The following is a 72,089-nucleotide window of genomic DNA, read 5'->3' on the forward strand; positions in this document are numbered from 1 at the left end:
CAACCAAGGATGAGATCCCAATAATTCTAAGAAGACCATTTCTGGCTATTAGTAATGCATTAATCAATTACCAAAATGGTTTCCTAAGCTTATCTTTTGAAAACCAAGCTGTTGAGTTTAACATGTTTAGGATAGGCAAGCAACCACATATGGAAGAAGAAATATGCTTGAGGATTTTCTGGAGTTTTTTGATGATTTAATTACCAACTTTGATATTGATTTTGATTCAAAATTCAAACAGTGTATGGATGAGTTGGATGATGATAATGAAACTTTCTTTTCTAAAGTCTTGAATCTTCACACACCTGTGGAGCCCTTAGGACCCCTTTCCAATTCCATTCCCAAACCTTCCATAGTTGAGCCCCCTAAGCTAGATCTTAAGGAGTTGCCATCTAATTTGAGGTATGCTTTCCTAGGGCCTGACCAGACTCTCTCTTTAATAATTTCTTTAAATTTGACTTCTAGCTAGGAAGTGGAGTTACTTAAAGTGTTAAAAGAAAATAAGAATGCCCTAGGTTGGACCATGGCTGGTATCCAGAGTATAAGCCCTTCTATTATACAACATTATATACATCTTATGGAGGATTCCAAACCATCCACGGAACCTCAAAGAAGAGCTAACTCAGTGATGATGGAATCCATTAGGAAAGAGATTCTAAAGTGCTTGGATCATAGAATAATTTATCCTATTTCTGACAGCCAATGGTTAAGCCCAGTTCACATAGTGCCTAAGAAGTCTGGTGTGACAATAGTTCCCAATGCCAATAATGAACTAATTCCAATCCATGTCCAATCAGGGTGGAGAGTGTGCATAGACTACAGGAAACTTAATACGGCAACCTGGAAGGACCACTTTCCATTATCATTCATTGACCAGATGTTAGAGAGGTTAGCTGAACATTCCAGCTATAACCAAATTCCAAATGCTTTAGAGGACCAACATAAGACCACTTTTGCATACCCATATGGAACATTTGCTTACAAGCGTATGCCCTTTGGGCTTTGCAATGCCCCTGTGATGTTCCAATAATGCATGATGAGCATCTTTTCTAACATGGTCGAAAAATTCTTAGAAGTATTTATGGATGACTTTTCAATTCATGAGAATTCCTATTCTGAGTGTCTTCACCATCTTTCCCTAGTTTTGAAAAGGTGCATATCTAAGAATTTGATTTTGAATTGGGAAAAATGTCTTTTATGGTTAAATCTGGTATTGTTTTAGGCCATGTAGTATCCAAGGAGGGAATTAAAGTAGATAGAGCCAAAGTGGATTTAATTGATAATTTACCACCTCCCCAATCTATTAAGGACGACTAGTCTTTTCTAGGCCATGCTGGCTTCTATAGAAGGTTCATCAAGGACTTTAGTCAATTAGCCCATGCTCTCACTGCACTACTTGCCAAAGATTAAACTTTTGAATTTTCTAAAGAGTGTCTAGAATCCTTCAAGAAACTTAAGAAGGAGTTAACGAATGCACCCATGTTCAACCACCTGTTTGGACTGAACCTTTTGAACTGATATGTGATGCTTTAGATTTTGCCATAGGAGAGGTTTTGGGTCAAAGGATTAATAAGATGCCCATTATCATTTACTATGTTAATAGGACCCTAAATGATGCAAAACACAACTATACAACCATTGAAAAAAAAATTTTACCTATTGTGTTTGCGTTAGAAAAGTTTTGATCTTACTTAGTTGGTTCACATGTGGTGGTGTATACTGATCATTCTACTCTTAGATACCTAGTTCAGAAGAAGGATGCCAAAGCCTGTCTCATTAGGTGGGTTTTGCTTTTACAAGAGTTTGATTTGGAAATTAGGGATAGGAAAGGAGTTGAAAACCTAGTTGCAGACCAATTATCGTGGCTTCCCAATTCCTTGACTATCGATTCTCCAGTTAAAGATAATTTTTCAAATAAACAGTTGCTTACAGTGACCAGTGAACCATGGTTTGCTGACATTGTCAACTTCTTAGTTTCAAGTGTGACTCTGGATCATTGGACCACTGGGAGAGATGATTCCACATGTTCGTGCATCTTGTGCCAGTCTAACTGGAGGGGATTCGTATCTTCCGATCCCAGATGGTAAGTGACCCAACACCTCACATATGAATCCCAACATGTATCGAAATTGCCAAAAGGCCTTAAGCATGGCCAAGGGCAACTACCCATGCAAGATCAGCTATTGGACAGTAAGCAGTCAAGACAGCAAGCTACCTTGAACACCAAAAATAAGCCACCAGATCCACTGGACCTGAATCTGGTCGGCTATTTCCAGTGAGCCTAACAGGCTGTTGTCATGGTTTCGATGCCCGTGGGTCTCACCACTCGCATTGTAAACGTTCTCGGATGATCCCAAATCATCCCCCACATTTTTCTCTTGATATGAACGATTTTCAGACCTAAGTGGTCAAGTTCTCAAGCTCCAAAAGTCATAATAACCCGATCGATCTGATTAGGGTCCAGCCAAACAGACCCTAAGGTCCAAAATTAACACTTAAGTATGAAATGAGGAATTCATTCCTCATTTCTCTTGTGTCCAATGTAAGAGAGGAGAGGAAGGAAGAAAAGAGGAAGAAGAATAAGAATAACAAAGGGGGGAAAGGGTTTACTTTGGTGCTGGATGCCGCCTAGTTGCTAGAATCGTTGCCAGAGATAAGTATAACCTCCCATACCACTCTCTCTCTTCATTTTGACCTAGATTAAGCTAGTTTTGGATGGAATTTTAGTGTACAAACCATGTTGGGGTTGGGGAATGCGTATTCTACCCTCACGGTGTTGTTACCGAGCTCAAACCAAGCCCGGTGAGCTCCGTTAACAAGTAGTTCCAAATGACTAACTAGGGCTTCGATCATTCGATCACGTATCTCAAAAATGGCTAGGTGGAATTAGGATTTTATTAGCTTAGAAGGATGCTAGGAACATCCCCTACAAACTCCACGGAACAAATCTCGATGATCGGGCTTGAGCCGGAAGCCCCAAAATGAGTGGACTGTTCTGAACCACCACCAGAAATAGCCCACCGGATCCACTGGGCCTGCTTCCAGTGGCATATTTTTGGTGGACCTCAAAGGTTATGACCTCTCTCTCTCCACCACCGGAAACAAGACTGATATTTTTATGGGAAAAGACCCTGTTTCTAGTGGTTGTTTTCGGTGACATTACTATTATTGGGAAACTTTGACTGTATCTTTTGGGGGTGACCCAAGTGGGCATCTTCCGATCTTTTTGACACGTACTAATGTACGATTACCCATGTGTCTAGTGACCTACACGAGCCCCGAGACCAAAACTGAGTGGATAGACCGATGGCCATACTTGAACCCTAGCAAACTCAAACAAGAACCAGGTGAGGGATGGACTGTGTTTATTTTGGAGTGTTTATTATTATTAAATTGCTCACATGCTTAGAATTACATTTTTAATTGTAATTTTTCAAATACGATGATGATATGTTACATTTTTCATTTTACGATTATGATATAAATTGTATGGAGATGTATAACGGGATCCGGTGTGGCCGAGGAGGTACCGATACCGTTATCGTTGTGTGTGTGTATGTGTGTGTGAGATGAAATCAGACTTGGCCGAGGTAGTACTGATGTCATGATTTTCGTATGAATGTTGCATTCATACATTGATTATGTGCATTAGAGTTAGTTGTAGTCATAGGTTACACTTTGTGGCCAAGGTCTTGTTGGTATCGTGTACCCCGGGACTGCATTTGGAAATGGATACACTTTGTAGCTGATGATTGGTACCGGTGTTGTGTAGTCCATACTAAACTGTTATATGCATGCTAGATTAGGGAAATGGTCTAGGGTTATACTTTGTGGCCAAGGTCTCACTGGTATCGTGTATCCAGGACTGTATTTGGGGATGGATTACACTTTGTGGCCGAGGTCTTACAGGTATTGTATAATCCATACTAACTGTATCATTATGAAGGCATGTAGCATATATGTGGTTAGGTATCACTTCCTATGCTATGAATCCTTACCAATAGGGGTTGAAGTGTTTGATAACCCATTGTGGTATGTTCGATGTACCTTTTCAGAATGTCACACTAGTGGTACGATGTGATTGTTGCCGGAGGTGAGAACCTATCCGGTATGGCCGATAATGTACTGGTATCGTGACTGCCAGGAGGGGGTTATCAGGGGTTTCTTAGGTGACCTATGGATTATTCCAAAATGTAAGCATTGATTGAATGCCACAATATTTATATATTCACAATCAAATGCATTTTTTATGACATGTTACATTGATGCACCACACCTCATGACCAAACATGCACACATTAATTATCAATGCATAGTTGGGTTTGCCAACACGACTAACTGCGTGGTGAAACACCCCTATTGGCACCTAATTATGGCCCACTAGGCATGGAACACAAAAAATTCCAGACTAAGGCCATTTTGGGCCTTGATACCTAGACCGGCGGGCAAGGTCAGGCTGGGGCCTGCCGGTCTTGTCTGAGTGACTTAAAAAGGGGTTTTTAAAACCCTTTTTCCCACTTTCTTCTTTCTTTCTTTCTAATTCCTAGGTTAGGGTGATTTGAGGGTCCATTCCAATGCTTCAACTCGCGATCTCACTCACAAATCAGCGTTCATCTCTTCTTCATCATCTCAAGTACTCAAGTAAGTTCCCTTTTCTCAATTTTCTCCTTGAGAATGATGCTTTTCAGTATTCTTTCGTTATAGAAACTCATAATCTCATCTTATATTTCATTTCCTCCATGGAATATTTTTTTTCTTGACAATGTGATGATTCATTTTTGCTTCCATGATGTGTTGGCCTTGATTGTCTGATTTATAGATAGAAATCTCAAATTCTTTGCCCTAATTTCTCTGTTTTAGGGTTTTCTTCTCATTTCACTTCTTTCTTTCAAATTGATGGTTCATACAATGTTCTTCACTCTCAATGCATACACATATTAGTAGAGAAGTCATATCCATTCGTGTGTGCATGTGTTTTTCTTCCTTTTGATACACATTCACCCCCTTTAAGTTAAAATCTTTGGAATTTGGGGGGTTTTTCTTCATTTCTTCATTTCTTCATTTTTTTTTTCTTATGAATGGCAATGCCACTATGTCCATCCTCTATCAATTACCTGTAAAATAGTTTGATTAATTCTCTTGTAGGCATATGATTGGCTCATATCCGCCCAATGTATAACTTCCATTTTCTTCAAGTTACTATATTGGGGTTTCCATCCTCATTTTCCAATTTGTTTTGAACTCTAGCCATGATTTTGCTTATTGTTTCCCATTCAACTACATTTGGCCTTAAATAGGTTCTCACACCCATACACTTCCTCATCACATATTCTTTTATTTATTTCCAAGTTCATCTTTTAATTTCATTGCATTTTGGTATTTGTATATGCACTTTGGGGTTCTTACATTCATGTCACTTCTCATAGGGTTCATTTCACCCCCCTTTTTATACTTTTTCTTATCACATCCTTTTCATATTCTCTGTTAATTACACTTATACACATCCTTGGTGCTTTCAGGATGTTGTCAAGGAAGGGTAAAGAGGTTGCTTCTTCTTCCAAAAGGAGGAAGACCACCACATCCCGAGGGAGGAATTCAACCCCTGGTTCCTCTTCTGTATGGGCCTAAACCTTGAGGGAGGCCTTTGTTGACCCATCAAACTTTGATGAGAGCTTGTTCCACAGCCTTGAGGTGGCTATTGCATGGTCAATCTTCTCCAAAAAATCCATTATGATGGAGAAGACGGTGGTAATCGATGACTTTAGTGCTTATCAGATGTTGGATAAGTTCACCGCTCTAGGTTGGGACCCCATGCTTTATCCTGATAGCCCATGCTATAAAGACCTCATCCGATATTTTTATTGCAACTTGGAGGCATCTTATGAGAATGGGGAGTACTTTCTTACCATCTTGGTGAAGGGAGTAAACATCGTATTGACCGTGGACTTGTTGGTAGCCATTCTGGTTATCTCAGCTGAGGGTGCTCATTTCTATAATCCCCAAGGGTAAAGGTTGTGGGCCTAGACTTGAGCCCAGAAATGTAGGAGAGTATATATATGACTACCAGTGGCAGGAAGGAGCGTCCGTTGTTCGAGACAGCTTACACTGCGGATGCTCGAGTGTTTGCACGTCGGGCCCAGTTTAACCTGCTCCCAGAGCATGTCACAGGAACTAAGTGAGTTGCATGACTGCCTACATTGCTAACTGCATCTTCTTGGCCTTGGAAGAGGGTGCTCCTGGACTTTGCCTCCCCTATGTCATGATGAAAACCATAGAGTATCACACCGCTCCTCCTATGGAAGATCACTCACCAAGGTCTTCGAGTACTTCCAAGTGGACATGTTGAGTGAGGAGGGGAAATATCTAGGAGATAAGTGTAGGTATCATAGACCTCCGTCGGGATCGCGATATGGTGCGTAACGCATGTACACACGCTAGGGGTCGACCCTAATGAAATGAGATAGTATCCCCTGGTCATCAACTGCCAAGGGGGGGATACACATTATAGGTAAAAGGGAGTCTCCACCTAGAAAGGGTCTAGGACCCATAAATGTCTCCCCCAATCAAGGAAGAGAGACTAATGACTCTGATGGATAAGGTTGGTTTGCACCAAGATTCTGGACAAGTGTCAAGTGACAGACTGGGAAGGTGTTAGGCACCCAGTCTGCCCGGCTCTAAGGCCGGTCTCTTTTTATTTGACCAAAATTTATTTGTACCCTACTAACTAGTCCTAAATCTAGGTCACTGAAAACCCTAAACTAGGTATCTAAGTATGACATGTAAAAACCCTAGGCCAAGTGTCTAAATTATGCTAGCTAGGTTATGATGTAAATAATGAAATGATTATGCTAATTAAAAATTAAAAACCCTAAATGATTTAATTGATGTATTATGAGTCTTAGATTAAGCTAATGAAATAAGCCTAAACCTAGGATTAGTTTAGCAACTTATGAAACCCTAAATTAAACTAATTCGATTAATTGAGCCTGACCTAGATGGATGATCAATGAATTTGTGAGATCCTAAATTGAATTAATTAAAATGATTAATCCTAATCCCTAATAATTTGTGAAATGAATTATTGCAAATCTATTAATCTAATAGGTAAAAATATTTTTAAAGAAAGACACAAACTTGAATTGAATGGTGAAAACTACCCAAATCTAACTATTTCAGATGGAAGTTTTGAAAACCTAATCAATCTAATAATTTAAACAATTAAAACCGAATTTTAAGAGTCAATTAAATGCATTATGAACCCTAATTAGTCTAATGAGTTAAGACTTTATTTAATTAAATAGTAAAATAATTATTTAATTAACTACCACAATTTAAGGAAATGGAATCTATCTATTATGTTAAATATACAATGGTTGTAAATGTCCCATGTGGTGATGTAAGTGAGAAGTGGATAAAATATGAGTACTAACTGACCTACATGCATAAGAAAAACGAATTGATTTAAACAAGAAAAAAAAAGAAAGAATCATCAAGTATCAAAAACATGTTAATAACCATGAAGCATGGCAAACATGACATTGACTAACCTATCTAAATCTAATGATTATCAATATGGTAAGATATCTGAATCTAAATTAAATACACAATTAATTCTAAAGGGACCCACTATTTGAGATAAAAAGAAACGGACCGAAATGGGTTCATTTTATCAACCCAAGAAACACACCTAATGCTACGAGGCAGTTTGAGGGGAGGCCAGCCACGCCCTTGCTAACATACGCCCTAGACTACGTCCCATACATTATTTAGAGGGAAATATAATGAAATCATTTGATTTTATTTTTTACAATTAGGGGAATCCCAACCCTAAGTTCTATGATTGGATACATTACAGACCTGAAAATCAAACCAAAATGGACAAAATAAAAATAAAAAAAAAAACAAAAGGAGGGGAAATCAAGACAAAATGGATAAAAGAAAAATAAAGAACAAAAGGAGGGGAAGATTCCACATAGAAAACAAAAATGAAATAATAGGTTGTGGGTATTATAAATATGGACTATCTAATCAGCAAATTAAAGAAATAACAAAAAACAAGAAAATAAAATAGGAAGAAGAAGAGAAGACGATGGGCTGGAGGTGGATTTTAGCAAAGGGAAGAAGATGGGAGCTGTAGTGGTTCAGATTTCGGTTATCGAGAAAGGTAAGTGGGAAGAAGTAAGAGATGATTTCAGTTATGGAAAAGAGGGGGACGATGAGTTCGGACTAGGAGAAAATGAAGGTGAGAATAGTTTTTTTTTTTTGCTGGTTTATATCACCAATGGCTGCTGCAGATTTTGGTGGAAGGAAAGAGAAAGGAGGTTTGGTGGCTGCTGGTTAGTGGTTGCAGCAGCAGGGAATGAGAAAGGAGGTTTAATGGCTGTTGGTTAGTAGTTGCAGCAGCAGGGAAGAAGAAGAGAAAAAGAAGAAGAAGAGTTAGTAGTTGCAGCAGCAGGGAAGAAGAAGAGAAAAAGAAGAAGAAGAAAAAGAAGAAGATGATGAAGAAGAAGAAGAAGAAGAAGAAGAAGAAGAAGAATGAGAAAGGAAGTTCAATGGCTGCTGGTTAGTAGTTGCAGCAGCAGGGAAGAAGAAGAAGAAGGTTCGGTGGGACTAGTTAGCAGTTACAGTAGCAGGGAAAAAGAAGAGAAGAAGAAGAAAAAGAAAAAAAAAGGAAATGGTTGTAGGTTTGGAAGAAGAAATGGGAGGTGGCAGCCATGGAGAAGGGAAGGAGAAGAAGAGGAGGGAGGCGGCTGATTTTCTGCTACAGGGAAAAGAAGAAAGAAAGGAAGAAGAGATGGGAGAAGAGATAAAGAAAAGGGAGAAAGGATTAGGGTTCTTGGATCCTAATCCAAGGGCCTAGATCTAAAGGATAAAACAATTAACAATTAAGTAGAATCATAAAGCCAAATGTAAATTCAAAATCAATTTAAATTAAAACAAACCAAAAAAAGAAATAATTTAAGTATAAATGAACCTAATTACATCTAATTGAACCGGATAAAACTAAAATGAATATAATTAAGCCATTTAGACAAAAATCATATTTAATTGAACCAAAAGACCTAAATAAACCATATTAAATTAAGATGAATCTAATAAACCATATTAAACCAAATTGAAACTAATCAAATCTAATTAATCTAAATGAACCAATTAAACCTAAATACACCTAATTGAATCGGGTTACATCTAATAAACCATATTAAACCAAAATGAAACTAATTAAACCTAATTAATCTAAATGAACTAATTATTAATAAATTAGAACCTAATCTATTAAATTAGATAAATTAGTTCTAAATTGCAATTAGGAGAAGAAAAATACCTTAAACCCGGCTTTAATCAAGAAACAAGGGGAGATAACCCTTGTGTTTCAAGCCCCAAATCGAACTGAACCGGCCTAGATCTCCCGGTTCAAGGAAGGATTAATGCGTTAAAATTTTAGACTTGGAGAATATTTGATTTTAGAGGGAAGAAGTTAGCCAAAACCTTAATGGGGCCATCCTCTCTCCCAAATTCTCAATTTTTTCTCCTCCCTTTTGGAAGAGAGGAAGGGCTATACTTATAGCCTTGGGACTTGAGACAGTTCTCTCTTATTTTCGATGTGGGACTAAAAAACTAGAGAGAATTGTCCAAAAAGGCTTACTTTTGGACAAAGGGGTTTGGGCGCCATGTGGCACTCTTTGGTTGCTCGGAATGGAATCTGATACCGAACTTTGGAGTCAACTTTCGGGGTCATATCTTTCAAACCGTTAGTCAGAATTCGACATGTAATATGTCATTAGAAAGCTCAATCTAAGCACTATCCAATGATGTGAGACATGATTGTGGTCTTGACTAAGAACCTTTACAAAAATATGCATAAAGTAGGGGCTCAGATCATATAATGAAAGAGAGAATCGGGCGTCGATTCGCATAGTTCTCGCATCAAAGTGTAATGTCCGACTTGAGGGGACAAAAAACAATAATCTACAACATCAAATTATAATTTTTGAAAAAATTTTCTCTTAAAATTTTATAGGAAAAAAATGGTCATTTTCTACTCTTAGCTAAAAAATTCTCCAAGCTAAAATGTCCAACATGTAATTCTTCTTGTGTCATCATCGTCGGGGGGTGACAAAATTAGGTGTCTACAGATTGCCCCTCTTTGACTGAGACCTGTGTAACGGTCGAAAGGCAAAGAAAAGAACACACCATTTTGTCACCAGAAGCAATGTACTGCCGACATCTAGCTCAAGGATGGCGGAGGTGCAAATGCAAATGCAAAACGAGCGATAAGACCAAAGGTAGGAAATGTCGATCGATAACACATACGAAATCAGGTAGCGTGTGGGTGCTACTATGATTGAAAACCTGTCGTGGTTGGTCAACACAGAGGTAATGCCCAAACTATGTGATGCCAAATATTTGAGTTTCTAGCTGCGTGGCTATGAACTTGAGAATTACGGCAACAAGGTAATGATTATCCATCTTGGCACTCGTGTATGACTATGAACCTTAGGATTCTCTATGGTTTGGTGCCGATAGTCCGTATTGGTAGTCGTGTAAGACTATGGACCTTGGAATTCTCTGCAGGGGTGATTGTCCTCGCACAATGGTGCTCAGCTGGGATCAACAACGGTGCTCGATTGTGATCCTAAGGACTCTCAGAAAGTTGGTGCGGATAGTCCATATTGGCAGTCGTGCACGACTATGAACCTTGGGATTCTCTGCAGGGGATGATCATCCTCGCATAGTAGTGCTCATCTAGGATCAACAACGGTGCTCGGTTGTGATCCTAAGGATTCTCAAAAAGTTGGTGTAAATAGTCCTCGAGCAGCGGTGCTCAGCTGGGATCGATAGCGGTGCTCAACTATGATCCTAAGGATTCTCGACAAATTGGTGCGAATAGTCCACCTTGGCAGTCGTGCACAACTATGAACCTTGGGATTCTCTGCAAGGGATGATCATCTTCGCACAACGGTGCTCAGCTGGGATCAACAACGATGCTCGGTTGTGATCCTGAGGATTCTCACGAAATTGGTGCCAACGATGTGTTTTGTTGTGCACCTGCATTTGAATTAGCAAAGGAAAACTTGGGAGATTCTAGATCTCAAATACCTGAATAAGGACATGAAGCTTAGTAAAGTTAGCAACAAACAACTGCATTGAATTTAAGAGATCGCAATTGTGTTCGAGATGCCATCACATGCCGAATCCAAGAGAGGTCTAGATCCGAAAGCTAAGGGGCTTGGAAAGAGCACCATCATATGAAGGTTAGTGGTTAGTAAAAACACACAAAGCCCATATGTTCATGAAGGAGAATGTTGCTAGGAGATTGATCATCATAAAGGACAAAGTCTTTTCATTGAAAGGAAAAAAAAATGGCGCCACGGCCGCTACAAGTTTTGAAAAGCAGAAAGGTGGGGAACGACTCCTCAGTAAATGCTGCCCAGACCAAAAGATCTTCAATTTAACAACCTTAACCTAGGCAAGCCAAATGGTTCCATGAGGCTACATTGGAGTTTACCAGACCTTCTGTTAAAGCCTCTGTGATAGGCGCGGTACCCACATCCCCTAAAGCACCCAGAGGTAAACCGAATTGACGCATGAAGTGAGCCAGTATGTAGAAGGAGGTATGGGATATGCCTAAACCTGACATAGTCATAGCCAGAAGTGTGTGAAACAGGGTTCCGAACTGACCACCAATGGACTTCCCACCTGATGCTCTGCTCCGTGAGGGCTACTAGTTGCTCAGGCCAATTTGTTACAAGATGGTAGTTAAAGGTCTGAATTCGCTTGAAATACTGAAATGGTTCCAAATGAGCTGTAACCAAAGGTTGGACCAATTGAAGGCGCTTGACTAACCATACCTGGAGGAGGGCGAAGCACCCATTAAAGTCACTGGTGCAAAAATATCGACGACCTATCATAATATCAAGTCCTCTTAAAGTCTCTGCCAAAACAGTAGGGATAATGTCACAACCTTGTCTCAACTGCCGGATGACATTGATGATAATGGGTAAGCCTCCACACTTGGGGGAATGCAACAGATAACAAGCGATCATGCAGAAAAGGAAGGAATTCCTTCGATGCGCCCTAAAGCTTTCAGTATTTGATCGAAGTGGGGCAAACTCCTATATAATAGCATAAAGATTGATTTGATCACTTGCCATGAATCGCCTCGCCTCTTTAGCACTCCAACCAAAAAATTCTCGAATTTCTATCGAGCTAATGGGTTGCAGTGTTGGGTGAAAAACATCTCCTGATGATTTCAAACAAGACAAGCTCAAAATTCTTCCAGAGTAGGGCAAATTTCCACAGTTCTGAATCAAAAAACATGAAGTTCTCGGATCCAGAAACGAGATGCCTCATGTATCAAAGCACGACATGGACTGATGCGCTGGAGCTGAAAGAGTGTATAAAGGTGCACTTCTTCAAGGACTTCAAGGTCGTCATCCCTCATTGCTACCATCCATCGGCGGAAAGCAACATCGATGATAATAATGGGAGCAACAAAACACAACTTGGATTTCCTGGGTACATCATAAAATGTAAGTTAAGGAAAGGACCAACTTACAGGAAAATATCATATGACACATCCACCAAAAGTATACTGATTTTTTTTTCTTTTTTCACTTGTCATTTGCAAAAGCTAAGAACCCTTTGAGCCAATTTAGAAAACGTAATTTTTGTTCTCTCAGATGACCACGACCATGTCTAGGCCCAAACCTTAAACTAAAACAGATGTTAAGACACACATACCGAAGGAAACTAACCCGATGGTTCTGCCATGGGTAGAGTAAGGATATTACTTTGGATAGCAACCTCACGAGAGGGATCACGCTGACTAAAGAAAAAGTTAAGCTAAAACAAGGGCTATTGAAAACTCTTGGGAACCGTCGAATAGGAGAACGGTAGATGGAGTCTTTGAGCCAGATCAAGACAATTATTTGCAAGGATGACGAGTTCACGGGAGAAATCACGTCAATCAAAATAGTCATTTTGAAAAAAGGACTAAAGATGAAAACTCTTTGGAATTCATCAAATTTGAGAGACGGTGGAAAGAGTTCTTAGTCGGACTCGATCACCTCCTGATGATAAGAGTAGAGAGAAGCCATTTGTTTGAAATGGGAAAGGGATAGCTAAAAATGGAAAATTAGGTCCAACCCGCTATGAGGCGTGGCAGAAATTGACTGAGCTCAATTTTGACTTTCAAGCTGCCTACATATCCTAAAAATTTAGGAATCAGGTCGAGCGTAGTTCATGCCCCAAAGGCAGTTTTTCTTCATTGCATTCCTTTTTTTTTTTTTTGGAATATGGAGGCTAAACATAATACTTTTTCAGCTGATCTAAGTTGGTCAGGTACTACAGTTCTTGACCATCAAGATCTACAAGGCGTATTGCCTTCCCCGGAAGGATTTCCTTCACCGCAAAAGGGCCACTCCAGTTTGGCCTAAACTTGCCCCTTGGGTCATGAATGGGTGCTCTCTGCTCCTTTAAAACCAAATCTCCAACTTCCAAGGAACGTGGGTGGACTTTTCTGTTGAAAGCCCTTGCAACTCGCAGTTGATACTTCTTCATGTTGTCCATTTCCTTCATCCTTTTTTCATCAATGAGGTTCAACTCCTCGTACCTCGACTTGAGCCAGTCCGCTTCTGGAATCTGACTCTCCATGAGGATTCTAAGAGAGGGGACCTCTAGCTCAACCGGGAGGACTGCTTCCATCCCATATACTAAAGAGTACGGAGTTGCCCCAGTTGGAGTTCTAATAGAAGTCCGATAAGCCCATAAGGCATAAGATAATTTGTCAGCCCAATCATTGTTCCTATCAGCCATCTTCTAGAGTATGACCTTCATGTTTTTGTTTGCCATTTCAACTGCTCCATTGATTTGAGGGCGATAAGGAGAAGATCTGTGCCTTGTAATCCTAAATTGGTCACACGACTCCTGTGTCTTGCCCCTAAAATGTTGACCTTGGTCAGAAATCACCTCATGGGGCATCCCATGCCGGTAAATGATATGTTCTTGCAAAAATTTGGCTACCTTTGTCGTTGTGAGTTTTGTGTATGACTGAGCCTCTACCCATTTGGTGAAGTAATCCATAGCTACCAACACAAACTCGTGCCCGTTTGAAGCTTTGGGGTTAAAGTTTCCGATCACATCGATACCCTAAGTGGAAAAAGGTCATGGAGAACTCAGTGTGTGCAATTCTGTTGGGGGCACATGGATGAGGTTGGCAAAAATCTGACATTTATGGCACTTCTTCACAAATTCTGTGTAATCGGCTTCTAGTGTATTCCAAAAATACCCTAAGTAGAGAATTTTCTTAGCCAACATACGAGCATTCATGTGAGGGCCATAGATTCCCTAATGTACTTGCTTCAAGATTGTCTGTGCTTGATCTTCATCCACGTACACCAGTTGTATACCATCAAAAGATCGCTTGTATAAAATTTCTTCGTGTAATATGAACTGGGTGGAATAATGCCTCAAGAACCTTCTATCTCCTTGGGTAGCATCTGCAGGGTACTTCCCCTCTCTGATAAAATCCGCAATATGGGCAAACCAAGGCCTACCATCTACTGTCAGGGCATTGACGAAGCCTTGATGTGAAGGATGATCTCTCCGATCTATAATGAATGGTTGTATTTGCTCACTTGAACCAAAATCAACCATCGATGGAGAGTAGCCAAAGCATCGGCAAACCTGTTATTGTCCCTCTGGAAATAGTCAAAACTAATTTTTGTGAACTGCTTCATTAGAGACTCTACACACCCTTGGTATGGTTTTAACTTTTCCTTCTTTGTTTTCCACTTACCTTGGCTTGGCATATGACAATCGACGATTCTCCGTATACTTCCAATGACCCCAATAGAGATGGCTGCTTTCAATCCCATGAGGCAAGCTTCATACTCGGCCATGTTGTTGGTGCACTCAAAGTCCAACCTATGTGCCATGGGCATGTTCAACCCTTCAGGAGTTATAAGTAGAACTCCGGCTCCGCAACCTTTGTGATTGGCGACTCCATCAAAGAACATTTGCCAAATGCCAACCTCATTTTCAACCCCAATAGAAACTACATCTTCATCTGGAAATATGTCATTCCAAGGCCTCGTATCAACAACTGGATGTGCGGATAGATGTTCAGCGATAACACTACCCTTGATGGACTTCTAGGTGACATACACATTGTCGAACTCCGCTAAGAGCAATAACCAACGTGCTAATCTCCCCGTCAATGCGGGTTTCTCAGAAAGATACTTGATGGGATCCATTTTGGATACCAAAAAGACTGAATAGGTCAACATGTAATGTCTCAATCTCCTTGTTGCCCAAACCAAAGCTGCACAAGTCTTCTCTAGGGTTGTGTACCTTGTCTCATAGTCTGTGAACTTCTTACTAAGGTAATAAATTGCTTGCTCTGTATGACCATCTAGACCATGCTGAGCCACCATCGATCCCATGGAGGTTTCTAATACAGAGAGATACAACAACAATGGTCTTCCTAGAGTAGGGGGAATGAGGATTGGTGGGTTTACCAGGTAGCTCTTTATGTGATCAAAAGCCAATTGGAATTGAGGATTCCACCTCTTAGGTTGATCCTTTTTCAGTAATTTGAAGGTCGGTTCACATATGGTTGTCAGTTGAGAAATGCACCAACTAATGTATTGGATCCTTCCTAAAAACCCTCGAATTTCCTTCTCCATTTGAGGAGGTGACATTTCTATTATCGCTTTGATTTTGGATGGGTCAATCTCAATGCCTCTCTCACTTACCATGAACCCCAAAAGCATACCACCTGTCACCCCAAATACATATTTTTGTGGGTTCAGTCTCAGTTTGAACTCCTTAATCCTCTCAAAGAAAACCCCCAAAGCCTTAAAGTGCCCTTCTCGATTAATCGACTTGATAATCATGTCATCTACATACACCTCCACTTCTTTGTGTATCAAATTATGCAAGATAGTGGTGGCGGCCCTTTGGTAGGTAGCACCGGCATTCTTCAAACCAAAAGGCATCACCCTGTATCTATAAGTGCCCCAATCCGTAGTGAAAGAAGTCTTGTCTTTATCTTTGGGATTCATTTGGATCTGATTGTAACCAGAAAACCCATCCATGAATGATAAAAGCACATGCCCCTCAGTATTATCCACTAAAAGATCGATGTGGAGTAAGGGAAAATTATCTTTGGGGCTCGCCCTATTAATGTCTCTATAATCCACACATACCCTGATCCGACCATCCTTCTTTGGTACGACTACGACATTTTCCAACCATTCAGTATACCTCGTCACCTCAATGTACCCTACACTGAGTTGCTTAGCAATCTCCTCTTTTACCATCAAAGCCCAATCCGGACGCATGCGCCGAATCTTTTGTTGGAACGGCTTTGCATCAGAGAAAAGAGGGAGATCATGTTGAACTATGCTGGCATCAATACCAAGCATATCAGCGTATGACCAAGCAAACATCTCCTCAAATTCTTTTAAGAGTTAATTGGGTTGTCTCTTGCTCATCAAGGGACATGCCAAGTCTAACCTCCCGGGGATCATGTTCTAACCCCAAATTTATTAGCCTGAAATCCTCACTGACAGGTTTGGCCTTCTTTTCCTTTAAAGCTTTTAATGATTTGAGAAATTCAGGTGATGGGTCATCGCAACATTCATCATCAGGAGATGGAGGGGATAGGGAAGAGGAAGAAGCAATATACTCGGAAGAATTCATTTCATTAATAACTGGGAAAATTACATCAGACTTAGCTCCAACCGGATCCGACACTGTATAAGTGGAAATACATTCTCCGACATGGAGAGAAATAGAAGGAGAAACAACTAGTGGACTGCCTACAAACTTGAAGGACTTAGGCCCAGACATGGCAGACTCTTCAGGTACAAATTTCAGCTCCTCAGGGTAAACAAACTCATCCAAACAACTCCAGTTAGGAATGACACCCTCAGCACGGTGAATCAACAAGTGGGGTGAAGGCATCTCAGATTCATTGGTCCCACCAATCATCATAATCTCCTCATCGAAGAGACCGCTAACATCTAGGTCTTCCTCTGTGTGTCCCTGTTGGACCTATTCAAACTGCTTTGGTGAATAATGTTCTAACTCTGCCCAATCAATCGCGCAATTAAAGAAGATCTCAAAGCCTGGTAGCCTTTCCCCTGAAAACACATCTAACCATGGTTCTAGGAATCCACAATAGAAGAAATCCTACCCTTCTTTGATGAAATAACCATTCAGAGTTTTGAAATAGGGAGTCACATTGACGGTCTTAGATCCATCTTCTATGTTGTTCCACTTTGAAACGTTGACTAGCCCAGCCTTGACGGTCTTGTTCTACTGATAACCTGCCTCTGTTGCCTTTCCTTCGGAACTTTCCCTGTTGCTAAGCATATTGATCAAATTCTTCCCCTCATCCTTGTATTTCAACCCTTCATATCTCTCGAAATTTCTGTCACATTTTTGCTTGTAAGCTGCTATCTTTTGTTGTTCCTCCTCTGTCATAACATAACCAAGGCCAAAGCGTTATGTGATCACATTCAGTGATAAAATATCTGGGTCACCCTACTGTCGCACCCCTAGGCCCATGCCTGGAAAATACTTCATTTTAAGAAGCATGTTGGTTACTTCGGGATTGGTGATGTTAAACTCTGTTAAAGCAAATCTCTCTTCCGGTGAACTAGGCCCCAAAGTTGCATTGATACTGCCCAACTTAAAACCTCCCAAATGAACTTCAGATTATTTTCCCCCACATCAACGGATGCCATCATGCTAACCAAGTTAGGATCTGCCAAGATAGTGATCACCTGCCCTTTGAACACAAATTTTATCTTTTGGTGAAGGGAAGAGGAAACTGCTCCAGCCTTGTGCAACCATGGACGGCCTAAAATCATATTGAAAGACGTAGGAATATCGATGACATGGAAGTCTACCTCAAATTCTTCCGGTCCAACTACTATCACCATAGTGAAAATTCCCAACACGCTCCTCCTGGTGTTGTCATAAGCTCGAACACATTGACTAGATGGCTTCATCTCAGCTTCATCAAATCCCAAATGTTTAAAGGTCCTGAGAGGGAAAACATTCAACGCCGACCCATTATCTACCAATACTTAGGGAATTCGACATCCTCTACAATCAATGGTTATGTGTAAAGCCCTTGTGTGGTTCAAACCTTCAAGAGGGAGATCGGCATCTGCAAACATCAATGAGTTCACTGCGTATGCGGCTCCTACTAAGCTCTCTAGTTGTGCCAAATTGGTCCCAATTGGACTTGGATGCTTGCCAGAGATTTCAACATTGCTTCCTTGTGGGTAGGAGAGGCCATGAGCAAGCCCCAAATAGATATATTTGCTTGGGTCTTCTGCAACTGTCTCAATACTTGATTCTTCGGTTCAATCAACTTATTGTTCAGTCCCTGATCTTTTGGCCTTGTTGGTGGTTCTGTGAGTCCTGCCGCTTTGTAGTTCTTCCCACTTCGAGTTTCTGCTATTATCTCACCCGGAATGTAGAGCTCTACCTCATCGTCAGACTCTGAAAGCCTTTGCTTTGCCTGCAACCCTACCCCAGGGATAATGATATCATAATCCTCATTGGCTTCAAGTTTGACTGCATTTAGCTCCAAACCAAGATTTGGTGTGTAGGTCTCAAAATCAGATTCATCATACAGGCCATTGATCTCATCTTCCTTCAACTCTGACTCTATAGGCTCTTTTAAACTAGAAGAGACAACATCATCTAGAAGGGGGAAAGTAAATCCGCTAAGATCTCCAACGTTGGTCGCCTCTGCTTGGCTACTCTTCACTGATAGAAAAATGATTAGGGAATTCGGGTCAAAACTTCCTAAATCTTCCTGCAAGGCATTAACTGCTCGATGCTGAGGAAGGGGATTTGTGGCAACATTGGGTCGTTTGACCTGGATTTCAAACTTCTTTGCATCAAGCAGATCTTGGATTGCCTCCTGTATCTTGTAACATCTATCTATTGCGTGACCTTACTGAGAATGGTAGTCACAAAAAAGGTTTGGATTGAACCAATTAGGTTTCCGCTCAGGTAAGGGTCTAGGCTTTGGCTTGACTATAAGACCGGTCTGAAGCAAACGATTCAAAACTGAACTCAAAGAAGTCCCCAAGTCAGTGAACTGCCTTTGACGATGACGGGGAGCAGGGGTTGCATCTTGCTTAATCACAAATGGTGTTGCTAGAGTAGGCGAGGCCAGCGCTGTGGGAAGGATCGCCATCGTGGCATTAGACCCCGAATTCCTCTGTTGGGTAGGAGGTTTTCTGTTGCTACTAGCCTCCTTAGCAAGTTTGTTGTACTTGGGGAGCTCTTCTTGGGCGAGGGCATCTTCGACCTGTTGGGCTGCCATTCTGAGTCCATCAAATGTCAAGATTGCCTAGCCAAACAACACATCCTTATAGGGACCACACACCAACCTCATGATCATGGCAATCTGATCTCGCTCACTTGGTCAATCCCTCATCATGGATGCTTTGTCATGGAAGCGCCTCAAATACTCGGTGAACCCTTCATTCGGCATTTGCCTTGTCATTTCCAATTATCTTCTTGTTAATTCCACTTCAGTATTGTAGCCATACTATTTGGTGAAAGCTCTCATAATATCCTCCCAAGTGCTACAGGATGCCTTGTCTAAAGACATAAGCCAATGGTGAGCCTCACCGGTTAGAGAGAACTGAAAAGCTTGCCCCAACATTTCATCTATGAACCTCTTTATCCTCAACTGTCCAATAAAAGACTTCAAGTGGGTATGGGGATCCCCGGTTCCATCGAACTTGTCACATGTCCACTTGAACCTTTCTGGCAAGATTGCTTAGGGAAAAAATCATAGCCCCTCAGTATCAAAAATTTGGTCTTCTACCCCCTTTCATATTCCTTATAATGTGCTCCAAACAGTTGACCTGATCCTTCAATTCCTTTTTCTCTTGATCCTCAACTGCCCTGGCGGTAGGAGAATTGAAATAGAAGTCATACTCATCCTCGGCCGGGTAGGGAGGTCGGGGAACAAACCTAGGAGTTTGAGGGTGACTCCATTGATCCGGAACCTCTTCCCTTGGTGCGGCCATATGTGTGTGCACCACCTCCGTGAGGTTGGCCATCATTTCCTCAAGCCTGGCCATTCGAGCATCCATGTTATCCAAAGGTGGTTGTGGAGGAATGCCTGCCATCAAGAACCACTGAATGATGGTCCCGAGAGGTTGCTAGGACAATCCCAAAAAAGTGGGATGAACGAGAAAGGTTGATTGGGGTAAGATGTTGGCGGCACTGACTGATACCGAAAAAGGAAAAATATAGATGGTGAGATGGCAATACACAACACTCTCGTACTTGAACATAAGACTAGCCAAACATACACAAACAAGGACGACCAGACCAAACAAGAGTTTGCTCAAATGAGAGTGGCATCAACTTAGCGGCATACTTAAAGAAGTGTGCCTAAGTTGAAGAGACTCTCAAGTGATGGATCAAGCAAAGGTGGTTCCTGTAAGAACACTTATGTAGGCAACTCTACACTGAATCAATCACCAAAAACTATGTGGTGGAGACATTTGAACCTACCCATTGACATCAAGATAGCTTGTGTGAAACCCTTACCAGGTTGAGACGTATATCACATCGGACTGACGGTGTTGGCATATAGCCACGATGCCAATCATGCGGTGCGATCGTACGAACCAACAACTAGTGTAGTGAAAAACACTAGCATCCTTAATACCAATGGTAAATCTAATTCTTTCGTTGGTGAAGGGTAGATTGAGACGGGTAAAAATTACTACAAAAATTTCTAATGTGAACCGCAATCAATGTACATTAGTTGTGTTGATCCTAGTCATTGGTTCTATGTCCAAGTATATAATGCATGTTGGCTAGGTTTAGGACCGAAAAGGCTACCCTTGATAAAACTGATATACCTATCACCTGTATACACGAAATGAATCAGAGGCACGTGGTCGCTTTGATATACCAATAGGGGAATAACTCGAGCAAATCGATCTCAGAGTGTTGATCAATAGCATCTCTTTGGGCACACCTAAATGTGTGTGATCTCCCTTAAGCACGTAAGGTAACATACTCGCCGATAAGTTCTGTATTCTAGGCCCAAATGGCATGGTATCAAGGGGTGTGATGTAACTGGGGGCAGCCCAAACATATGTGAGGGACCCTGGCAGCTACACCATAGGGGTTGAATAAGGGTAAGGCATGCTATGCTCAATGCAAGAACTGTATGCAAGTGATGAAAAGTGAAAAATAACATGTCAATATACAAACAAAGCTATACAAACAATGGTCAATCAAGAGTCTGACATCCCCAGTGGAGTCACCACTGTAGGTATCATGGACCTCCGTCGGGATCGTGTGTACACACGCTAGGGGTCGACCCTAATGAAATGAGATAGTATCCCCTGGTCATCAACTGCCAACGGGGGGATACATATTATAGGTAAAAAGGAGTCACCACCTAGAAAGGGTCTAGGACCCATAAATGTCTCACCCAATCAAGGGAGAGAGACTAATGACTCTGATCGATAAGGCTGGTTTGCACCAAGATTCTGGACAAGTGTCAAGTGACAGACTAGGAAGGTGTTAGGCACCCAGTTTGCCCAGCCCTAAGGCCGGTCTCTTTTTGTTTGACCAAAATTTGTTTGTACCCTACTAACTAGTCCTAAATCTAGGTCACTGAAAACCCTAAACTAGGTATCAAAGTATGACATGTGAAAACCCTAAGCCAAGTGTCTAAATTATGCTAGCTAGGTTATGATGTAAATGATGAAATGGTTACACTTATTAAAAATTAAAAACCCTAAATGATTTAATTGATGTATTATGAGTCTTAGATTAAGCTAATGAAATAAGCCTAAACCTAGGATTAGTTTAGCAACTTATGAAACCCTAAATTAAACTAATTCGATTAATTGAGCCTAACCTAGGTGGATCAATGAATTTGTGAGCTCCTAAATTGAATTAATTAAAATGATTAATCCTAATCCCTAATAATTTATGAAATGAATTACTGCAATCCTAATTAATCTATTAATCTAATAGGTAAAAAGATTTTTAAAGAAAGACAAAAACTTGAATTGAATGGTGAAAACTACCCAAATCTAACTATTTCAGATGGAAGTTTTGGAAAACCTAATCAATCTAATAATTTAAACAATTAAAACCGAATTTTAAGAGTCAATTAAATGCATTATGAACCCTAATTAGTCTAATGAGTTAAGACTTTATTTAATTAAATATTAAAAAAAAATTTTAATTAACTACCTAAATTTAAGGAAATGGAATCTATTAAATATACAATGGCTGTAAATGTCCCATGTAGTGATGTAAGTGAGAAGTGGATAAAATATGAGTAGTAACTGACCTACATGCATAAGAAAAATGAATTGATTTAAACAATAAAAAAAAAAAAAAAAGAATCGTCATGTATCAAAAACATGTTAATAAACACCAAGCATGGCAAACATGGCATTGACTAACCTATCTAAATCTAATGATTATCAATATGGCAAGATATCTGAATCTAAATTAAATACACAATTAATTCTAAAGGGACCCACTATTTGAGACAAAAGGAAATGGACCGAAACGGGTTCATTTTATCAACCCAAAAACCCAAGAAACGCACCTAATGCTACGATCCGGTTTGAGGGGGGGCAGCCACGTCCCATACATTATTTAGAGGGAAATAAAATGAAATCATTTGATTTTAAATTTTACAATTAGGGGAATCCTAACCCTAAGTTCTACGACTGGATACATTACAGACCTAAAAATCAAACCAAAATGGATAAAAAGAAAAATAAAGAACAAATGGAGGGGAAGATTCCACACAGAAAACAAAAATGAAATAACAGGTTGTGGGTATTACAAAGATGGACTATCTAATCAGCAAATTAAAGAAATAACAAAAAACAAGAAAATAAAATAGGAAGAATAAGAGAAGACGATGGGCTGGAGGTAGATTTTGGCAAAGGGAAGAAGATGGGAGCTGTAGTGGTTTAGATTTCGATTATGGAGAAAGGTAAGTGGGAAGAAGTAAGAGATGATTTCAGTTATGGAGAAAAGAGGGGGAGGATGAGTTTGGACTAGGAGAAAATGAAGGTGAGAATAATTTTTTTTTTTTTTTTTGCTGGTTTTTATCACCAATGGTAGCTACAGATTTTGGAGGATGGAAATAAGAAGAAGAAGAAGAAGAATGAGAAAGGAGGTTCGGTGGCTGCTAGTTAGTAGTTGTAGCAGCAGGGAAGAAGAAGAGAAGAAGAAGAAGAACGAGAAAGGAGGTTCAATGGTTGCTGGTTAGTAGTTGCAGTAGTAGGGAAGAAGAAGAGAAAAAGAAGAAGAAGAAGAAGAAGAAGAAAGGAAGTTTAATGGCTGCTGGTTAGTAGTTGCACCAGCAAGGAAATAGAAGAGAAAAAGAAGAAGAAGAAGAAGAGACTGGTTAGTAGTTACAGCAGTAAGGAAAAATAAGAGAAGAAGAAGAAAAAGAAAAAGAAGGAAAGGGTTGCAGGTTAGGAAGAAGAAATGGGAGGTGGCAGCCATGGAGAAGGGAAGGAGAAGAAGGGGAGGGAGGCGGCTGATTTTCTACTACAAGAAAAAGAAGAAAGAAAGGAAGAAGAGATCGGAGAAGAGATAAAGAAAAGGGAGAAATGATTAGGGTTCTTGGATCCTAATCCAAGGGCCTAGATCTAAACGATAAAACAATTAACAATTAAGTAGAATCATAAAGCCAAATGTAAATTCAAAATCAATTTAAATTAAAACAAACCAAAAAAAGAAATAATTAAGTCTGAATGAACCTAATTACATCTAATTGAACCAAATAAAACTAAAATGAATATAATTATACCATTTAGACAAAAATCATATTTAATTGAACCAAAAGAACTAAATAAACCAGATTAAATTAAGATGAATCTAATAAACCATATTAAACCAAATTGAAACTAATCAAATCTAATTAATCTAAATGAACCAATTAAACCTAAATACACCTAATTGAATCAGGTTACATCTAATAAACCATATTAAACCAAAATGAAACTAATTAAACCTAATTAATCTAAATGAACCAATTATTAATAAATTAGAACCTAATCTATTAAATTAGATAAACTAGTTCTAAATTACAATTAGGAGAAGAAAAATACCTTAGACTCAGCTTTAATCAAGAAACAATGGGAGATAACCCTTGTGCTTCAAGCCCCAAATCAAACCGAACTGGACTAGATCTCCCAGCTCAAGGAAGGATTAATGTGTTAAACTTTTAGACTTGGAGAATATTTGATTTTAGAAGGAAGAAGTTAGCCAAAACCTTAATGGGGCCATCCTCTCTCCCAAATTCTCAATTTTTTCTCCTCCCTTTTGGAAGAGAGGAAGGGCTATACTTATAGCCTTGGGACTTGAGACAATTCTCCCTTATTTCCGATGTGGGACTAAAAAACTAGAGAGAATTGTCCAAAAAGGCTTGCTTTTGGACAAAGGGGTTTGGGCGCCATATGGCACTCTTTGGTTGCTCGGAATGGAATCTGATACCAAACTTTGGAGTCAACTTTCGGGGGTCATATATTTCAAACCGTTAGTCAGAATTCAACGTGTAATATGTCGTTAGAAAGCTCAGTCCGAGCACTATCCAATGATGTGAGACACGATTATGGTCTTGACTGAGAACCTTTACAAAAATATGCATAAATTAGGGACCCGGATCATATAATGAAAGAAAGAATCGGGCATCGATTAGCGTAGTTCTCGCATTAAAGTGTAATGTCCGACTTGAGGGGACAAACACAACATCAAATTCTAATTTTTAAAAACATTTTCTCTTGAAAGTTTATAGGAAAAAAATGGTCATTTTCTACTCTAAGCTCAAAAATTCTCCAAGTCTAAAATGTCCAACAAGTAATTCTTCTTATGTCATCATCGCCAGGGGGTGACAAAATTATATGTCTACAATAAGTTCACTAGAGAAAACTTGAGGAGGATGGGGTTGTCGGTGCCGATGGGTACACCACAGGAGGCAAAAGAACAAGGGCTAGAGGGCATAGAGGGAGAGTATGTTAGTGAGGAGGAAAAGGACTATATTCCTCATGTTGATGAGGAGGAGATTGATGAGGATGTGATCCTCGAGGAGGAGCCCCTAGAGACTAGGGCTGCTGATCCACACTTTAGAGCTCCACCACCTTCAGGTGGGGCTTTTAATTTTCAACGATTGGTGGATAGAATTAGTGCCCTAAAAGAGGAGCATGATAGGATCCTAGAAAGTGTGGAGGGGAGCGTTGCCCGAAATTTGGCGATACCACACAAACTAGGAAGGGTAGAGGCCAGTTTCCAGTCCTTAGCCGAGGACTTGGATAAGGTTTCTAACAGAATTGCTACTAACTTCCATCGAGTGAAGAAGGAATTCATCTTGACGAATGACAGGTTTGACTTTTACGATTGTCACTTCAGGTGCACTTCATGGCCAAGAGGTGGGAAACCTTTTATAGTGGATGACGATGATTGATGAAGCGGTAATTCCTCCTTCTACTTTCCTCTTTGGAACCATCCTCCATTTTTCTCTTTTCTAGCCTTATCTTTCATTCTCCTCACTCTATTTGATGATGATTATTATGATACTTTGGTTGTTGTATATTTTGGTACATTTTTATGGTTTGAAACTTAGTAGTATTTATGTGGGTGCTTGGAAACTTTTGGATAACTTTTACTTGTTTAGTTAGCCCATTGTGGTTTTGTGGTGACAGTGTCTGTCACCCCTCTTTTTGTTTGTTATAATTGTATAATTGATTTATCACATGACTTCCTTGTAAAATTTTTGGAAATTCATTATAGCACCATTATGCTATCGAAATTTTATTAGAATTTTAATCAATGGTTTATGGATTTGGTCAGTTGATCCTTCACTAATCTACTTAAGTTCTACTCTCATGTATGCAATGGAATGCAAGAATTTAGACTTTTCATATTATTACAGGTTTTTATCCTTTAAAGCTTTTAGGTTTATCCAACCCCGGGGTCCTATTATAAGATTCTAGGGGATGTATCATGTATGCTATGAGTGGGTAGAGAATCAAGCTCTGATACGACTGTTATCACACCCCGTTCACACAGAACCGAACCGGTGACCTTGTTAACTTCTGTTAACCCAAAACCTGCCAGGATCATCTAATACAGTAGCCATAACACAACATACCCATAGCTAAAGAAAACAAATTTTGTATTTCAACAGAAGTCTTACATGTATATACTTGTAAACACCCCAATACTCTTGATACCCAAATTGTATTACATAGCACATATACATGTGGGCCTGTAGGCGTGATATATATACAAGAATTACAATTTAAACATTCAGAGCACAATAGGGGTAACATCATAAAATAATAAAAAAGAATCCCAGGTTGGTATCAGTGTTGCTATCCCGCAACACAACTCTCGTATGGGCACTCGGCCCCATGCCCAAGATCTTTAGGGACCCACAAGTCCTTAGCTGAAAACTCCACAGTGGGTCTCGGCTCTAGCTCTTCAGTCTGACAACCTGTAAGATCATCTAAAAAGTGGTGTACACATGGGATGAGCTCACAAGCCCACTAAGAGAAAAGAAAGACCAAGCAATCATTCGTAACACAAATGCTCCTATATGTATGAAAGTCCCTTTTTATTATATTAAACCACCTATACATCACATCTAAGTCATAGGTCATGTGCTACTCATAACCACAGTGCATGTATGCCTCGGGTATAAGCCACGAACCCCATTCAGCGATACGCCCATAGTGTTGCTGGAGAAGGCTAGTCGTGGATACTAGAGAAGTAAATGGGCATTGCCTTGCATTGAAGTAAAATGGGCCTTGCCTTGCATTAAAGTAAAATGGACCCTGCCCTGCATTAATTTAAAAGCAGTACAATTGGTCCTCTTGTTATATCACCAAAGTTGTCGACCGTCCTAGTGATCGGCTGGGCGTACTTCTAATCTCCACCGTTAGTACACAACCTCGGGCTTCCCCCCAGTGATATACCCAACACCTACACTCTTGCTGGGAAGGGTCTTAGCATAGGAATATGTCATTCCTAACCGCATACTCCTATGTGAAATAGTACGACTGATAGTGCCATCGCGTCCCATTCCACGGGCCACCAATGCATTCATTTTCAAGCCGACTATGGCATCTAGTCTAGCAATGCATCATATTCAATAATTTAAAGTCATCCATCTCATATCTCAAAGCAGGAATAAATATTTAACAATTAAAGATATCAGTATATCAAGTCATAAATGAATTTCATAATGCACACATCAATGCAAGCAAATGGCATTCGAGGATGACTAGGGTATACACAATAGTGAAATGATGTCATAGCTAGTCTACCAAAATAATGGAATGTTATAAAAACACTCCAAAAATAAAGTCAGTGTCCTCTTCCCACTTACCTAATTATGTACAATGATCACCCTTGGTATGAGGAAGATCTGGTGTGAAATGACATGAGTTTATAGTGAAACCTATTATAAAAGAGGTCGAGCTTAGTTCATCTCCACTTTAGGCTCATAACCAATAAAATAAGGTATGATGATCCCAATGTATTTAAAATCATTAGAGAAGGTTGCCCAAAAAATTTGAGCCAAATCAGAACCCGATGAGTTAGAGTGGTAGGTTAATTGGCAGGGGAGGTACCCACCGACCTTGCCTGCTGCTCGACACAGGGGCCCTATAAGGAGTGGTGGGCCAAGAGCGGCAGGCCAGGTGCCGATCGGTCCTCGCTCACCTTACAGCTCAGGGTCTCTGCCTGGACCAACGGACCAAGAGCGACAGGCCAGGTGCCCATTGGTCTTGCTCACTGATCGAGCCAGCAGCCCATCTAGGACAGGCGGGCTCCGGATTGGTGGGTCTGACCATTTCTAAGCACCCACCACTCAAAACCGAGACTTTACTGTTCACTCCTATTCTTCATCCCTTTGGAGAAACCACTATGGGTCGATTCGATCGCATTTTCCACAAATCTAAGGATCTATATCATGATTCCAACATTGATCTAGGATCGATTTAAAGTTCTAAGCTTGGGTTTTACCTCTTTGATCAAGAACACCTCAAAAACCTCAAATCTTCTCTTTAGCTCAAGAGATCAACAAATGCTTTTCAAATCTTGCAATTTCTTCCCCTAAATCCTTCATAACCAACATGTAGGTCCTTTATTAAACCTTAGACTCACATTCTCAAGAGATATTAACAAGATCCAAAGGATTTCTACCTAAATTGAAGGGTTTCACTTAGGGTTTTTTGGGGGTTTAAGAAATATAGACTTTACTAACCTCAAATTGTAGATCTTGAGATGAGGAACACTAATCCAGTGTCGAAATCAAAAGATTTAACCCTGGCATCGCAGAATGAGCATCTTCTTCCCCTTGTTCTTCCTCCTTCTTCCCTTCTCTTTCTTCTTTTTCTTTCTCTTCTTTACTTTTCTCACCCACAGTGTAAAACAATAAATGAGGGAAAGGAAAAGTAATAAATGCTATTTATACTTGGGTCAAAATATCTAATGACCAGAGTGGTAGGTCACACTGGTGGGTCCAACCCACCCATGGCCACCCACCAATCGGCCAAAACTTAGCCGAATCACTGGGATTTCAATGGGGCTCGGCCCCAACACATGTTTCACTCTCGGTAATTGGTTAATGTGCGCACTTAACATAGAACACGGCTACATACCTTTATTGCTCTTACATGGCCCGATGATACGTGCAAGTGCATGGCTTGGGCACACAGAATTCACTGGGCATCGACTCTAACTCATCTAGCCAACCTAAGTTCAGAGTCACCCTTGCCATCATGTTCCATAAGGTACTCACCTCGGCTCACTTGGGTACAGGTCCTGCAAGACCAAATCGAACAAACTGGAAAATTATAATGGGTTTAGAGAGTAGGATATCACAGAACCGGTCAGCCGGTTTGATCCTAATAGAATAGTGTTGTTAGGGTTATTTTACTACTGAATAACCCTTGGACTGTGCATATGTGACCCGACCTACCCGAAAATGATTGTAAAATATAAGAGCATGATTCATAACCCAAATAAGAAAAGAAAATGCTATAAGAGGGGTTGGGTTATGAAATGTCAATATTGACTCTACCTGTGCTTGGAAAACTCAACCAAATGCATTTATGAGCCAAGGATAGTATAGACAAATTTAGTCAGGTAATTAAGGTTTAAATACCTATAGGTCTGGTCCAGTAATCCAAAAATGAGCTTAATGGCTATATAGGTTGAGTAAATGATCTGCACAGACACAGGAAACTAGACTGATATACTAGCTTGGTTAACTGGGAAGGAATACTAACTTGAGAATAGTGTACCCCTTTAGCTGAGGGTGGATTCTGGTATGGAAATTCAACCAAGATCTAAGAAGTATGATTATTAAATGATTATTGAAAATAAAAATTTAACTTAATGTGAATTGGTTACTTAGGAATCTGAAATGTACCCGGTTAGGATACGTATGATCGGAAATTCAAAGAAAAAACACTAGATTTGGGAAATCAGGTTAGTGGGTGTTTGTTTATTATACGAAGTGTTTGATACAAATATTTTATGTTTGCATGCACATGTGGAATGTGATGAACACCATGCTATGGATTTATTTTATATAAAGTTATATAATTCACATGATGTATGGTTTTACTGACTTGGATGTGATCGAGGTTTTGTGGATGAGTAGTATAGTAGCTATGTGGTAATGGGTGTAATATTGATGGTCTATGGCACGGTGTGGCCGAGGTTCTTTTCGGTACTGTGGGCTCAGAGGTCAGTTTTACAGCTATGGCCACATAAGTATATTGGATACTATGGTTGATATGGATACATGTAAATGCATATGGTTCGAATCACATCCCAGTGCTATAACTCCTTGCCAATAGGGGTAAGGTACTGGCTAATCCTACTCGGTGCTAGGTTGCGGAGGACTACTATGCCCAGATATGACGTATTCTATCTTGATAGGGCACAACATGGTATGACGTACTGTACGCATGACTATCGGATTGTATGGGAGACTGATGACGGTGTGGGATTCTGGGACCATGGCTATCAAGGGTTACTATTTAGGGGTTGGTTGGGGGACCGAGGTTCTTTCTGGGACTGGCTGACTCCTGCTTGCAGCTAGGTTGTACTCTGAGGCCCGACGTATTGGGAAGGAGACACTACCTATGTTGCTTATGGCACTTATACCCACATATACTAAGACTTAGTAATTAGAATAGAAGTAAAATAATAAATGAATTATGTGGATTTTGTATATATGGCATGTGGTATGATATTGTGAGCTTTTGTTGGCATCATAACTTGTATGTGTATGCTTGCATGCTCATTCCTCACTGGGCCGTATAGCTCACCCCTACTTGATTATTCTTTTTAGATGGTGGAACCGGAGCTGAGATGGACAGAAGATCAGTATATTTGTGAGGCTGTGTCTGCAAGACACCTTGTAGCTGGATGGATACCTCTACCATTGGTTCTTGTATTTATATTAACAATGGTTGTAAGATTTATATATTGCTATTGTAACTTGTGGATCTATTCATTATGGGCCTGTGTTATTATTTATCATTGTAGTCGGTCACCACACATATATGCTTCCTATGGATTTTATATGCGTACTCTAATTGTGATAGATTTCTCAAGTTGTTGGTCTGGTTTTTAATTTTTTTGATAAGTAGTGTGTATGTAAAAAGATAATATACAGAGTAAGGCAGCCTCAATCTCCTTCTTTGGGCTGACCAAAAGAAAAGGAAAGTGACCTCTTTAAACCAAGTAGGACAAGCCCTACATTACAAGGGGTAAAAATCCAGAAGAAAATTACATTCTATAATAGACCTTGAACTCAATGAATAAGCTAAATAATTATGGGGCATATGAGAATTGAACCATGGTTGGTTTGGTTACAACACTGTGTCCGAGAGCTTGGGCATTGGTAGGCTGACTGGGTTGAGAATCCAGTGCCGCATGCCTTAGCCATATTTGGGGTAGGGTGTGATATAGTGGTATTAGCGCGGGATGCTCTGTAGTGACCTGACCTAACCCTACTTGAGAATATAGGTGTTGTGGTAATTAAGTAGGAAATACAGTAAAATTAAAAGATAAAATGCATAAATTGTAAACCAAAGAGAGTGAACACAAAGATGGAACAGAAACCAAAAGAACTAATATATTATATAAACAAGATTTGCATTATATAACCATAGGAGTGTACATAAAGAGAAATATAGGAGGAAGGAAAGAAAGAGAAGGAAACCCCAAAAGTGCAAAAAGGGGGAGTTATATCCGAAAAAATTAAACATTTAAATACAACCTGAATTATTCTAGAAACTAATCTAAGTTAGTAGAACAAAAAGTGAAACAAAAAAAAATTTGATATGCTGTCAACTAGAAGAAGCCGAGGCACGCTATCCTGAGCAAGTGATCGATAACGGGGAGGCCTGAAGTTTGGCGGGATGTTCAAGCACTCTGCCCATCCATCAAGAGCAGCCTCTACAGTCTCGACCCTCGAACTTAGAGTCTCTAAGCTAGTAGTGACCTAAGTGACACCTCTTTCCATATGATCTGGTACCATTTGCAAAGTCAGGGCATCTGGCTCATTAAAGTAAACAAAGATTAGTATAAAAAAAAATGAGGAGGCAAACTATAAGAATAATTCTATAATAACATAAAGTAGTATGTGGGATTACCTCCATTCTAGGCAGTAGGCTGGGTAGTCTCTGAATCGGTCTCAAAATGAGTCTGGGAAGGTGTATAACCAGACCGTAGAGCCTCCTCAGTAGGGAAAGTACCATGAGTACCCTCCTCCTGGACATATGGAAGTTGTAGACCTAACACCTCAACCTCCTCTACTGTAAACCCATATAGATCCATATCCACACCACTGATACGGAAGTCTCAAAGGGGATCCTCATGCTGCTTCTCATCCTCATGCTGCACCTCCTCCTCATGCTGCTCGTCACCCACATGTTGCTCATCATTCTCATGGTCTGCTGGGTCATCCTCTGCTGCTGGTGCCTCATCCTGGTCACTACCTACATACTGATGTAGTTGCATCTTCTCTAAGATGGTCCTATCGAAGGGGATAGGATGGGACTCCTTCTCCTCACGATCTAGGAAAATCCTCGTGTGCTTGAATACCTTAGTCAAAACTTTGCCATAGAAAAGATGACCATCACTAGGGCGGTAGGCACAGTGCACCAAATGCCGCAACATCAGGTAGGGCAAGCTAATCTGCTCGCCTATGTACAAGCAAAAGGCCGTATAAGCCTACATTAATGACACCTCACTAAAATAACCACTGATAGGCTGGATATTGTGTTGTACAATCCTGCACAATACTCGAGGAGTGGGTCTCCAGTTGGCAATTAAGGCCCAATTTGCCTCACCACCCTCGATGACAACAGCCTTCAATAGGTCTCTCTCTGTCTCAATGAAATAACCACAGGAGCTAGTCCTTAGGGGATAATAAGTTTTTGTTACCCTCATTAAACACACCAATAATCCGACCAAATTCAGCAGTGGTGAGAGAGATATCCTTACCAACCACACGGCTAACAATCCGATACTCGCCATTTCTGATGTGTTTTCCTACCAAATTGTAATAAAAGGCCCGAACTAATCTTGGATACACCTCCTCCTCCACCTTCAACACTGCATCCCAACCAAAAGCTTTGAATCTTTCCCTTACCCTGAAAGCTTGAAGATCATGGGTCGTTCCACAGTGATGGCACGGGAAATGAAGTGAACCCAATTGGCTTGATCCATGGGAGTCCGAAACCAAATAGTGTCAAACACTCCTTTGTAGCCATTTGCCCAATGGGAATGGTGGCAACTTTACTGCGAGTGATTCTCTCGGAGGCCATCGTATCCTACATAAAGAATACATGAAAATAAATTGAAAGTAATAGATGATAGATAAGAAGTTACACAAAATAAAACAAACACAAAGATACTAAATCCAGGTTAGAGAATTTCTCAAAGAAATGGGAAACTAACCTAAAATAGAGAAATAGCGTGAATAGACAGACTTATTGGAAGTGACGATCGAGCGAGGGGATTGCAAGGAAATAGCCTAGAGAAGGTTAGATGCAATTATGACCGCAGACTGGTGCTCATGGAGTGTGAAATAGCAGGATGAGAGTGATTAAAATCGCTCTTGAGTACTGATATAACAGTACAGGTTTTTGGCGAACTGGCCGGCAGGTTGTGGGCCCCTACCCGTCGGTTTGGGCTTGCCGGTTTAGCCAAATTCACCCAATGAGCCTTGGACTTTTGTGATACAACGTGTCAGGTTCAAACACTATAATGGTACCCCAAAATTGGCTTCCATTGATGTATGGGAAGGGGTGAATCAAGTGAAAGATGCAAAAGGTAAGTTGAGGTGGAGAATGATAATTGATAAGTAGAAATGGAAATATAATTCAGACCTTGGCTTATGAAAATTGAAATTTTGGAGATAGCTATAACTTGAGATGAGGACACTAACTGCAAATAACATCTCATTATATAAAGGAACAATAAGTTAATTACCGGATTTCTAGATGAATGTGGAAATTTGAAGGAAATATTAAAGATCAATGCCAGTTTCCTTGAATTCGAATTGAAAATTTAACGGATGAGATCAATGAAGGTAAGAAAAGTTTGGAAGTGGATATTGAATGATTAATGTAAATTTGCAGACTCAATGATACATATTATGAACCGGGAAGAAAGATTGAATATTAGAAATAACATACTGAAATACAACTCGAGTAAGAGTACGCATATGCATCCATGAAATGAAGATGGTATGAGATACATATAAACTAAGATAAAATAGAGAGCATGATACCATAACATAGTGGAAGGACCAAAGATCAAGTTGTTGGAATGAATAAGGGAAAAGTAGTGTGCGGAGTAAGAACGTAGGAAAACTCTATGAGCCATTAAGAATTTGGACATAATGATCGATAATATATTTATATTTAATCATATGGAGTGGCATTTGAAATTTCATGTGTGATAAATGGAATTGCAATAATTCAAAATTGGAAATTTGATGAGCTACGTGTATGGGAACGTTGATGGAATGTTATCTTGAGTGTTTGAAGGACTCATTAAAAAATTATATACATAGGCTGAGGTGATTAATGGCTTGATTAAAAGGAAATGGTAATAGAAAGGGATTTTTCAATGCAATTCTCATAAATACAGAGAGTGAGTCATGGAATACTGATATGAAACCAGTGTGGAAAATATAGAAGTTGGGAATCTTTACAAAAGATCAAATCTGAGTATGTGATGTAGATATATGATGGAAATAAAATACCATATTCGGGTGTGTAAAGATGTAACAGAATTTTAAAAGAAAATAAGAAGTATAGTGGTACACTGATTTGTGGTTTTCGTGGAACCAAGAGTATGAATAGTTATCAGAACCAATGCAGTCAATGGCAACGTTAATGTGTTATGTTGAATTAATCAGTTCCACCAAGACATATAATTCTATTAATAATGACATATGGAAATTAATGTTATAACTTGGAGGCTAAGATTGATAATAAAGAACAATCCGTGCATATTTCAAGGACGAAATTTTTTTATAAGGAGGGAAATTGTAACACCCTAAATTTTCAGTCCCGGAGATGGAATTTGAATGGTAAAGGGGAAATGTTGAAATTGGGATTATAGACCCAATGTATACAGCCACATAGCTATGTAGATTAGAAGCAAGCAGGGAAGAAGCCCAGGTAAGAGGTGTGAATGGCCTAAGGGTGTGGGGGAAGGTCCCACATATGGTGGACTACCACCCTAAAGTAGAGGGTTGGACAGCTGGGAAGCCAAAATAAGGACAACTGGTGCGTTGCCATCTAACCAACTAGCCAGCCGGTTGTAGTGGTAGAATGTCCAGAAATGAGATTTTTTCTCTGTTGGCCCCACTACTTGCAAAGTAATTCCACCCATTTTCACCATGTGTAGGGGCATGTTTAGGGGTTCTAATGGACTTGGTTGCATGTTCAAATCAAGACCCTATGTAGGTTATTTAATTTTGAAGGATAATAAAAAAAATGAGTTTTTATTAAAAGTGGCAAACCAAACAGACCCTTTAAAAGGGGGCAGAGGTCGGCTATTGCCTTCCTTTGCTGCCTCATACGAAGGAAAACAGAGAGGGAGGAGAAAGAAGATAGAAAGGAGAAAAGGAAACAAGGAAGAAGAAGAAGAGAAGAAGGGAAGGAGAGAGGGAGTGCATCCCTCTCTGCTGTTGCTACTCCTGCTGCTACAACAATTGTTGCTGCTGTGCATATACCCCACTTGCTGTCCATAGTGAGAAAATGCTGCTAGAAGGTGCTGCCATGGGTGGAAATGGAGCGTGAAGCTGAACTGCTGTAGATGGACATGCCAGCACACCTCAGGAACCCTGTGAAGGTAAAATACCCTAACCCAACTCAGTGAATTGAGCAAGGGGAGGAATCGGCCAGGGTTAGGGCTAGTCCAAAAATGAAATTGGGTGAGGGAATTTCCTGGTGGGAACTCAGTACAGCCTCCCACAGCAAAAGTGCCAATTTCTGGACCCAATTGGAACCCAAATAACTGTAAGCTTATCCTAGAAACCCTAAACCATAGGGCTTTACTTAATTGGACTAAATTAGTAATAATTTGTGGTGGGATTTGCCTCCACATGATTCCAATCTTGCCCAGGAACAATTAAAAAATTTAGCTGGTACACTCAGGGAGCAAATTGGGTGAACTAAGACCCAATTGACCCAATAAAATACCTCAAAGACCCAAATTGAAATTGGGAAATTAGTTTCTAAGGTGTAAAAAATTAAAATGAAATGGATAGGATCCAATTTGGGTGTTGGAACTGCCAGCCACAACTCAGCTACAGAGGATGCAGGGCTATTAGGCTAAAATGGTTTATTCTACTAGGGGAACCGGCCAACCAGTTTAATTATGACAGAATAGTGCTGTTAAGGTTATTTTACTACTGAATAACACATGGACTGTGCATATGTGACCCGACCTGCCCAAAAATGAATGTACAATATAAGAGCATGAGTCATAACCAAATAAGAAAAGAAAATGCTACAAGAGGGGATGGGTTGTGAAATGTCAATATTGACTCTAACTGTACTTGAAAACCTCAACCAAGTGCATTTATGAGCCAAGGACAGTATAGAAAAATCTAGTCAGGTAATTATGGTTTAAATAACTGTAGGTCTGGTCTAGTAATCCAAGAATGAGCTTAATGGCTATATAGGTTGTGTAAATGATCGGCACAGACACAGGAAGCTAGACTGGTATACTAGCTTGGTCAGCTGGGAGGGAATACTAACTTGAGGATAATGTATCCCTTATCAGCTGGTGGGTGGATTCCGGTATGGGAATTCAACTGAGATTTGAGAAGTAAGATTATCAAATGATTATTAAAAATGAAAATTTAACTTATTGTGAATTGGTTACTTAGGAACTTGAAATGTATCTGATAGGGACACGCTTGATCGCAAATTCTGTGAAAGAACACCAGATTTGGGGAATTAGGTGAGTGCGTGTTTGTTTATTTTACAGAGTGCTTGATATAAATATTTGATGTTTGCATGCACATATGGAATGTGATGAACACCATGTTATGGATTTAATTTATATAAAGTTATGTAATTCACATGGTGCATGGATTTACTGACTTAGATGTGATCGAGGTTTTGCGGATGAGTAGTATGGCAGCTGTGTGGTAATGGGTGTAAAATTGATGGTCTATGGCACGGTGTGGCCGAGGTTCTTTCCAGTACCGTGGGCTCAGAGGTCAATCTTACAGTTATGGCTATAGATGTATGTTGGATGCTATGGTTGATATTGATGCATATAGATGCATATGGTTAGGATCACATCCTGGTGCTATAACCCATTGCCAATGAGGGATAAGGTATTGGCTAATCCCACTCGGTGGTAGGTCACGAAGGACTACTATGCCCAGATACAACGTACTGTATCTTGCTAGGGAAGGACATGATATGACGTACTGTACGCATAACTGTCAGATAGCATGGGAGACCGATGACATTGTGGGACTCTGGGACCATGGCTATCAGAGGTTATTATTTAGGGTTTGGCTAGGGGACTAAGGTTCTTTTTGGGACTGACTGACTGACTCCTGCTTGCAGCTAGGTTGTATCCAGTGTGAGGTATTCGTTAGATATCTCCAAGGCTGAGGCTATTTTCAACCTGCTCTTAAGAGATAAGCAGATCAAGTTATCTGAGGGGCACCAAATACCTTCAGTTGCTAACCTTAAAGATAGGAAGTACTATAAATGGCATAACTCAGATTCTCATTTTACTAATAGTTGTGTTGTTTTACGGAATGCCATATAGAAAGCTATAAACAATGATCACTTAAAGTTTCTAGAAAAAGAGAAAGATGTGATGATGATCGACAAGGACCCTTTCCCCCCGGTCAACATGGTGAATCCAGACCTTTCAGGCATACGGTCCCGACCACAAGTAGTCCCCAGGAGAGAAAGATTGAGCTTGCAGCCACTCACCTCTCATCTATCCTTAGCAAAGTCAGGGGATGTTATTGAGCTATGGCCTCCAAGGACGAACCCAAGGTTGAAGGTTGATCTAAGCCATGACTGAGGCAAGAAGGTTGTGCCAGAATGAGAAAGGCCATCCAATGAGCCATTGATTTTACTGAAACAGTTGATGGACTTGCAAACCCTAAAAGGGAATGAAAAATCAGGAAGCTTAGACACACAGTCAGGAGAAAGGTTTCACTGGAGCATTTGTCACCACTACAAGCATTTGATTGAGGTGGCCACTATTTGAATTTTAAAAGTAACCGTAAGCGTACGGATCAGTGTAGCTAACGGGTCAAACACAAGGAGAGCAGCCACTGTAATTTTAGCCTCTTTTAGTAATGCAAAAGTGTAATGATTGATTATGGTGATCTACTTCTAACTACCGTCCTAACACAAATGCATCTAAAAACATCCTAACCAACACATCTAAGGAAATGGGAATTGAAATTGTAATAAAAATTGAATGACCTAACCATTCGTCATCTAGGAATTTAAATACTCAAACCACACAATTAAAAACAAATAACTAAAAGTAAAAGTGCTAAAATAAAAAGTGCTGAGAATTAAATAAATAAAATAAAACGGGAAAAAACTAGAGTGAGGCACACAAGTAGGTATCTCTACTTAGCCAGAGGGATACACCATAAATAATATGAGCTTCCCTACTTGACCAGAGAGTACTCTTACAAGAGCTTTTCTACTTATCTTTAGGGGAAGTGATGCAATATAAATAAGAAAGTAAATGGATGGTTCCATAGCTAGAGAGAGGCAAAGCCAACACATGCATCTAGCCAAGGACCTTGGGGGAAAGGGAAGCATCAAAGTAAAAATTGAATTTTAAATCCTAAATTAAGAATGAATGGGTAGCAAGAAGAGGGAATGAGAGGGGGGGGTGAGAAGACTTATGTAGGAGCCTACTTACTTAAACTTCAATACTTGAACTTGAAAACTTGATCGATTTGAAATACTACTAGCCCTAAAAACCAGATCTGAAATTACTAGGCCTGGAGAAAACAAATCATGAAGAGAAACACTGAACTTGAAAGAGATGCTCCACAGCTTGTTCTTGTCACTTAGAGCTAAGAACTAGAAATTAAAATTATTACACCTTTGAATAACTTAAATTGTATGAAGAATAAAGACTTGAATAGCATAAAAAAAGACTTGCATTAATAAAAAAAAATTACAAAAGTGCTTGCATAAAAAAAAAAAACTAAGCAGAATAACTAAAAGAGAGAGAGCTCAACAAAAAAAAACTAGAAGAAGAAAACTAGAGGGACACCCCTTTAGGGTTTGGTCGACTCCTTTTTATAGGGAGAGGGGAGGGAGTAAAGGAGAACACCCAAGGGAGATCCTCTTGGATGATTTTGATGAGGGGGAGGGGGATTGGGAGATAAAATAGGAAGTACGGGATTTTTTTATTTCTTGCCTTTTTTTCTATATTTTTTTTCTCCTCTTTTGTGTGCAACAACTTGGCCGAATTTGTCTAATGAGGTGGAGGAGTGAGAAGAGAGAGAGAGAGAGAGAGAGATGTAGGAGAGGAGATCTCCCACGATTTTGGTTTCCTCTTTATCTTTTTTTTTCTTTTTTTTCTCTTTTTTTCTCTCTTAAACTTGTGCACACATTCCCCCCCTCTTTGGATGATTTTTCTTACTTAGATTTTGACAATATTCTATTTTAATGGGAAATTCCGTTCGTCCCCCAAATTGGAGACCTCCTAGTGAGAAAATGATTTTTGCACACCACAACTCACCAACTACCCTAGTTAGTTATTGTTACCAAAAAAGAATCTTCAATCACTCGAGGGGGGTCCATCGATCCCTGTTGGAATTTGAAATATTTCTTGTACACCTAGACAACTACAAACAGGCTAGTTCTGCATATTGGTTCAGTTCTTATCCATTATTCTTTTTCTGACCCGAAAAGAATAATCACTTGTATGGGTGACCAAACAGATGTGTACTTTTAATGCAGCACATCCATCTTGCTCAAAATTTCATCCTCTTTGCAACCATTAAAAGAAATAGGACCTCTTTATGTGTAAAATTGGATATATGATGCCCGATAGTCCTTAAGGCCTTTAAAATACAAAACCCACAAAAGAGATAAAACCCAAGGTAGTTCCATTCTAAATATGTAAAAATGTATGCTTTACTACATAAGATTTCACAAATAAATGTGCTCATCAGAATTTTTCCACACTTAGACTTTTCTAATCCTCGAGTAAAACAAAAAGAATAAAAAGTAAACACAAAAAACTTAACTCACTTTCATAGAAATCACGGTTGCACTTAGCATGTACAACAAGCCTTTAAACCCCTAGGTCACTCCTAGTGGACGAGTTGTGTCTTGTGAGTGTTTGCAGTGACTATACACCCAAAATTCAGAAAAAAATGAAATCCCAACCTTGGCTAAAGGTAAGGGCCATGCCGATCTGGAGCAAAGATAATTTCTCTTACACTTGATCTAGGGACCCCCACACTTGAATTTTTATTACCCTATATCAATTTCAGGCATAAGCATATTTCTTAATTCGAAACTCACCTTATCTCTTCCAAAACATCCTTATCTTAAGGCAAGACCACTTATGAAGGCGTTGGTGTGTTTTTGACCAAACATGTTACCAAGGCATTGATGACATGCACATACTTTCCTGCTGTGTGGTTTTCTTTCTCTTTTTTTTTTTCATAATAAACTCTATCCTACTCCACTACTGTTGGCCTGAATGACATGGTGGAGCAAACATCAGACACCTAAGTTACTATGTAGCTTCGCTTTTTGCATATGCCCACATAAACAGTGATGCTAGAGGTCTTTCAGAAGTTTTCTCCTTAAGAATTTTGATGAAGACACTACACTTCTTGAGGCGCAATGCCCTGTCTAGTTCCAAGGAAAACAACTTTTACTTTTCATTTTATATCACTTTTCACACTTCATTTAAAATTTGTATTTGTCAACTCATGCCAATCTAAAAGGGTCTCAACTCCAAATCAAGAGTACAAGGAACCCATAGACTTACATATGGTCCAACATCGTAAAACAAGGGTCTCTTATTTTTCAAAAGAGAGCCCCATCTCAAGACACAGGCTTGTTTCTTTTTCTCAACAGGGTTTTATGGTTCAAGATGGGTACCTTAATAAAAAATTCTTACATTCATATATCAAGTAACCTAATGGTATGATCATTAGCCAAAAGCAATAGTAGGACTTATATCCTTAGCAAGCTTAAAAACAAAATGAAAAACAAACAAAAACAATGAAAAAAAAAAAAGAAAAAACAAAAATAACTAGTTTTCCTCCCCCACACTTAAGTTATGCAATGTTCTCATTGAATGGAAAGAATTAAAAGAGAAGAAAATGCAAGGGGGTAATACCTGGGTAAAAGTTAGTCATTAGTGTAAAAAGGTTTATGGAGATCCATGACCTCTTCACTAGCAGCAGTAGGAAACTCAAGGAATGGTTTTAAATGCTGACTATTAACCTTTGAAATTATCCCTATTCCTAGATTCAGAATCTCCATAGCCCCATGGGGATATACATTATCGACAATGAATGGGCCATCCCATTGGGATCTAAACTTACCAAGAAAACGGTGCAATTGAGAGTTGTATAATAAGACCTTATCACCAATTGAAAAAGATTTACATAGAATGTGCTTATCATGGAAGGCTTTGGTATTTTTCTTGTAAATCCTAGAACTTTCATAAGCATCATTCCTAAGTTTCTCCAACTCATATAGTTGGAGCCAATAATGAATACCCGCATCAGACAAATCAGTCTTGAATGCAATCCGATGGGCCCACAAGGCATCAATGGGCATAAGGGAACAATCCTTACAGTTGGGATTAACAGTTTTCTCCAAAATTTGTTTGATCTGCCTATTAGACACCTCCACTTGGCCACTAGTTTGGGGGTGATATAGGGTAGATAACTTATGGGTGATCCCATATTTTTTCATCAAGGCCACATAAGGTCGATTACAAAAATGAGTATCCCTATCACTAATTATAGCATGTGATGTACCAAAATGGGAAAAGTCATTTTCTTTGAGAAACTGGACCATCACTTTGTGATCATTAGATTTACACGGTATGGCCTCTGTCCATTTAGAAACTTATTCAACAGCCAAAAGTATGTACAAATTTCCAAAGAAATTAGGGAATGGTCCTATGAAATTGATGCCCCACACATCAAAGATCTCAACTACCAAAATAGGGTTGAGGGGCATCATGTTCCTCTTATTGATACAACCAAAAGATTGGTAGGCAAGACAAGCCTTACAAAAATCAAAAGCATCTCTAAAAAGAGTGGGCCAATAAAATTTGCATTGGAGAACCTTTGTAGTAGTCTTCTTAAGTCCAAAATGTCCACCACATGCATGATAAGGCACACAACGTCTAATAATTTGGTCAGGACAAACTTTAAAAAGATAGGGATCATCCTAAAAGAAATGCTAAACTTGTGAAAGGAATCAATAGCTATCTTGGGTGGACTAGTGATCTGCAGTCACACTTGAAACTAAGAAGTTGACAATATTAGCAAACCATGGTTCACTGGACACTGCAAGTAACTGTTAATCTGGAAAGTTCTTGTTGACTAGAGAATTGACAGTCAAGGAATTGGGAAGCCAGGATAAATGATCAGAAACTAGGTTTTTAACTCCTTTCTTGTCCCTAATTTTCAAATCAAACTCTTGTAAAATTAAAACCCACCTAATGAGTCTGGCTTTGGCATCTTCTTCTGAACTAGGTATCTAAGAGCAGAATGATCAGTGTACATCACCACATGTGTAATACCCTACTTCTTAAACCCGGTCTGATTTCGCGGTTGACCCAGTTTAACCGTGCAGGAACCAAACCAGAGGGAGTTAGAGTGGGTTCCTTATAGGCTATGATGGCAAGGGTGACCTTAAACACCGGCTGGCCCAACAAGTCTGAGCCAGTGCCAGAAGAGACGGGAGTGCCCAAGCCGTGCACATGCACCTACCATAAGGCCATGTACGGATAAAGTAGGTATTATAGCCATATATTAAGGTATATACGTATACTACATCGTATGTCAAGGGTGGGGTTCGCGGCGAGGCCCAAACCCTGTCAAAATCCCAAGTTTTGGCCCTCAGGTGGGCGGACAGGTGGGTGCACCCACCCACCTGAGTGACCCATCCATGTGCACTATTCACTTATTTAGGAATTATATATATAGCTTTATGATTTTCTTTTCTTTCCATTTATGACACCTGTACGTTGGTGAGGATAGTAAAGAGGAGAGAGAAAAGAAAGGGAAGAAGAAGGGAAGAGAAGGAAGAGGAAGAAGAGAGGGATTTCAGCGGCGCCGAAGCTTGATCTTCCCATTCCGACGCCGGAAGAGTGATCTTCAATTCTAGATCTACATTTGGAGGTAAGCAAAGTCGAGTTCTTTGAACATTCACCATACCCAAGCTTAAACCCTTGATTCGAGTAGGGTTTCTTAACATCTTGTAAATCTCCTTTAAAATGATGAATCTAAGGTTTAATGGATGATTTATGTGTTGATCTTGAAGGATTTGAAGAGGTATTGACAAGGTGGAAGAAGCATTGTGGGTTTGAAGTGATTTTGAGGGTTTGAGGTTGTTCTTGAGCAAAGAAGGTAAGATGGTTTCCCATCCCTTGAATCTAACCTAGATCTAGGTTAGAACCTTCCTATAAGACCTTGAAGGTGTGAAGAATGGGTTGGGAAAAGCCCCATTTGAATCCCCAAAGAATGGAGGAAGTTGGGAAGAAACAGGGTTTTTCCCGCCAAGACCGGTGGGTGCAACCGGTGGGCCCCTACCCGCCTGTGGGCACCCACCTGAGAGGGCAGGTGGGCCATCCTATAAGACTTGAAAGTGTGAAGAATGGGTTGAGAAAAGCTCCCATTTGAATCCCCAAAGAATGGAGGAAGTTGGGAAGAAACAGCCGTAATCCGGTGGGTAGACCGGTGGGCCAGACAGCCCACCTGTCTGACCCACCCGTGTGGCCCCGAAGGTGATTCTTACGTCCGATTGGACCCAAATCGGATGTGTGACCTTCTTTTGATGTTCTAAACATGATTTTGTCATCGGATCTCGTTAATTTTGATCCTAAAATGGTGAAGTACTAACCCCGCTCAATTATGTTAGGTTCACCAAATCTTACCCGATTCGCACTGGATCTCACCCGTACCGAACGGGAATCCTTGTACACTACAGGTAAGTGGGGAGAGGATGTTTGGCCTTGTTTCAAGGCATTGTTTGGCATTCATTTAATTATATCTAGTCTAGTCATGCCATCATGAATATGCTATGTAGATTAGTCATTCCTCACAGTGTTATGCATGTGTGCTATGTTTACTTTCTAAATGCCAATTGAATGAGATGTTTATATGTTGAATGTGGACATCATGGTGCATGATGCATTGATAGACTAGATGCCGTAGTCAACTCGGAAACGAGTGCATTGGTGGCCCGTGGAATGGGACACGGAGGCACTATGCAATCGTACTATTGTCATATAGGAGCATGCGGTATTAGGATTTTCACCATCCCGTGCTACGACCCTTCCCAACAGGGGTTAAGGTGTTGGGTTATCATTTGGGGGGAAGCAGTGGTCGTGGTCGTCGGGTCACTGTGGCGGTTAGACATAACGCCCGGCGGGTCATGTAGGACAGCCGGCAACCCCGGTGGTACATTCAAGAGGGCCAATCGTACTGCTTTTAAATTGCTGGAGTCAGCACCTTTATTTTTAGTCATTTACATTTCTGTTGAGAGCCGATGGACGGCATTGTCTTTACTTTTCTGAGTACTCACGGTGGGCCTTCTCCGACAGCCCTATGGGCGTATCGCGGGAGGGAGTTCGCGGCTCGTACCCGGAGTATACGCGCACTGTGGCTGTAATAGCACTAAAACCAAGGACTTAGTAATGTTGCTTAGGTGGATGTGATTTAAAATGTATAGCACAGCATGTAGTGCATATGATTGTGGTTTGATGTGTGGACTGCTGTGTGGTCCATCTTTCTACTTATTGAGCTAGTGAGTTCATCCCACGTGTACACCCCCTTTTTAGATGATTTTACAGGTCATACATCTGAGGAGCATGGGGTGGGTCCCACAGTCGAGTTTCCTGAAGAGGACTGGTGGACCCCTGAGGAGTTAGAGCACGGCACTGACTGCTCGTGCGAGAGTTGTGCTGTGGGACCGCAGTTCTGAGGCCGAGCTGAGCTCCACCTTTGAGGATGTGCTGAGCTCCACTTTTGAGGCCGAGCTAAGCTCTACCATGTGATGCCGAGCTGGGCTCAACCCTTGATGCCGAGCTGAGCTCTAGCCTTCTTACCGAGCTGTGTACTCTGATTATTTTGATGATTTCCTTTATGTACTTGATATGTGAATTGTATTTTTATTGTGTAAATATCATGCCTTCGGGCCCTCATGTATATAATTATTGTATCACAATTCGGGTATCAAGTATTATGGGATTATTCACAGGTAAAACTTAGTCTTCCGCTGATCTGATGAGCTTATATTAGTTGTGTGTATGCTGTGGTGGAATACAGTATTTGATGATCCTAGCAGGTTGGGTTAACCGGTGTTAACCCGATCACTGGCCCGGTTCTGTGAGAACGGGGTGTGACAACATGTGACCCAACTAAGTAAGACCAAAACTTTTCTAGCGTAGACACAACAGCTAAGAATTCATTTTCAGTGGTTGTATAGTTGAGCTGTGCATCATTTAAGGTCTTACTAGTATAGTAAATGATAGTGAGAAACTTATTAATCCTTTGACCCAAAATCGTTCCTATGGAAAAATCCGAAGCATCACACATCAGTTCAAAAAGTTCAATCCAAACAGGTGGTTGAACAATGGGTGCATTGGTCAACTCCTTCTTAAGTTGCTTGAAGGATTCTGGGCACTCTTTAGAAAACTCAAAAGTCTAATCTTTGGCAAGTAGTGCAGTGAGAGGGCGGGCTAACTTACTAAAGTCCTTAATGAACCTTCTATAGAAGCCAATATGGCCCAAAAAAGACCGGACGTCCTTAATAGATTAGGGAGGTGGTAAATTATCAGTTAAATCCACTTTGGCTCTATCTACTTTAATTCCCTCCTTGGATACTATATGGCCTAAAACAATACCAGATTTAACCATAAAATGGCATTTCTTCCAATTCAAAACCATATTCTTAGATATGAACCTTTCAAAACTAGGGAAAGATGGTGAAGACACTCAGAATAGGAATTCCTATGAATTAAAGAGTCATCTATAAATACTTCTAAGAATTTTTTGACCATGTCATAATAGATGCTCATCATGCATTGTTGGAATGTAGCAGGGACATTGCAAAATCCAAAGGGCATATACCTGTAAGAAAATGTTCCATATGGGCATGTAAAATTGGTCTTATGTTGGTCCTCTAAAGTAATTGGGATCTAGTTATAGCCGGAATATCCATTAAGAAAACAATGGTATTCATGTCTAGCTAACCTCTCTAACATCTAGTCAATGAGTGGCAATGGGAAGTGATCCTTCTAGGTTATCGCATTAAGTTTCATATAGTTTATAGACACTCTCCACCCTGATTGGACATAGTTTGGAATTAGTTTATTATTGGCATTGGGAACTGATGCGGAAAAAATTGACTGGATGATCTTCCCTGCAGTTCCTGGTGCTTTGGCAGACCTACACAGAAGAGATGATAAGGGAGAGCCGGCCTGACCCGATAGGGGACTCTCCCATGCCTAAGTTAGATCTTTCCATAGCAGATGCTCAAGAGAGCTTTTCCAGTAAAAGAAGTGATTGATCGATCCCCATGATGGAGGCTTACCTTGGTATTTATAGGCTACTGATGGAGAAAGAAGGAGGGGCGTTTGTGGAGTGTCTAGTTTAGGCGTAGAGTCTTTGAGGGGAGTGGCACTGTGATTCTGAGAATATTCTAGGTTCAAAGGTATATTCTAGGAATATTCTCCATTGATCTCAGAGGTGCAAGTTGTGAGAGGGGTGGATGCCTCTGATAACGTGTAGTGGATAGAGTCCTGCCCCCATGATCAGGGATCACATCCTTTGAATGTAGGAGTGGATGTGTGCACATTTCTTGGTGCATTACTTGACTGTGCCGAGCCAAGGTGACAGGTTGGTCGAGCCGAGGTGACTGATAGCACGGCCTGATGGAGGGCTGAGGTCGCAGCATGGCATGATGGAGGACCGAGGTGGTAGCATAGCCTGATGGAGGGCCGAGGTGGCAGCACAGCTTGATGGAGGGCCGAGGTGGCAGCATGGCTTGATGAGATGCCGAGGTGGCATCACGGCCTGATGAGATGCCATAGTGGAAGCACTGCCTGATGAGATACCAAGGTGGCAGCACGGCTTGATGGAGGGCCAAGGTGGTAGAACGGCCTGATGGAGGGCCGAGGTGGCAGCACGGCCTGTTGGAGGGCTGAGGTGATAGCACGGCTTGATGAAGGGCCAAGGTGGCAGCACGACTTGATGGAGGGCCAAGGTGCAGCATAGTCTAATGAGATGCCAAGGTGGCATCACGGCTTGATGAGATACTGAGGTGGAAGCACGGCCTGATGAGATGTTGAGGTGGCAGCATGGCCTAATGGAGGGCCGAGGTAGCAGCACGGCCTGATGGAGGGCCGAGGTAGCAGCACGGCCTGATGGAGGGCCTAGGTGGAAGCATGGCTTGATGAAAGGCTGATGTGGCAGCACGACTTGATGGAGGGCCGAGATGGTAGAACGGCCTGATCGAGGGCCGAGGTGGCAGCATGACCTATTGGAGGGCTGAGGTAGCAGCACGGCCAGATGAAGGGCTGAGGTGGCAGCATGGACTGATGGAGGACTGAGGTGGAAGCACTGACTGATGGAGGACTAAGGTGGCAGCATGGACTGATGGAGGGCCAAGGCGGTAGCACGGCCTGATGGAGGGTCGAGGCGGCAACACGGCCTAATAGAGGGTCGTGGTGGTAGCACGGCCTGATGGAGGGTTGAGGTGGCAGCACGGCCTGATGGAGGGCCGAGGTAGTGGGTTAGTCTTATTCAGGTTTGCATACACATTTCAGCCGTGTTGAGGAAGGGGATATATTTTGCCTCATCACCAGCCTCCTACTCTAGCAGTTCGAATCGATCTGCTAGAGCATTTAATACGATGCGAAATGCGCTGCTTCACTTTCTCAACCGAGGCTGCTCAACGGTGTGAGGACGTGGCTGTCGCTTGTTCAAAGGTAAAGAAGGCAAAGTGCCTTCATGGGGAGCCACACAAGATCACAGGCCAACTGGAGGTTGAGAAGAAAATGGCCCGATCTGAGGAGGTCTGTGCCAATGATGTCGGGTTGATAACTGGAGAGCTGGAACAAGAGGTTGCTAAGCAGCTCAATGCCAACAGCAACTTGATGAAGGAGAATGATGCTCTCTATGATGAGTTATCTGAGAATCAGGGTGCTCGCAAGGAGGAGGAGCTCACAGCTAGGGTTGGTGAGCTGGAAAGGCAACACCAGGCTGAGCTGGAGGTCAAAGAGGTGGCTGAACCCCTAGGCATGTCAGAAGTTGGTTGACATTAACATTGCTTCGTTTCAAGTTGGCTCGGACGATGCCATCTAGTTCATCTCAAGTAAGATGCCAGGCTACGATCTGACTATAATTAATGCGTTCCCATCCTACTACTTTGGTGCAGCTCTGTGGGTCGATCGACATTGGTGAAGAGATGATCCGACTCGAAGGATAGCCAAGTGAGGAGCTAGGCCCGTGGATTAGCCCCCTGAGATATATATATATATATATATATTTTATGTAGATGTCTCCTTTGGGAATGATGTACTTTGAGGGCTTTTTCCCCTTTTTTTGATGAATGGAAAATTTGTTTTGATGTCATCTCTCAGCATTCTTGTGCTTCTTTCCTTATTTTCTTATATTTTGAGTTGGCGCGAAATGAGTAACTTTTGGAAGAATAAGGACCAGTGCAGCTGTCTGTGTCACACCCCGTTCTCACAGAACCGGGCCAGTGACAGGGTTAACACCGGTTAACCCAACCTGCCAGGATCATCAGATACTGTATCCCACCACAGCATACACACATCTAATATAAGCTCATCAGATCAGCGGAAGACTAAGTTTTACCTGTGAATAATCCCCTAATACTTGATATCCGAATTGTGATACAATAATTATATACATGTGGGCCCGAAGGCATGATATTTACACAATAAAAATACAATTCACATATCAAGTACATAAAGGAAATCATCAAAATAATCAGAGTACACAGCTCGGCTCAGTAACAAGGCTAGAGCTCAGCTCGGCATCAAGGGTTGAGCCCAGCTCGGCATCACATGGTAGAGCTCAGCTCGGCCTCAAAAGTGGAGCATAGTACGGCCTCAAATGTGGAGCACAGCTCCACCTCAGAACTATTGTCCCGCAGCACAACTCTCGCACGAGCAGTCAGTGTCGTGCTCTAACTCCTCAGGGGTCCACCAGTCCTCTTCAGGAAACTCGACTGTGGGACCCACCCCATGCTCCTCAGATGTATGACGTGCAAAATCATCTAAAAAGGGGTGTACACGTGGGATGAGCTCACTAGCTCAGTAAGTGGTAAGATGGACCACACAACAGTCCACACATCAAAACACAATCATATGCACTACATGCCATGCTATACATTTTAAATCACATCCACCTAAGCAACATTACTAAGTCCTTGGTTTTAGTGCTACTACAGCCACAGTGCGCGTATACTCCGGGTACGAGCCGCGAACTCCCTCCCGCGATACGCCCATAGGGCTGTCGGAGAAGGCCCACCGTGAGTACTCAGAAAAGTAAAGACAATGCCGTCCACCGGCTCTCAACAGAAATGTAAATGACTGAAAATAAAGGTGCTGACTCCAGCAATTTAAAAGCAGTACGATTGGCCCTCTTGAATGTACCACCGGGGTTGCCGACTGTCCTACATGACCTGTCGGGCGTTATGTCTAACCGCCACAGTGACCCGACGACCGCGACCACTGCTTCCCCCCAAATGATAACCCAACACCTTAACCCCTGTTGGGAAGGGTCGTAGCACGGGATGGTGAAAATCCTAATACCGCATGCTCCTATATGACAATAGTACGATTGCATAGTGCCTTCGTGTCTCATTCCACGGGCCACCAATGCACTCGTTTCCAAGCCGACTACGGCATCTAGTCTATCAATGCATCATGCACCATGATGTCCACATTCAACATATAAACATCTCATTCAATTGGCATTTAGAAAGTAAACATAGCACATATGCATAACAATGTGAGGAATGACTAATCTACATAGCATATTCATGATGGCATGACTAGACTAGATATAATTAAATGAATGCCAAATAATGCCTTGAAACAAGGCCAAACGTCCTCTCCCCACTTACCTATAGCGTACAAGGATTCCCGTTCGGTACGGGTGGGATCCGGTGCGAATCGGGTAGGATTTGGTGAACCTAACATAATTGAGCGGGGTTAGCACTTCACCATTTTAGGATTAAACTTAACAAGATCCAATGACAAAATCATGTTTAGAACGTCAAAAGAAGGTCACACGTCCGATTTGGATCCAATTGGACGTAAGAATCACCTTCGGGGCCACACGGGTGGGTCAGACAGGTGGGCTGTCTGGCCCACCGGTTCCACCCGCCGATTGGGCCAGGGGCCCCTATTAGGACCGGCGGGTAGGATGGCCCGCTGGTTGGCCCATCGGTTGGGCCCGCCGATTGTGCCCGAAGCCCCCCCTGCCCTCTCAGGTGGGTGCCCACAGGCGGGTAGGGGCCCACCGGTTGCACCCACCGGTCTTGGCGGGAAAAACCCTGTTTCTTCCCAACTTCCTCCATTCTTTTGGGGATTCAAATGGGGCTTTTCCCAACCCATTCTTCACACCTTCAAGGTCTTATAGGATGGTTCTAACCTAGATCTAGGTTAGATTCAAGGGATGGGAAACCATCTTACCTTCTTTGCTCAAGAACAACTTCAAACCCTCCAAATCACTTCAAACCCACAATGCTTCTTCCACCTTGTCAATACCTCTTCAAATCCTTCAAGATCAACACATAAATCATCCATTAAACCTTAGATTCATCATTTTAAAGGGGATTTACAAGATCTCAAGAAACCCTACTCGAATCAAGGGTTTAAGCTTGGGTATGGTGAATGTTCAAAGAACTCGACTTTGCTTACCTCCAAATGTAGATCTAGAGTTGAAGATCACTCTTCCGGCGCCGGAATGGGAAGATCAAGCTTCGGCGCCGCTGAAATCCCTCTCTTCTTCCTCTTCCCTTCTTCTTCCCTTTCTTTTCTCTCTCCTCTTTACTATCCTCACCAACGTACGGGTGTCATAAATGGAAAGAAAAGAAAATCATAAAGCTATATATATAATTCCTATATAAGTGAATAGTGCACATGGATGGGTCACTCAGGTGGGTGGGTGCACCCACCTGTCCGCCCACCTGAGGGCCAAAACTTGGGATTTTGACAGGGTTCGGGCCTCGCCGCGAACCCCACCCCTGGCATACGATGTAGTATACGTATATACCTTAATATACGGCTACAATACCTGCTTTATCCGTACATGGCCTTATGGTAGGTGCATGTACACGGCTTGGGCACTCCCGTCTCTTCTGGCACTGGCTCGGACTTGTCGGGCCAGCCGGTGTTTAAGGTCACCCTTGCCATCATAGCCCATAAGGAACCCGCTCTAACTCCCTCTGGTTCGGTTCCTGCATGGTTAAACCGGTTCAACCGCGAAATCAGACCGGGTTTAAGAAGCAGGGTATTACATTACCCCCCCTTCTGAAAAATTTCGTCCTCGAAATTGCGTACCTGGTTGATCAAAAAGATGAGGGTACTTGGCTCGCATTTCATCTTCTACCTCCCAAGATGCTTCTTCAAGTGAATGATCAGCCCATCGCACCTTTACATAGGAAATGGAGCGGTTGCGAAGGGTTTTCACCTTCCGGTCCAAAATTTCAGCTGGCTGTTCTATATAGGTCATATTAGCTTCTAGGTACTCTGGTTCCACGGGTAGTACATGAGATGGATCATGCACGTACTTCTTCAGCATGGATACATGGAATATATTGTGAACATCCCCAAGTGAAGGTGGCAGAGCAAGCATGTAGGCTACTGAGCCAACCCGGGATAAGATCTCAAATGGTCCAATGTATCTTGGGCTCAACTTCCCCTTTCTGTGAAACCTTTGCAAACCTTTAGTAGGAGAGATCTTGAGAAATACCTTTTCTCCTGGCTGAAATTCAATATCTTTTCTGCGGGTGTCCGCATAGCTCTTTTGATGGGACTGAGCTGCTTTAATCCATTCTCTAATAATGTCGACTTTGTCACAAGTCATTTGTACCATTTCAGGTCCTAACATTTGACGTTCACCTACCTCATCCCAATACAAAGGAGTTCTGCACTTTCTGCCATATAACGCCTCATACGGAGCCATCCCAATTGTAGCTTGGTAACTGTTGTTATATGCAAACTCCATAAGAGGTATATATTCTTCCCAACTGCCACTCATCTCCATTGTACATGCCCTGAGCATGTCCTCTAATATCTGTATGGTTCGCTCCGACTGACCATCCATCTGTGGGTGAAAAGCAGTACTCAAATTCAATTGTGATCCCAAGGCGTACTGTAAGCTTTTCCAAAATCTGGAAGTGAACCTTGGGTCCTTATCTGAAACAATGCTCACTGGCACTCCATCTAAGTCCACTATGTTGTCCATGTAAAGTTGTGCTAGTTTAGCCATGGAGAACTTGGTCTTGATGGGAATGAAATGAGCAGTCTTGGTAAGCCAATCAACGATCACCCATATCACGTCCATTCCCTTAGGTGTACTTGGTAGTCCGATGACGAAGTCCATTCTAATCCTTTCCCACTTCCATTCTGGTACTGGAAGTGGCTGAAGAGTACAATAAGGTCGATGCCTCTCAGCTTTTACTTTCTGGCAGGTAAGGCAAGTCGCCACATACAGAGCTATGGTGACTTTCATGTTTGGCCACCAGTAACTTTGTTTGAGGTCTTTGTACATCTTGGTACTTCCTGGGTGAAGTGAGTACTCGGAGCTATGTGCTTCTCGCACTATCTTGTCTTGTATATCCAAATCATCGGGTACACACAATCTGTCTCGAAACATCAATGCCCCATCACTGGCTAAAGCAAAATCTGGGTCGTTCATTGTTTGATCTTGAACCTTAACTCTGATCCGCTGCAATTCAGGATCCAAAGGTTGCTTCATTATCACCTCTTGCCTAATTGCCGGATGCACCTATAGAGCAGTCAAGGATATAGTCAACCATTTAAGGTTTTTTGGTTGAGGTTCAAGCTCTAAGGTTGCCCCTTCGTATAAGAGGGTTTCATCCATTAGCATCGCCTCTTGCACTAGTGGTGGACTGACTGCTAAGTATGAGAGCGACACAGTCTGTGTCTTCTGACTCAATGCATCTGCCACTACATTAGCCTTGCCGGGATGATACTGAACGTCGCAGTCATAATCCTTCATGAGTTCAAGCCATCTCCTCTGTCTCATGTTCAAATCCTTCTGGGTGAAGAAGTACTTTAGGCTTTTGTGATCACTGTATATCTCACACTTCTCCCCATACAAATAATGTCGCCAGATCTTAAGGGCAAAAATGACTGCAGCTAGTTCTAAGTCATGAGTGGGGTAATTCTTCTCATACTCCTTTAGTTGTCGGGATGCATACGCTATTACCTTACCGCGTTGCATGAGAACACAACCCAAACCAACTTTGGAAGCATCGGTATAGACTGTCATTCCACCTGTGCCTTCAGGAATAGTCAACACAGGGGCAGTCACCAACCTATCTTTTAATTCCTGGAAGCTCTTCTCACATTCCTCTACCCAGTCGAATTTCACACCCTTTTTAGTCAACTTGGTCATTGGTGCTGAGATCCGAGCAAAATTCTCGATGAAGCGCCGGTAATATCCAGCCTAACCCAAGAAGCTTCTAATTTCAGTAACATTCTTGGGGCTTTTCCATTCCACTACTTCTTTCACCTTAGTAGGATCTACTTCGATTCTGGCTTTAGACACTACGTGCCCCAGGAATCCAACTTGTTCAAGCCAGAATTCACACTTGCTGTACTTGGCAAACAACTGTTGATCTCTCAACCTCTGTAACACCATTCTCAAGTGTTGAGTGTGCTCCTCTTCGGTCGTGGAGTAGATCAAGATATCATCAATAAAAATAATTACCCATTTGTCGAGCACATCCTGAAATACTCGATTCATTAAATCTATGAATGCTGCCGGTGCATTAGTTAACCTGAAAGACAACACTAGGAACTCATAGTGACCGTATCGAGTCCTAAATGCTGTTTTGGGTATATCACTGCTCTTTATCTTGAGCTGATAATAGCCGGACCGAAGGTCTATCTTTGAAAATACTCTGACTCCCTGCAACTGATCAAATAAATCATCAATGCGTGGCAATGGATACCGGTTCTTAATGGTTAGCTTATTCAATTCCCGGTAATCGATGCACATACGCAAACTGCCATCTTTCTTCTTGACAAACAACACTGGGGCACCCCAAGGTGAAACACTTGGGCGAATAAACCCCTTTTCTAATAATTCCTGCAACTGCATCTGCAACTCCTTCAATTCAGCTGGTGCCATCCTGTATGGAGCCTTAGATACTAGAGCTGCTCCAGGAGTCAAGTCTATGGCAAACTCCAACTCTCTATCAGGTGGTAAATGCATCAGATCATCTAGGAAGACGTCGAAAAACTCTTTAACCACCTTTACCTCTTCTAGAGGTGTAATCCTTGCATCAACATCAAGTACTGATGCTAAGTAACCCTGACATCCACTTTCTAGCAACTCTACCGCTTGAAGAGCAGAGGCAAGGACCTTCTTCACTCGTTTCATTGTATCTGCTCGGTATACCAATTCTTTCCCTTCGTCATCTGTCACCCTAATCAGCTTTTCCGCACACATCACACTAGCTCGATGAGCCGACAACTAATCCATACCCAATATAACATCAAAATTCTGCATATTAAACTTAATGAGTTGTGCATCAAGGTTCTTTCCATTAATTTCTAGTGGGCACGGCCCATACACTTCCTTCAACTGTGTAACTTTACCAGTAGGCATACTAACAATCATTCCGTGATCTAGGATCCTGGGTGACATCCCAAGTTTCTCTGCGAATCTCTTAGATGTAAATGAATGAGTAGCTCCTGAATCGAATAAAACATAGGCTGGTATGCCTGATATGGGTAGGATACCTAGTATAACAATGCATATAATTTCAGTAGGTCATCAATATTAATCATAATGAATTTCTTTATTTAAAATGTACCTGCTACTACTTCTGTACTGGCCTCAGCTTCCTCGGCTGATAGAGCATACATCCTTCCCTGCGGTTGATTCCCTCGAGCTAAGGGAGGTCGGTACGCAGAGGGCTGACTGGAGGGCAAGGCTGGTCTGGCCCGACAGTCTTTCGCATAATGCCCATATGAATGGCAGTTGAACCAACGAATCTGAGACGTCGGAACTGGAGCGGGGCCCCTCTACACTTGACCCATTGCAGATGGGGGTCGAGGTGGCCTTGAAGCTGTAGGTGCCACACTAGTGTTCGGGTGGAAAGAAGTGGAACCCGAACCACCAACTGGTCTAGGAGGGTAGCCAAATGGCCTATAAGGCTGCCTATACATAGGCCCAGAACTGTATGATCCGTGGTATGCCTTGGAGGAGTTTCCCATATCCGGAAATGGGTTTGTTCTCTTCCACAGTCCAGGGGTGAGGGACTGTTCTCCCCTTTGCTTATCCTCCATAGTCTTGGCCTTTTGCACAATCTGGCCATATTCGGTCAAATCCAAGACCTCAAGTACAGACCCAATAGATGCTTTTAGGCCTTTTAGGAACCTTGCTGCCTTCTCTTCAGCTGTCCTCATATGCCTTGGGGCAAAATGGAACAAACTCTTGAATTGTTGTTGGTACTCAAGGACAGTCTTACCTCCTAGAGTCAAGGCCATGAACTTCGTCTCCTTGCGGTCTCTGAAACTGCGCGGATAATGGTTGTCCAAGAACAACTCCTTGAACTGCTCCCAAGTGGGTTCTGGATGGGCAGCCAACAATATGGGCTTGGAGGCTTGCCACCAAGAATTTGCCTCCTTCTTGAGTTGCAACCCAGCACAAATGAGTTTCTGTGCATCTGTGCACTCAAGCACCTCAAATATCTTCTCTAATTCTTGGATCCATTGGTCCGGTTCCAGAGGATCACTCCCCACCTTAGAGAATACAGGTGGTAAGTTCCTCTTGAATGACTCCACTACCTTTGACGTATTATTCGTCGGCGGGAAGTTAGGAGCATAAGCCGGATAGTAAGAGTATGGAGGAGGTATCCCATACTGAGGAACACCGAATGGTGGGATTGGAGGTGTACCCCCCACTTGTGGTCCCGTTCCCGACCCTATAGGCGGGTCCTGTGGAGTGAGTACCCGAGGAGGTTGACCCGGTTGAGAAAAGTCCAACTGTTACTGAATAGCAGTCATAAATGCTTGCTGTTGCTGAAGCATTTGTTGCTGAAAAGCCTGTTGTGACTGCTGAATTATAGTAGCAACATCTCCCGGTGTGATGACCGGTGGAGGGTCTGGGAGTGTAGTCATAGGTGGGTCCCCATGTGCCCCACCCTGACCAAGGGCCTTTGGAGGTAGTGGAGGTGAGGTTTGCCCCACAGAACGGGACCCCCTGGGATTTTGTGGTCGACCGACTGGACGAGGACCCCGCGAGGTACCTCGGGCATTCCTATCGGATCTAGTACCTACCATCGTATCCCTGTACCTGGAACATATCACACACCATATTGGTTAAACACCGCAGAATTGATTTCGGCACACAAATATATGCCATCACATAAGGTGTTGTAGTGTATGATAGCCTGTAAATAACCGCAGCTTAATTCCAAGATACAGGGCAAAGGCCCCAACAGATATGTCAATGGTCCCACTTGACCATAGCACATTAATCATAGGAATAATAATAGTAATAATCAATGTAATCATGCTAGGAGGAGAGAAGGGAAAATAAATCTTTAAAATTTTCCCCAATTTTCACAACCGGTGGGCTGCACCGGCGGGTAGGGGCCCACCGGTCGAGCCCGCCGGTCCCAGTGCCTCAAACCGGCGGGTGGCACCGGCGGGTGGCACCGGCGGGTAGGGGCCCGCCGGTCCTGCCCGTGTAAAAACACGAACAGGGCCCTACAGACCCTATTCTGTCTTGTCTCTTTCTCCAACCTTTTTCTCTTTCTTCCTCTCTTCCTTGGACGATCTTGGAGGTCTCCTCGGCGCTTCTACTCGCTAGTCTACTCACCAACTCGGCGCTTTTGAGAAGGTTTAACTCTCCCTCCTTCAAGTAAGTTTCTTCTTCTCCTCTTTTCCAGAATTTCCACTTGGGGTAGAAATGCATGTGTAAGCTTCACTTTAGGTTGTCTTTCCATATTTTTCTCCATAGAATAGTATTTCCATGTGATTGTGATGTTTCTACTGTGGTCGTTTGTAGTTTATTAGGATTTTATCCCTTCATTTGGAGAAAACCCCAAATCGTGCCCTAGGTTTCCAAATTTGGGGATTTCTTCAATTCTCGCCCCTTTTCTCCAATTGATGATTCCTTCGTGATGCATTTCACTTGTTTTGTGCTTGATATGCTATAGATTTCATGAATTATCCATTATGCTTGGAATCCCCATGTATTCCCTTGAAAACCCCCCCTTTTTGTATTGGTTTCCTTTATCTTCATCACGTACTTGTATTCGTGGACCTCCACAGCCTATTTGGGTATGTTTTTGGTACTTTCATGATCCCGCTACCAATGCATTTCGTCTTAGTCCTATGATTTCAAGTTGTACCCCATTGTGTTTGAATTTGCGCATTGGGATCGAATCCCCTCATGTTAAATATGCTCCTTGCTATTATTTTACTGTTTTGGCATGTTTCTCTGCATTGTCACCTACCGTGCATCATGTCCATAGGTTCTCTGCTTGTCGCCTTCTCCATTTTTCAAGAATTTGGGTTTTGGGTTTCCCCTCTTTTTCTGTTGTCATTTCCCTTTTCTTTACTTACCCCACCTTCTTTTCTTCTTGCCAGGATGTCATCTCGCACCGGTAAGGGACCATCTTCCTCTGGCGTTCGACGTAAGACGACCGCTACTAAGCGGAAGAGTGCGGAAACCAACTCTTCAGCCCCCCGCACAAGAAGACCTGGACCTCCCCGGTCTGACCCTACAGACTATGATGAGGAGCACTTCCTTAGTGCAGAGGCAGCAGCCAACTGGCCTATTTTCCTGAAGAGGTCAGTGATGATGGAGAAGACCGTGGTAGTCGACGACTTCCACAAGGCTCGGCTTCAGGAGAGGTTCTCAGATTGGGCTGGGATTCTATCCTTCACGTAGACCGACCATGCTACGAGTAGCTAGTCCGCCGGTTCTACTGCAACTTAGAGGTGTCTTATCCATACGGGGAGTTCACCATAAGCAGCTTGGTGAAGGGGGTAGACATCCAGCTGATGGTGGGTACCTTGGCCAGCATTCTGGGCATATCGGCGGCTGGGCACCGATACTACAGTCCTCCCAGGAGTAAGCCTCTGTGACCATTCATGAGTTTGGAGACGTCGGATTTCATTTACGAGACTATCTGCGGCAGCAGCACCCGTCTGGAGTCCGAGATGTCCTTCTACCTCGAGGTTCGTTTATTTGCTCGATTGGTCCAGTTCAACCTGCTCCCCAGAGGAGGTCATCGGAACCAGGTGGGTTTCATGGCGGCTTTCATTGCGTTCTGCATCTACACGGCCGCAGAGGGATGTGTCGAGCACTTGTGCCTCCCCTACATCATTCTCAGGACGATGGAGCACCACACTTCCCACCCTGAGGATGGAGGATTCCCTTATGGCAGGATCCTCACTAGGATCTTCGAGTTCTTCGGGGTGGATCTGAGCGGCGAGGAGGGGAAGACTCCGACTGATAGGTTCGACCAGAGTAACCTCCTGAGGATGGGTCTCCATACCCTCATGGATACACCCCTGAGATCAGGAGCTCAGAGAGGTAGGGGTAGGAGGGCTGCCCCTATGGAGGATGTCCTCATGGAGGAGGAGTCCAGCGAGGAGGATGAGGACTACATTCCTCAGGACGAGGAGGATGACCTGGCTGGTGGTGGCATCCCTGAGGAGGCGCCTCAGGAGTCGAGAGGCCCTAGTCCTAGTTCCTCCAGAGCTGCAGCCTCACCGCAGAGAGCCCCACCACCTGGGAGTGGTGCCTACGACTTTGAGGGCATGACGTCCTCCATGCGGGCCTTGCAGGATGGCCAGGTTCAGCTACTGAGACGGCTGGACGAGAGTGCCTCCAGAGAGGAACACATCCTGCAGAGGCAGGCTACTTTCGAGAACTCCTTTCTCCAGCTAGGCCAGGACTTGAGCACCACGGCTAACGCCATGTCCGCTGACTTTGGCCGAGTACGGAGGGCGGTACGACTGGTGAACGCGAGGTTCGATTACTATGACCACCGCCTCGACATCAACTCTAGGCCTCTGACGAACGTGGTGATCATCGATGACGACGACGATGACCAGTGAGGGCTTAGCTCGCCCACACCAGCTGTTTATCCATTTTCTCTTTTTTTTTTGTAGACCTTATTGTATACTTCATTTATTCTCATTCCTTGTATTTGTACTGTAACTGGAATCATTTGTGGAATAATATATTTTGATAGTGATCATTTTGTGGTGGAATCAGATGTTGAACACTTGTGTAGTTTAGTTATGTATTTTTCTACTTACTTTTTATCTTTGTCGTATTGAATATGTCGTTTATCAGGTGTTGTGTGTAAAATTTTTGAAAATCCCATTTTATGTCGTTATGCTGCCGAAATTTCGTCAGACTAGTATTCTATAGGTTATAACACCAACTTATTTACCTTTTATCTACTCTCACGCATTCCATGAATGCAACATCTAATGCAACCCTTTTTAATACTTCCTTTTTTGGCTTTTACTTTTTTTAAAGCTTTTACTTTAACCCAACCCCATTTCTTTATTATAGAGTCTACGAGATTCTAAGGGTATGCTGTGAGTGGAGCAGAGCATCATGCTCTGATACCACCGTTGGCACACCCCGTTCTCACTGAACCGGGCCAGTGACCGTGTTAACACCGGTTAACCCAAACCTGCCAAGATCATCAGATAGTGTATTCCACCACAGCATACACACAACTATTATAAGCTCATCAGATCAGCGGAAGACTAAATTTTACCTGTGAATAATCCCATAATACTTGATACCCGAATTGTGATACAATAATTATATATATGTGGGCCCGAAGGCATGATATTTACACAATAAAAGTACAATTCATATATCAAGTACATAAAGGAAATCATCAAAATAATCAGAGTACACAGCTCGGCTCTGTATCAAGGCTAGAGCTCAGCTCGGCATCAAGGGTTGAGCCCAGCTCGGCATCACATAGAAGAGCTCAGCTCGGCCTCAGAAGTGGAGCTCAGCACGGCCTCAGGGTGGAACTGCTGGTCCCGCAGCACAACTCTCGCACGAGCAGTCAGCGCCGTGCTCTAACTCCTCAGGGGTCCACCAATCCTCTTCAGGAAACTCGACTGTGGGACCCACCCCATGCTCCTCAGATGTATGATATGTAAAATCATCTAAAAATGGGGTGTACACGTGGGATGAGCTCACTAGCTCAGTAAGTGGTAAGATGGACCACACACAGCAGTCCACACATCAAAACACAATCATATGCACTACATGCCATGCTATACATTTTAAATCACATCCACCTAAGCAACATTACTAAGTCTTCGGTTTTAGTGCTACTACAGCCACAGTGCGCATATACTTCGGAAAAGTAAAGACAATGCCATCCACCGGCTCTCAACAGAAAAGTAAATGACTGAAATTAAAGGTGCTGACTCCAGAAATTTAAAAGCAGTACGATTGACCCTCTTGAATATACCACTGGGGTTGTCGACTGTCCTAATGACCCACCGGGCGTTATGTCTAACCACCACAGTGACCCGATAACCGCGACCACTGCTTCCTCCCAAATGGTAACCCAACACCTTAACCCCTGTTGGGAAGGGTCGTAGCACGGGATGGTGAAAATTCAAATACCGCATGCTCCTATATGACAATAGTACGATTGCATAGTGCCACCGCGTCCCATACCACGGGCCACCAATGCACTCGTTTCCAAGCCGACTATGGCATCTAGTCTATTAATGCATCATGCACAATGATGTCCACATTTAACATATAAACATCTCATTCAATTGGCATTTGGAAAGTAAACATAGCACACATGCATATCAATGTGAGGATGACTAATCTACATAGCATTTTCATGATGGCATGACTAGACTAGATACATTTAGATGAATGCCAAACAATGCCTTGAAACAAGGCCAAAGTCCTCTCCCCACTTACCTGTAGCGTACAAGGATTCCCGTTCAGTACGGGTGAAATCCGATGCGAATCGGGTAGGATTTGGTGAACCTAACATAATTGAGCGGGGTTAGTACTTCACCATTTTAGGATCAAAATTAACACGATCCGATGACAAAATCATGTTTAGAACATCAAAAGAAGGTCACGCGTCCGATTTGGTTCCAATCGGACGTAAGAATCACCTTCAGGCCACATGGGTGGGTCAGACAGGTGGGCTGTCTAGCCCACCGGTCCTACCCACCGGTTTGGACCGGTGGGTAGGGACCCACCGGTAGGGCCCATTGGTCTGGCCCACCGGTTGGGCCAGGGGACCTTGCTAGGACCGACGGGTAGGGTGGCTCGCCGGTTGTGCTCGAAGGCCCCCCTGCCCTCTCAGGTGGGTGCCCACAGGCGGGTAGGGGCCCACCGGTTGCACCCACTGGTCTTAGCGGGAAAAGCCCTATTTCTTCCCAACTTCCTCCATTCTTTGGGGATTTAAATGGGGCTTTTCCCAACCCATTCTTCACACCTTCAAGGTCTTATAGGATGGTTCTAACCTAGATCTAGGTTAGATTCAAGGGATGGGAAACCATCTTACCTTCTTTGCTCAAGAACAACCTCAAACCCTCCAAATCACTTCAAACCCACAATACTTCTTCCACCTTGTCAATACCTCTTCAAATCCTTCCAGATCAACACATAAATCATTCATTAAACCTTAGATTCATCATTTTAAAGGGGATTTACAAGATCTCAAGAAACCCTACTCGAATTAAGGGTTTAAGCTTGGGTATGGTGAATGTTCAAAGAACTCGACTTTGCTTACCTCCAAATGTAGATCTAGAGTTGAAGATCACTCTTCCGACGCCGGAATGGGAAGATCAAGCTTCGACGCTGCTGAAATCCCTCTCTTCTTCCTCTTCCTTCTCTTCCCTTCTTCTTCCCTTTCTTTTCTCTCTCCTCTTTACTATCCTCACCAACGTACGGGTGTCATAAATGGAAAGAAAAGAAAATCATAAAGCTATATATATAATTCCCAAATAAGTGAATAGTGCACATGGATGGGTCACTCAGGTGGGTGGGTGCACCCACCTGTCCGCCCACCTGAGGGCCAAAACTTGGGATTTTGACAGGGTTTGGGCCTCGCCGCGAACCCCACCCCTGGCATACGATGTAGTATACGTATATACCTTAATATATGGCTATAATACCTGCTTTATCCATACATGGCCTTATGGTAGGTGCATGTACATGGCTTGGGCACTCCCGTCTCTTCTGGCACTGGCTCGGACTTGTCGGGCCAACCGGTGTTTAAGGTCACCCTTGCCATCATAGCCCATAAGGAACCCGCTCTAACTCCCTCTGGTTCGGTTCCTGCATGGTTAAACCGGTTCAATCGCGAAATCAGATCGGGTTTAAGAAGTGGGGTATTATAGTCTGAGTGTGGCTCCGTTCCCTATCTGAGCTCGAAATTGATCTTCCATGTTTAGCTTATGAGCTCTTGAGGTGCCAAGCCTGGGACTAGCCATAGGGGTGCCGAGCTGGGGCTCGATCTTTTGATGTGCCTTGTGTTAAGGTCTTTTGTGGTGCCGAGTCGGGGCTGGGGCTTGCATGCTTTATTGCGTAAGGTCTTGAGGTACCAAGCCGTACTCGGGCTTATATGCCTTAATGCGTAAGGTCTTCAAGTGTTGAGCCGTGCTTTAGCTTACGTGCCTTAATACGTAAGGGCTTGAGGTGTCGAGCCGTGCTCGGTCTGCATGCCTTAATGCATGCCGAGTTGGGCTCGGGCTTCATGCCTTAGTGCATAAGGGCTTGAGGTGCCGACCCGGGGCTCAGGCTTGCATGCCTTAGTGCATAAGGGCTTAAGGTGCCAAGCTGGGGCTCGGGCTTGCATGCCTTGGTGTGTAAGGGCTTAAGGTGCCGAGCTGGGGCTTGGGCTTGGGCTTGCATGCCTTAGTGCATAAGGGCTTGAGGTGCCGAGCTGGGCTTGGGCTTGGGCTTGCATGCCTTAGTGCATAAGGGCTTGAGGTGCCGAGCCGGGGCTCGAACTTGCATGCCTTAGTGCGTAAGGGCTTGAGGTGCCAAGCCGAGGCTCGGGCCTGAATGCCTTAATACATAAGGGCTTGATGTGCCAAATCGGGGCTCGAGCTTGCATGCCTTAGTGAGTAAGGGCTTAAGGTGCCGAGCCGGGGCTCGGGCTTGAATGATTTAATGCGTAAGGGTTTGATGTGCCGAGCCGGGGCTCGGGCTTGCTTACCTTAGTGCGTAAGGGCTTAAGGTGCTAAGCCGGGGCTCGGGCTTGAATGACTTAATGCGTAAGGGCTTGATGTACCGAGCAAGGGCTCGGGCTTGCATGCCTTAATGCGTAAGGGCTTGAGGTGTTAATCCCTACTCTGGCTTGCGTTCCTTAATGCGTAAGGGCTTGATGTGCTGAGCCGGGGCTTGATGTGCCGAGCCGAGGCTCGGGCTTGCATGCCTTAGTGCGTAAGGGCTTGAGGTGCCGAGTCGGGGCTTGGGCTTGCATGCCTTAATACGTAAGGGGTTGAGTTGCCAAACTAGGGTCTGGTCTTGATACTGCGGAGCTTGAGCACGGTCTTAGATGCTGCCAAGCTTGTACCTCGGTCTTAGATGATGCCGAGCTGTAGCTTGGTCTTAGATGCTGCTGAGCTATAGCCTGTCTTTATGCCTTAGTCAAGGTCTTTGTTTCCTTAGAAGAGCCAGATATTTGGGAGAAGCTTCATAGTATATTGATGTGTGGTATGCACTTGGGACAAATACATTGCTTCGAAATAGAATCTAATCCGCTCCATGAATCAAATTGAAAAACTGAGATATGGAAGCTAAGATGCTGATAATATAAAATCTATAAGACTAACACCCAATCGAAGGGATTTCAATGTAATCTACTGATAAAACTGTCTACCGATAAAAGTGTCTACTGGCCTCAGTGATTAGGATAGTAAACAACTATTCTACTAGCTCGGCTCGAGTCAGGTGGCTTCCATCTTGACAATCAGTAATTTCTACCGTACATGCTAGGCTCGAGCATGGTTTCTTGACAGATTTTATGAAGTTTGCATAGCATTCCAAGGTTTCCTTCTGGCTAGACTTGCATTCACCAACTCCATTGCTAGCGGGGAATTTGATTTTCATGTGCTTAGTGGACACAATCGCCCCAAGGCCATTGAGACCAGGTCGGCCAAGGATTGCATTGTAGGGTGAGGCGATCTTGGCAACCATAAAAGAAACCATGGTAGTGGCTGTCTGAGCTCCTTGTCCGATGGTTACGGGCAAGTCTACAACTCCTTCCAGCTCTGCTGGTGTGCCTGAAAATCCATACAAGGGTCCTGGAGCTGGCTTTAGGGTCCCAGTGCCAAGCCTTAGTTTTGTGAAGGCTTCGTAGGACATGAGGTCAACAAAGGCTCTTGTGTCCACTAGGACCCTGTGGAAGGGGTGGTTTTCCATCACTAATTGAACTACGACAGCGTTGTTGTGAGGCCAGTTCAACTCTTCCAGATCTTTGTCAGAGAACATAATGAGTGGATCCGTTCTGAGGGCTTTGACTGGCTGTTCCGTGATGCATATGAATCGCATATTGGCTTTGGATTTTCTGACTGATTCCACCGTGGGTCCACCCATGATTGTTAGAATAACTGGACCCACGGGCTGGTTATCGTAAGCATCAGCTCGGTCCGTGGCTGGTTCCTTGGACGGCTCGGCCCTATCTCCGCTTGACCTGGCATCATCTCTCCTCGACTAAGGCCAGTTCCCACCATATTTCTTCTTCAAATACTTGTTGAGGTATCCAGCCTTAATGAGCTCATCAATTTTCCTTTTCAGAGACTTGTAGTCTTTAGTGTCATGTCCATGGTCTCGGTGGTATCGGCAATATCGGTTGAGTTTCCTCCCCTCTGGTTTAGCTGTCATTGGCTTGGGCCAACGAAAATACTTCTAATCTTGGATCTCTAAGAGCAGGATTGTTCAGGAATGATCAAGTTCATGTCGCTTAGGTTCAACTGTGTTAAGTGGCCGATCTGTTCTGTTCTTCTTCGGCTCACGAGAATCGTCCTTAGGTCTCAGAGTCCTTTTCTTCTCCTTCTCCGACTGATCACCTATCCCTCTGGCAGCCAAGATTTCCTCCATGTTGGCGTACTGATTGCATCGTCTTAACAGCTTGGGCATTGTTTCTGGCAAGTCAAGGGCCAAAGACTGGACCAGATCAGGGTGCATTACCTTGTTGCACAACGTGCTATACGCCACTCCTTTTGGTAGGTTTTTTACCTCCAGTGTCGCCTTGGTGAATCGGGCAAGGAACTCTCTTATAGTCTCTCTCACTCCCTGCCTCATGTTCATCATGTTTTGTGTAGTTTGCTTCTGCTTTATACTTGCTTGGAAATGTGTGAGGAACGCTCTTGTCAGCTCTTCATAGCTGCGGATGGACCATGGCTGCAAGTTTGACATCCATATCAATGCAGCTCCTTTTAATGAGGCTATGAAGGCTCGACAGAGAATGGCGTTTGACCTACCATGAACCGTCAGGGCTGAGCTATAGTACAGCAAATGATCATAGAGATCTGTGGTGCCATCATATCCATTGAAGATGGGTATCATGAAATTTGGAGGCAGCTCGGCGTCTATCAGTTCGTCGGATAGTGCATTATGGGCTGGAGTTACAGTTATGTCGGTCAGGTGCCTTTGCCTCTGCATTCCTTCTACTTGCTCAGTGAGGCACTGGATGCAGCTCTCCAGGTCATCCCTTCTCACCTTAGCTCAATGATCCGGGGATCGTCGTGCCCTTTCACCTCTTTTGGGGCTTCTTCCTCGGCCGTGGTGACCACCAGGCCTATCTTGACCTTACCGTGGTGCGCCATTGGTCGGCCTGATGGGCGAGGTTTGATCCCCATGGGGTTGATCTTGCCGTTCTTCTCTATGTGGACAAGGGCCTCTAGTGAGTCTTTGAGGTGACAGCTGCCATCTTCCTACCTGGGGTGGGGATCTATGGGCATCATGTGTCTCTGGACTCCGGTGACGTGCAGAATGGTGAGCTCTTCCATTCTGGGTAGGAATGGGACCTTGCCTGGGCCCCTCCGTAAGAGAGAGGGGTGGTACCGAGTGAACAGTGCGTGACGATCTGGCCGACCCCCTCCTTGCTATTGATTGAGGGGTGACACTATTGTCAGGAGATTCGTTGTTGAGTTGTCTGCCCGAAACAGGCCTAGGTGGCTGAGCTGAACTAGTCTGTGGCATTGGAAGTGCCCAGCCGAACTGACGTATGAAGTCCTGCACCAGGGCGTTTGTCGCTAACACCTGTAGCTGTAGGCTTTGCATCTGCTCATCCATGTTTGGGTGAGTTACCCGGGATGTTGGGACATAGCGAGATAGCTGAGGGTTCTGCTCGTGCTGATCCCCCTCTCCCTGGGCAACTTGCACATCAGGCCTGGTTTGCTGGGGTCCTTGTGGAGGGGTCTCTGCTGGGACATTCTCCTGCTCTACCATTGGTGGTGAATGGGGACGTCTAAGCGGTAACTCGCAGGTGGATCTTACTCGTGTTGTTGTAGAAGAAACGACCTTCTCACTCCTTAATTGCATTGGTCCAAGGTGACTTTTTGTAACTGTTCCCACGGACAGTGCTAATTTGATGCGAAAAAAATTATCCGGATGATCTTTCCTGCAGTTCCTGGTGCTTTGGCTGACCTGCATAGAAGAGATGACAGGGGAGAGCTGGGCTGACCTGACTGGGGACTCTCCAATGCCTAAGTCAGATCTTTCCACAGCAGATGCTCAAGAGAGCTTTTCCAGTAAAAGAAGTGATTGATCGATCGTATTTATAGGCAGCTGATGGATAGAGAAGGAGGGGTGTTTGTGGAGAGTCCAGTTTAGGCATAGAGTCCTTGAGGGGAGTGGCACTGTGATTCTGAGAATATTCTGGGTTCCAGGGTATATTCTGGGAATATTCTCCATTGATCCTAGAGGTGCAAGTCGTGAGAGGGGTGGACGCCTCTGATGACGTGTAGTGGATAGAGTCCTGCTCCCATGATCAGGGATCACGTCCATTGAATGTAGGAGTGGATGTGTGTACATTTTTGGGTGCATTACTTGGCTGTTCCGAGCAGAGGTGATAGGTTGGTAGCCGAGGTGACTGGTAGCACGGCCTAATGGAGGGCCGAGGTGGCAGCATGGCCTGATGGAGGGTTGAGGTGGCAACACGACCTGATGGAGGGATGAGATGGCAGCACGACCTGATGGAGGGCTGAGGTGGCAGCACGGCCTGATGAGATGCCACGGTGGAAGCACAGCCTGATGAGATGCTGAGGTGGTAGCATGGCAGCATGGCCTGATGGAGGGCCAAGGTGGAAGCACGGCCTAATGAAGGGCCGATGTGGCAGTACGGCCTGATGGAGGGCCTAGGTGGCAGCACAACCTGATGGAGGGTCTAGGTAGTGGGTTAGTCCTGTTCAAGTTTGCATACACGATTTAGCCGTGCTGAGGAAGGGGACATATTTTGCCTCATCAGGAACTATAGTAACACCGGACTTCTTGGGCACTACATGAACTGGGCTTACCCATTGGCTATTAGAAATAGGATAAACTATTCCATGATCTAAGCACTTAGGATCACTTTCTTAATGGCTTCCATCATCACTGGGTTATCTCTTCTTTGAGGTTCCGTGGATGGTTTGGAATCCTCCATAAGATGTATATGATATTGCATAATAGAAGAGCTTATACCCTTGATATCAGCCATGGTCCAACCTAGGGCTTCTTTATTGTCTTTTAACACCTTAAGTAATTCCTCTTCCTGGCTAGAAGTCAAATCTGAAGAAATTATTACTAGAAGAGTTTGGTCAAGCCCTAGGAAAGCATACCTCAAATTAGATGGCAACTCCTTAAGATCTAGCTTCGGGGGCTCAATTATGGAAGGTTTGGGAATGGAAATAGAAAGGGGGCCTAAAAGCTCCACAGGTGTGTAAAAACTCAAGACTTCAAAGAAAAAATTTCACTATCATTATCCAACTCATCCATACGCTCTTGAAATTCTGAATCAAAATCAATATCAAAGTTGGTAATTAAATCATCAGAAAAATCCAGAAAATCCTCAAGCATATTGATCTCTTATTCCATATGTGATTGCTTGCCTATCCTAAACATGTTAAACTCAACAAATTGGTTGCCAAAAGATAACTTTAGGAAACCATTCCGGCAATTGATGAATGTATTACTGGTAGCCAGGAATGGTCTTCCTATAATTATTAGGATCTCATCCTTGGTTGAGAACGGCTTGGTAACTCACACAATGAAATCAACTAGAAAAATAAATTCTCCCACCTTAAGTAAGACATCCTCAACCATTCCTTTAGGAATCGTAATATACCTATCTGTCAACTGAAGAGTAGTTCCAGTGGCTTTCAATTCTCCCAGTCCTAGTTGCTTATACATATGGTAAGACAAAAGATTCACACTTGCGCTAAGGTCAAGTAAGGCATGCTCAATGTAGGTGTTGCCTATGATAGAAGCTATGGCAGGGCTCCCTGGATCCTTAGACTTAGCTGCTATAGGCTGAGTAATTATGGAACTAATGCTACCTACAAGAACGCCTTTTTGGGCACACTCCTGATACGTTTGTGAGTACACAAATCTTTTAGGACCTTTGTATAGGCAGGGATCTATGATATGCCATCCAAAAGAGGGATGTTCACTTCTACGTTTTTGAAGACTTCTAAAACTTGTCCATGGAAGCAATCTTCTTTTTGTTTGCCAAACGATTAGGAAAGGAGATAGGAGTAACATAGGGATAGTTAGGGATTTACCTTTTTCAAAAGAATCATTTTTGATTTCCTCAACCAAATCATCATTAGTTTCAAAAGAATCTTTAGGTTCATCAGACGAACCTGGAACAAGAGGCACACTTGTGTCCTCAACAGAAGGAGAGTCAACAGGAGTAATAGATGAAGAAGATTTAGGAACACTTTGTTGGTACTCTCGGCCATTCCTAAGGGCATAAACAACATAACATTGGTTGGAGAGCCCTTGTTGGGTCTGACCTTGTACTACATTCAATGATGCATTAATTGGTGCTTGTGAACTGACAGGCTGATGATGCCTAGGGTTAGGCTCTGGTTGACTGGGTAAAGTTCTCTTCTCCCTCTCACTTAAAATTGAGACAACTTGGGTGAGTTCTCTCGTAAGATTTTGATGGCTTGTCATGAGGAGGGCTATAATCTTTTCCAAATCACTTACTCTACTTACCTCTTCAGTATTGGTAAATCCAGGGGGTTGCTGATAAGATGATAAGAGAGGGGGCTTAGGAAAACTAGCCTTAGGTCCTACATTTAGCCTAGGAAAAGTATTTGGGGAAAAAAGTTGTTGTGTAAAGGGGGGCCTTTGGGGTCTAGATTGACCTTGATAATGGAAATTGGGAGGCCCTGCTTAGTTGCTCTAGTTCTAGGAGAAATTTGGGTGATTTCTCTATCCTGGATTGTAAGTGTTACTATATGGATTATTCTGATATAGGGCATTAACACTGTCATTAGAAGTGCCCCCAGAGGTGTTGGGACATTCTTCTATAACATGTTCAGGGGACTGGTCACCAATTGCACATCTTAACCATATTGACTGATTGTGGCTCTCTAGGAACAATAACCTCAACTCTTTTGATTAGGCTATCCATGTGGGCTTCCTTAGCTGCTATCCCATCCATAAAATATCCTTTCCCTCCTATGATTCTTTCACTCTCTTGGGTTGATTCCCACTCATGGGTTTTGTCAGCTTAGTCAAGTAAGAATTCCCATGCCTTTCCTTCATCTGTAAAGGCTGTGAATCCCCCAGGGCACATAGACTCTATCATTTTTTTAGTTGGGTAATCAATACCCTCACAAATTATTTGACATAAATGACTTAAGTCTAGGCCATGGTGAGGGCATTCTTAGAGTAGATCCTTGAATCTCTCCATAAGTTTGGAAAAAGACTCACTAGGCTTTTGCCTAAACTAAAGGATATCACTTCTAAACTTATTCGTCATGTGAATTGGGAAAAACTTTTTGAGAAAAACAATTGTGAATTTTTTCCATGTGGTTATGAAATTTGTGGGTAACCCATACAACCACTTCTGAGCTTGGTGTTTCAATGCAAAAGTGATGAACCTAAGCTTAATAGCATCATCAGAAAGCTGTTGGATCTTAATTAGAATGCATACCTCTTCAAATTCCCTTAGAAATAGGTAATCATCCTCAGAGGTCAGCCCATGGAAGTGGGGCAACATAATGATGTACTGATATTTGACCACAAAATTATTGCCCTGGGCTTATGGTAGAACTATGCGGGAAGGTTGGGCTGCTCTACCAGGGTAGAGCCTATCTTTCAGATATTTAAGTGGAGGGTTTTGCTGTTGGTTTAGGTCTCCCATAATGAAAGGTATTAATGAGGGTATAGGTGTAGGGTCACTACTTGTTGGATTTTTTCTTTCTAACCGATTCTCAGTATTACATACCCAACTAGCACTCATGCAATAAAAAACTACATACAACTAGAATAAGACAAGCACAAAAGAATGGAATTGTTTTTTGGGAGCTTATCGACAGGGATCTGGGGTTACTCAATTCCTAAGGTACTACTACAAGGTGAAACTTGTCTTTATCATATTATGAGGCTTGGTGACCTCCACCGATACAGCTATCATTGCAAGTTATTCTTCTGAAGAATTCAATAAAAGAAAAGGAATAAGTAAACAAAGCAAACAAAGCACTCTGATTTACCAAAAGAAAGAAAAAAATAACATGGAACAATCTCCCCAACAACGGCGCCAAAAACTTGTTTGAATTTTAAAAGTAACCGCCAGCGTATGGATCAATGTAGCTAACGGGTCGAACACAAGGAGAGAAACCATAAATGCATCTAAAAACATCCTAACCAACACATCTAAGGAAATGAGAATTAAAATTGCAATAAAAATTGAATGACCTAACCATTCATCATCTAGGAATTTAAATACTCAAGCCACGCAATTAAAAAGCAAATAATTGAAAGTAAAAATGCTGAAATTAAAAGTGCCAAAAAGTAAATAAATAAAATAAAAAGGAAAAAAAAGCTAGAGAGAGGCACATAAGTAGGTATCTCTACTTAGCTCGAGGGATGCACCATAAATAATATGAGCTTCCTTACTTGACCAGAAAGTACTCTTACAAGGACTTTTCAACTCAACTTTAGGGGAAGGGATGCAATATAAATAAGAAAGTAAGACGATGGTTCCATAGCTAGAGAGGGGCAAAGCCAACACATGCATCTAGCCAAGGACCTTGGGGGAAAGGGAAAGCATTAAAGTAAAAACTGAATTTTAAATCCTAAATTAACAATGAATGGGTAGCGAGGAGAGGGAATAAGAGGGGGGGAGAGAAGACTTATGTAGAAGCCTACTTACTTGAACTTCAATACTTGAACTTGAAAACTTGATCGATTTGAAATACTACTAGCCCTAAAAACCATATCTGAACTAAATCAAATCTGAAATTGCTAGGCCTGGAGAAAACAAATTATGAAGAGAAAAACTGAACTTAAAAGAAATGCTCCACAACTTGTTCTTGTCACCTAGAACTAAGCCTAGAACTAGAAATTAAAATTATTACACCTTTGAATAACTTGAATTGCATGAAGAATAAAGACTTGAATAGCATAAACAAAGATACAAATTAATAAAAAAAAATACAAAAGTGCTTGCATAAAAAAAAAAAAGGAAGAATAGCTAAAAAAGAGAGAGTTCAACTAAAAAAAACTAGAAGAAGAAAACTAGAGAGACATCCCTTTAGGGTTTGGTCGACTCCCTTTTATAGGGAGAGGGGAGGGAGTAGAGGAGGACGCCCAAGGGAGATCCTCTTAGATGATTTTAATGAGGTGGAGGAGGGGGGATTGGGAGATAAAATAGGATGTAGGGGATTTTTTATTTCTTGCCTTTTATTCATATATTTTTTTTTCTTCTCTTTTGTGTGCAACCACTTGGCCGAATTTGTGTGATGAGGTGGAGGAGAGAGAGAGAGAGAGAGAATCAAACTGT

The 72,089-nt window shown here is 42.5% G+C and overlaps 1 long non-coding RNA gene and 1 other non-coding gene across 2 annotated transcripts; one reads left to right on the forward strand and one right to left on the reverse strand.

The window, feature by feature from the left end:
• Nucleotides 1–31,299: 31,299 nt before the first annotated feature.
• LOC122089232 lies at nt 31,300–33,163 on the reverse strand. Its single transcript, XR_006143282.1, has 3 exons — nt 33,034–33,163; nt 31,725–32,906; nt 31,300–31,626 (listed from the first exon to the last, which is right to left on the reverse strand). It is a non-coding gene; the product is annotated as an uncharacterized LOC122089232 (long non-coding RNA).
• Nucleotides 33,164–69,948: 36,785 nt separating this feature from the next.
• LOC122072461 lies at nt 69,949–70,055 on the forward strand. The gene has a single exon (XR_006138475.1). It is a non-coding gene; the product is annotated as a small nucleolar RNA R71 (small nucleolar RNA).
• The last annotated feature ends 2,034 nt before the right edge of the window (nt 70,056–72,089 follow it).

Source organism: Macadamia integrifolia, chromosome 2 (assembly GCF_013358625.1).
Source record: "Macadamia integrifolia cultivar HAES 741 chromosome 2, SCU_Mint_v3, whole genome shotgun sequence".
Classification (NCBI taxonomy): domain Eukaryota; kingdom Viridiplantae; phylum Streptophyta; class Magnoliopsida; order Proteales; family Proteaceae; genus Macadamia; species Macadamia integrifolia.